The sequence below is a fragment of the Danio aesculapii genome, chromosome 10 (genome assembly GCF_903798145.1).
Source record: "Danio aesculapii chromosome 10, fDanAes4.1, whole genome shotgun sequence".
Taxonomy (NCBI): Eukaryota; Metazoa; Chordata; class Actinopteri; order Cypriniformes; family Danionidae; genus Danio; species Danio aesculapii.
In genome coordinates, this window is record NC_079444.1 from 13,594,646 (window position 1) to 13,666,734 (window position 72,089).

Genomic DNA, 72,089 nt, shown 5'->3' on the forward strand with positions numbered 1-72,089 from the left:
AATCGGCTGAATTAAAATAAACTAAATTACTCAGAACTGTGTTTACTGTTGCTGATGACGCTAAATGTGGAAATCTAACATTATAATTTGAACATTATAATTTATTTTAGTCTCATTTTCAATAAATGATTCAGTTTTTCACTCAAAAAACTTCACGTTTCATTGCCAGATAGATCAGTTTTGAACAATTATTCAGTGACATATTTGTGATGGCTGGTTGTCGCCACCTATTGGTTAAATAATGTAATTGCTGCCTAAAACACAAAGTTAAATGCACATGGCGATGATTTTCAACTTTACCATAATAAACATCAGTGGTTATATCTAAACTATAAACTGTTATCCCAGTACTTCTGTGTTATTTGACAGTAAACTAAAGGCTAAATCTTAATTTTTGCATCTTTCAAACACAGATTTGACTATTAATGATTAATCGTGCAGCGTACACTGAATGCGTTAATGCAGGCTAAACAAGTAGTGACAGAAAACACCTTTAATAACCTAAGAAACCTGCCACATCCAGAATAACCTCAACCACAACTTCTTCAGTCATCATAATATTATACAGGAAAGCCTAAATGCTTTCACACATGTGATTTGAATGACGCAAGAGGCGATTTCTCTACAATCCTTACAAATTTAGTAAAGAAAAAAAATAATAATAATTAAAAAAAAAAAAAAAAACGAACCGTGGGTTGTAATCTGTACAAATCATGGATCAACCGTGACACCCCTAATATTAATGGTTTTACACCATGTTTACTTCTTTATCCTCTTTACAAGTTGAGTAACACTTTGCTCCTTTTTAGTACAAACATCACACGTTACAGTCAGTTGCGGAGTTCATCCGTTGTTTAATGTTTGATGCATAATTCATGACTTTATGGTACCATTGATATCATCACTTCTTACAAACAATCTGCTTCTCGCACATAAATACAGTTTAGATTTAAAAGTTAACTGAGCGGAGGATGCAAGGTAAACTATTGAATGACCTATGAATTCAAGACATGTCTAGAGGAAAGATAAGGATGTTTGCTGAGACTGAAGAAAGCTTTACTGGATATGATCAACGCCTAACCCGTTCAAACAGACCTGGGATTGTCAGATCTAGAGCTCTGATGGGATCTAATATGGCCGCCACACGTTTAAAGACAGGCGCAGGGAGTAACAACAATCAGCCCACTTCCAGTTTCTTCAAAAACATAAGAGCGTAAAGGCAACATTTATTCAGGCGAGTGTCGTCCGCAGGATAGGAAGCAGTGGAAAGGGTTCTTAGTAGTGCTTTTTCTCCTCAAACATAATGTTGGCGGTGGCTTTCTTGGCTGAAAGATTAAAAACAAACAACAATAAAAGATTCATAACTGCTTATGATGAAACATTGAATACATCAACTCCTTCACCTGAAACTTGGTAAACACTTTAGATCGATCTGATTTTACCTTCATCTTTAATCTTATCCGCAGCCTCTGAGGCTTTATCTGTGAGGTCCTTCACCACAGTGTCGATCTTGGCTTCGTTCTTCAGGAAGAAAGGGCGAATGATCTTGGTGTAGAGCATAATGGAGCCGTTTGATGGAGTCGGAGCCATGCACCAAACCAAGAAAGCACACTGACAAACCAGAAACACAAACAAAGCCATTACATTCAACTCCATATATCAGCGGTGAGGCTACATTAGGGCCCACTCAAATTGAAGCCTGGTCCACGCAGACATGTTTTATCATGGAAAAGCAGGAACTCTTGCATTAAAACCATGTAATGAATGAAAGGCGGATTATGAATGTAATTTGATGTCGATGGTTAACAGCACACTTTAGTCCCTGTGTGTGTCATTAAAAAGTAAAATATCCCCTCCTGTGTACAAGAATGGAAATGACCAAATATTGCATCACAGTTTGCACTAATAAGCACTTTTGTTTTTATTTGACTTAGAGTAGCTATTATAAAATAGCTATATGATATGTTGACTCTATTACCTCATATATATATATATATACACACACACACACACACACACTTGAAGTCAGAATTATTAGCCACCCTGAATTATTAGCCTTCTTGTTTATTTTTTTTTCCAATTTCTGTTTAATGGAGAGATTTTTTCAACACATTTCTAACCATAATAGTTTTAATAACTCATTTCTAATAACTGATTTATTTTATCTTTGCCCTGATGACAGTCCATAATCCATGATATTTGACTAGATATTTTTAAGACACTTCTATACAGCTTAAAGTGACATTTAAAGGCTTAACTAGGTTAATTAGGTTAACTAGGCAGGTTAGGGTAATTAGGCAAGTTATTGTATAATGATGGTTCTGTAGACTATCGGAAAAAATATAGCTTAAAGGGGCTAATAATTTTGACCATAAAATGTTATTTTAAAAATTAAAAACTGCTTTTATTCTAGCTGCAATAAAACAAATAAGACTTTCTCCAGAAGAAAAAATATTATCAGACATACTGTAAAAATATCCTGTTCTGTTAAACATCATTAGGGAAATATTAAAAAAAAAAAAAAAAAAAAAAAGGAAAAAAAAAATTCAAAGGGGGGGCTAATAATTCTAACTTCAACTGTGTGTGTGTGTGTGTGTGTGTGTGTATATATATATATATATATATATGTTAAATATAAATAAGTAAAAAAAAAATATGTAAATAAAACTAATGAAATCTGCACTCTAAAATAAAAGTACAAAATCTGTCACGGGGTGTTCTCTCCTCAAGGAGAGACATAAAGTCATAAAGTCAAAACATCAATATGGACTTTTTAGATACAAATGCGTACTTTTTTAAGGTACCGATCCAGCTTTAGTAGTACAATTTGTCTATAATAATAGACAACATGCACAATAATCAACTGTTTTTTTTTTTGTTTGTTTGTTTTTATAAAGTAAAAAATAATTTATGCACTCATTCACATGTTTAGACCGATAATATGCCGGTGATTTGATGCTTCGCAAAAGTTTCAGACACTTCACCAATATCAAAATGCTTTGATTTAAACAGCCAGTTATTACACCGATTAATCCGCTCTAAATATAAAACTAAATAAATGGCTAAACACTCGACACATGAATGTGTAAAGCCTGCAGTCCACAACAAAGGTGTAAAGTTATTGCGTATCATACTTAACAAACCGGTCACTGCGAATTTATGTAATTTTGCTTGCATTGATAATTGAATATTAATCAGATGATGTCATTACGCTGCTGTGCTGTCAGCCAATCGCTGCATTGCAGATCATGATTTCGGATTGATAGATCTGTCCTTCACAACACACGCAGCGATCTCAGATCAGTTCATCCAGACATTTTAATAAGATTCGCAAACTTGTTTAAAGAACCAAATTAGCCAGAGATCAGTTATCAAGATTAACAGATCCAGGATCTGCCAAATTATCTTAGATCATTTAAGCGAGGTACGAAGAACGAACCCCAGGACTTTTCCAAGATTTTTTAAACATATAACGCATATATTGCTCAATTGAGACAAATTTTAAAGCAAATGATCTACTTTGTGGACACATTTATTAAATAAATGTCTTGATCTGCAAACACAACATCAAAACACATGTAATTTTGCCTGTACAGATCATGCGACCATATAACTGGACCCTACAGCAGACCAAATTCATCACTGCAGACAGTTTGAAGAATAATTTCAGTCATTCTGAAATGCCTGAGCCAAAGTCTGCCATCAAAATGATTTGATTAAATGGCTTTCTGTGACTCTCACAAGATCATATTCAAGCACATCAGGCATCTGAAGAAACATGACTGCAATGTTAGTTACAATGTGAGTACTGTAGTACACTGAGGTGCGAATTAGGCATGATATGAATAAGATTCTGACGGTATGATTCAATTCACCATTATTTGTTTAGCGCTTTTACAATGTAGATTGTGTCAAAGAAGCTTCACATAAAAGATCATAGTAAATTGAAACCGTGTAGTTCAATGATATGGTAACCTTGGATAAAAATATCCCGGTTTCACGGTATTGTGATTACACAGAAATCCCCATAAAGAACTCACCCAGTCAGCTGTATATTTACTACAGAAACAGTTAGACTGTGACTATGGCTGTTTTCTGTTGACTGCATTTAAGGCGAGACATCTGACATCTAAAAAAAACATGTACAGATCAGTGGAATATCCACTTGAACCGAGAAAATGGGACTTTAAACAGAGTGTATTGCTTTGTGTTGCTGTCTTTACTGCAGATGAAGTTGATATGGACTTTATGGCATTTGTTATGATATGTTATGATTGATGTTATGATTGTTTATTATGATATGGCATTTGTCAAATAAAGATTTCAGATGTCTTCACGGGTGCTGAACTTTGTCAAATTTATTTGTATTATTTTTTTGTGTACTGAAAAATAAGAAATAAACAAAACTGTGGGTGTTTTACTGTGGTTGTCTACAGCGGATAGCTGATTCACAAACACATTCATATAGCTCAGTTCTCTGACATTTCTTTCTATATAGGCATTTCACTTACGAACACAAAACATTTTTATCTATTTAATATTCATATTACATGAAAAAGAGTAACAATGTTGTATGTGACTCTTAATAATCAAACAAAATCATTAGAAAAAATTACAATTGCAAAAAATAACACCAAGAAGACATTTTAATTCAGTATTTTTAGATTATGAAATTATTTCTAATATTATTAATTAAAAGGTGGTACAGATATGAAATTAAACCCACCCAGTAGGTGGCGCCAGGACACTGACTTAATTCATTTAAATGGAGAAACTGAGCAAAACATTAATAGATCAGTAAATAATAATTGATAAAACTGATTGCATTTATAGACATTTTTTATAATTATTTTTCTGGGTTTTCACCGTACAGTAGAGAGTGTTGACAGGAAATCATGGGGAGCAGAGAGAGGGGAAGGACCGGCACAGGACCGCGAGGCAGGAATCGAACTCGGGTCGCTGCGAGCACCGGAGTGCATGTGTCGACGCACCAACCACTACACCACCAGTGCCGACTATAGACATTTTTTATAAACATTTTTGCTTGATAAGATTTCCTTCTTTCCTTGACAAGCAATAGCTAACTCCTATCCTTAATAACTTAATCATTTTCAAACTCAGAAAGCAGCTCAGTATTAAAAGAGAAACACTTGGACACATGCTCAATACTTTAATAGTCGTTAATTGTGCAATGTTTATATTTTCAGTTGTAAATTTTCCAGAGAAGTCTCCCATTCATTCAAAGGTAAACCGGAACTAAAAACACACTGCGTTGGGGGAAGTGAAGTGACGTCATTGTGAAAAGGGTCTATTCCAGCACTATGGATGTGATATTTAAAGTAAAATGTCCAAACATAAAATTACATATTGTTTGAAAACATTAAAGGGCACCTATGGTAAAAAAATCTACTTTTCAAGCTGTTTGGACAGCCATATGTGCATGTATAGTGTATAGACCGTCATATTGGGGTGATACAAGCACACCCAGTGCTTTTTTTTCAATTTAACAACATAAAAAACGGTGGACCAATTGGAGCCGTTTTCAAACCGACCGCAACTTTACGTAGGAGTGCGGCCCCCCCGCCCACCAATATTGATTGACAGCCGCGTCATCATATCCTCAGTTTGTTGATTCACGTCCGCCATTTTCAGCGTGAGTCAAAGCGATATCACTAAAGGAACACCCTTGCTTTATTTTTAGATGCAAGGCTCATTGGGCTCAACACAAGGGCAATATTCTCCACATTATCGCTCTAATCGGAATTATTGGTTGTATCTTTAGGTAGGTTTGCAAACATGTGTACTTCTCATTGAGTCTACCTTATACTTCAGCCGTTTGCATTTCTCGCGATCCCAGAAACTCCCTGTGATCTTAACTAGCATGCGTTTTAGAATTACAGAAACATAGGTTTCTATCAGGGTGCACTCAAGTCGACGGCTGGGCGCCACGGACCGCTGCAGAAACCTATGTTTAGAATTCAAAAATGCGTGGCGCGACGATTCGGGACACTTCATGCTTCTGCCGCGCCACAGAGAGTGTCTGGTGTGCCGTGTCGCGGCTTCGAGCAGCGCATCCGGTGCCTCAGTCAAAGTTAATTCAGTGTGCGTGGTTATTAGTTTCTGTGTACAAGCTCGGCACTTGAAACTAGCACACAGTTGGCTGTAAAACTGTACAAAGACACATATGATATTGTACTCTCTGCTTGGTCTGTGTACGACTGAATGCTGTACCTCTCACTCCAGCTCCTCGCAGTCTGCCTGTCAGACTCTGTTGCAAACGCAGAGCGGGTGAGCTCATGGCCCTTGTTACGTTGGCGGGAAGTCTAAACTAATTTACATGTGAAGCAACACACCCATAAATCAGTGAGCTGTGGACACGCCCCCAATATGACACTTTTTAACACATTATAATAAAAAAATCTGAAATGTGTTTTGAACTGAACCTAAACTCGCACACTCAGAAGAACCATAATATTAATATTAAATCATAAAAAAGAGATAAACTATGTGCCCATTAACAAGGACATTTCAGTATTTTTACAGTACTACAAAATAAAAGCCTAAAGTTCACAAAAAACCTAAAGTTTGGTGAACATTTTTTTCATGGCAAGGTTGACATTTACATGGAATTGCTCATTGGTTTTTCCTCAAAAGTCCCTATTGTTGTTTAATTCTTACTTGCCAAACAGGTAAAAATGTGTGGTGATTCAAGGGAAACAATCTGATCTCGCTGAGCGTACAACAGGGCTCAATACTGGGTCCTCTTCTTTTTTTTTAAATCAACAATCTTCTCTTAGTTCTAATAGTAATAAAAGCTGTTTCAACAGTATAACTGTACATCGAGTGCAATCATCAATTGGGCATGAATCTCACCTACAGGGTGTCTACAGTGTGTCAAGGGATAGTTCACCTCAACTAGGGCTGTGTAATTTGGGGAAAATATCCAATTACGATTTTGACAGATATTCCAATTTGATTTGCGATTTAATTTTGTAGTCAAGCTTCATCTCAATAATCTGTATTGTAGCTTCCTACTGCTAAAATGCAGTGTTATCTAAGATATTAACAAACATTTATTCAAATCAGTTTTTAAATATTCACAAATGAAACACTCATTTTTCTCTAGAGCAAACAGTAAACACAAAGACCTTTCTGTAAACAAGTTAGAACTCGAATTAGGGCGATAGTGTAGCTTATTATACAAACAAAAAAAATCATATCTATAAAATACAGAACACTCAGCAAACTAATATGGCTGATAAGAGCCTTTGTGTAGCTTATATTGTCTAAAGCAAAATAATTATCACAGACGCTACACAAAATATCATGACGTTACACGTATAGCTGTGGTACTCCAAACTGGCTAAAACAGGTGCGAGAAGAAAGTGTATATCTCCTATCCTGCATTTAGAAGAGTTTTTTTAAATGCCTCTTTGGTCACTGTATTAAAAGGCACCGTGTCCTTAGCGAGGTAGTGGGTTATGGCATTAGTTATCTCCTGAGCAGAGTTGCACCAGCTGTTCTTTCTGAAACTGGAAGGTAGAGTCCACACTTGGGGCTTTGTAACTACTAGCTAGTTTGTAACAAAATTTGTTGACATGTTATTAAAGCAAACCGTAGTTAGTAGGTCGTAAGCTCTCCATGAAGTCATGCGTATAGTCACATTGAATGACGTAATATCCAATAAGAAGCATTTAAATTGTTAAACTGCTTAAAAATTCTGCAACTAATGCATCTATATATAACTATATATAACTATATATAACTATATATAACTATATTTTTATAGTGCATTACATTACAGTCAGTCATTACAGACGACGCACATAGCTCCATCGCGAGCCGTGAATGCACGCAAAATACACATGAAGTTATCAAAATATTAAACTTTAATTTTGTGTGACTTTGAAACCAAAACTAATGGTTTTAAATTAATAAGGGAAATTAAATATATATTTCATATAGCAGCCTCTTGTAATAATAATAATAATAATAATAATAATAATAATAGCTTACATTTATATAGCATATTTCTGGACACTCAAATCGCTTTACACATTTTGGGGGGTGATCTTGATCACCTGGATGACGCAACAGCAGTGATATTGCGCCAGACCGCACACCAGTTGATTGAGTGCTTCTATTACTTGTATTATTTGTTATTTCATAGGCTAGTTTCATGTCAGACCCAGTATTATGCACATACACTACCTAACAAAAGTCTTGTCTTCGATCCCAGTTATAAGAGCAACAAATATTAACTTGACTACTAGTTAATCATTAGGGAAAGTGGCAGAAGGTAGATTTTTCCAATGAATCGTCTGTTGAACTGCATCCCAATCATCACAAATACTGCAGAACACCTATTGGAACCCGCATGGACCCAAGATTCTCACAAAAAAATCAGTCAAGTTTGGCGAAGGAAAAATCATGGTTTGGGGTTACATTCAGTATGGGGGCGCGCCAGAGATTTGCAGGTTGGATGGCAACATTAATAGCCTGAGGTATCAAGACATTTACAATGTGGCATGCATTACAAACCACAGGAGAGGACACACTCGTCAGCAGGATAGCACTCCCTCTCAAAGAAGCTCAAGGTGCTCCAGGATTGGCCTGCCCAGTCACCAGACATGAACATTATTGAGCATGTCTGGGATAAGATGGCAGAGACATTGAAGATGAATCTAAAGAATCCTGATGAACTCTGGGAGATGCGTGGATGCAGTTCTCCAAACTCATGGGAGTCATACACAATATAAATTTTATTTATTTATTTATTATTTATTTATTGCCACATCAGCAACTTATGGCTGTTTCGTGGCAAACTGGACATACATAAAATATTGTATGATAAAAACAAATTCGTATTACAATAAAAAGGTTACTAAGACAAATATATAGGATAGAAACAAATAAAATTCACACAAAAATATATTTAAAGTTAAATATTATTTTTCAGTTCAATTTTTGATAAATAATTTAAGATTCTTCCTGGTGGTACCTTTTTAAAAATGTCCATCAAAGTAATCTCCTTATAAAAATTGTCTGATGGTGTTCAAACTTCCACATTGCAACAAGATACGCTTCATGGTAGGAACAGCTTGGTAGTAATTACATTTAGGTGGCGCTTCGTTATTCAGTAAATACAAATGAATCAACCTAGAATGTTCAATTCGACATCTAGTATAGACAGTTTGATCATGCCTGGTGTCAAAATAATAATTTGCTAAGTGTCTTTCATTTATTTTCTGGTTAATTTCAAGTAATTTACTATTTATGCAGTTGTCCCATTCTCTTTGCCATGTTTCGTTTATACACAAATTAATTGTAGGTTTCAACTCCTCAGGAGAAATTAAACATTCTGTCACTTTCAAGGAGATAGCCATACACAATATTAATTATATTTTCACTGCACCATGACTTTATATTCTATACTGTACATTATTTCTGTTAAGTGACAAGACTTTTGTCTCAGCAATGTCAGACCTTACTGTTCTAATTAAATCATTAAAAATCAAGACATGACCATATTTTATTTTGGTAAAATAAGCATAATATAGAAGCCTTTGCATTTCATATAAGACACTTCTTATACCAAATGATCAACTAGAAGTTATTATTTGTTGTTCTTAAAACTAGGATAGGCGACAAAACTTTGGTCAGGTAGTGTATATGAATTCATATTAGTATTTTCTAAAAATCAATAAAAAATTTAACAGAAAAGTTTTATGAGTGCTTCTTTTATTGTATTATTTGTAATTTAATTTGTTTTAAACTTCAAACTCTCTTCTCTTAAGCAAGACCAGAATGAGGACTATATTCAAAAGCGTTGCAGAATTTTAGTCATTTGAATTTTGACATAACCTTTGCAGGCCTACACTCAAACACGGGCGTGGCAGTTATCAGGTTAAATGAGCAAGGCTGAATGGAAACATCACTGATGTGATAGACACATGTTCTTGTTACAAAATGTATGACTGTAGCAAACACAATGTACTGTACAATACCTTGGCCAAGAAGTAGAAAGGGAACCAGGACAGGAAGATGTCAGTGAAGAACTCTACCACACTGAACACTCCATACACCACCCAGTAGGTCAGCCATTTTGTGTCGTCATCTTTGGCTGGGCTCTCAATGGCTTTGATTCTGCGAATAAATGAAGAGTCACACACATCTGATATACCTGCTGCAAGTCTGCATTCTTTCTACAAAGCTGTTTTCCATTTCACATTTACCAATTTAAGTTCACAGACAGAACATAAAGAGGGTGATTGATAATTCAGAGCTTTAAATACTTGTTTAGTTTTTTGACAGGAGCAGGAAAACTTTGATCTTTTAACCCAGTAAAACATACTGACAACAGTGGGGCCTTTTGTTTTTTCGATAAGAGAAAAAGGCAGATAGAATCACAGAATTGAATCGCAGAAATGAGATTAGATGTATAACACTGATTGAATTTAGCATATTTTAATAATTAATTTGAAAGAAGTGTTGTAAATCTAATCAAATCACAATGCGGACGAGTTTCTGTGAATATTACACAGCAAAAAAGACTATGTGGACACTTTATAGCCATTTTTATTAGTAAATCATCAACAATGACAACATTTAATGTTTAACATTAGGGGTGTGAACCTACACAATCGTTCGGTAACGATTATCATGTCATCGATTCGGTTCTATTCGATATCTCTGTGCATCTCGGTGCATTGACGATGCTTTCCATACAAGAATAGATTTTTTTTCTTCACAACAAGAATTTTTTTAATTAAAATCTATAAATAATATTAATATTTATATATTATTTGTAATTCAATTTTGTCCTTTAATACAAGCAGTAATATATATGAACTGTACCTTTAATTTTACCTGCTCAAAGAAAACACTCTTTTTGAATGTTTCAAACAAAACTCCAACACATGCACAGAAGACATCTTGAGCATTTATAGCAAATAAACTCATGTAAATAGAATCCAGCTAGTTTTTTTGAGCGCTGTCAAGCGAGGTCTTGAGCCTGGTTTATACTCGATGCGTCCACTAGTTGGCTTGAGTGCGCGCAGCAAATGTGACGTCATCGCTGTGTTTGTGGAGGTTCGCTTTGGGTGCACGCAACATGATTTCGGCGGGTGGAGCGAATGATTTTTTTTGAGACTCGAGTGAACAGTGCGCGCGGCGCCCCATTTGATTTAAGTTGAATATGAAACACTTTGAAGCGATTTGTCTAAAACAGGTACGCCTGTACAGATGGAGGAATGGTTTTGTTAAAAAATTTGGAAAAACCTGAGGGATAAGTCTGTTAAAGCCAAAAGAGGCCACGACAAAAAGACGATTACAGAAATATGCTTTTCCACCAGTCACAGGTTTTACACTGATGTATACATTACAATTTTGAATTTAAAACTATTTAATAGTTACAAAACTAAAATTTAAATTCTTTTCGGCTCAGTTCCTTTATTAATCCGGGGTCGCCACAGCAGAATTAACCGCAAACTTATCCAGCACATGTTTTATGCAGTGGATGCCCTTCCAGCCACAACCCATCTCTGGGAAACATCCATACACACTCACTCACACACTACAGACAATTTAGCCTTCCCAATTCACCTGTACCGCATGTCTTTGGACTGTGGGGGAAACCGGAGCACCTGGAGGAAATCCATGCGAACGCAGGGAGAACATGCAAACTCCACACAGAAATGCCAACTGACCCAGCCGAGGCTCGAACCAGCAACCTTCTTGCTTTGAGGTGACAGCACTGGAACAAATTATTTCTTTGATAACCAAAAAGAAATCTTTGAACCTATCGGATTACAATATACTGATGGCCTGTTTTTCTAGGCTTATTGGTGATAATGGTCAGGAATGTTGGACCATTATTACCTGTTTAGCATAAGAAGAGGACAGACACTAGCCAGTAACGTGTCAATTGTGGAGCGGGATAAATAAAAATAAAAAATATCTGTATTTTTTAGTAAGTGTACTTTTTTTGCTTTTATTCTTGCCATAATAAAAAATATATTTGTAGAGTAACCCATGTTCTGCTGTCATTCATATTTTAATAAACTTTAATAGGTAGAATGTCTGATATGAACAAAAGCAAGTGATGCATCAAAATTTGATTAAAAAATCTTGAATGATTATAAAAATCTTTATAATCATTTAAATAATTTATAAAATCAATAAAAATAATTATTTTAAAAATATTGAACGATATTAATGATATGATGTAGTTCCGGACACTTTCTATGTCTCCGTTTATCCGTCTGACTTACGGTCAAGTTTCTTTTGATCGCCCTCTGTCGTTTTAAAGAATATCACAACGGCAAACGCAGCAAGTATAAAAGCCTCATCCATTTCACGAGGTGCGCCGCCAGGCGAAAGTATAAACCCTATGATTGGTCTTTGTCTTCACTCCCTCATCAGAAAGGGCTGCGATTGGCTTTAAAAAATTAAAGCGCTTTAAAAAAAAATGAAACTCGCACCTCAGGCATGCTTGTTTCTGGACCCACAAGTATCGCTTTAACAGCCAAGAGGAGAAAGTTACCTCACGAACACTCCAGCGGGTTAAATGTCCAAAGTGAGAGAGAGAGAGAGATGGACTTTTACAGCATTTCTCCCTAGTAGTGAAATAGCGGCTCTTGTGCTGTGCCTTCTTCAGTATCAATGAAAGACTTTCCAACAAACTCAAAAGCAGTTGAACTGTGCATAATTATATACCTTTTAAGCAGTAGGAGTGTTTTATTTACTCGCCCTCGCCTCCTTCTCTATAGTATTCTACTGCGACATTACGCATTGGAGATTAATGATGTCAGAACGTAATAACCAGTTATGATCTATTACTGAACTGATATCGAATTGTCCCCATCTGCATTGCGGTGCACCGAAGAAACAATTAATTTTGACACCCCTTTTTAACATTTGGTTCATCTATATTCAAATAGCTACAAGTATGGGAAAATGTACTTGTAAATTAACTTATTGAACATTAGATAATTATTAATATTTAAATAAAAATGATTATAAATGATGATTACTGTTGTTGTTTAATTCCTGCTTGCGTAACAGAAAACAATGTGTGGTGATTCAAGGGAAACAATCTGACCTTTGTATTCAAAAAAGAAAGAGGCGTACCACAGGGCTCAATTCTGTGTCCTCTTCTTTTATCTAATTTTATAAACACTCTTCCCTTATTCACACTCGTCTGTTCCATTATTTACATCAAATCCTCAATTACCCCAAATCCAAAATATGCTTCAAATAACTTTTCAAGACTTTTTGCATAACGCTAAATCTTAAACTATGGTTATTGATACATTCAGTCATTCATTTTCTTTCGGCTTAGTCCCATATTTATTAGAGGTCGCCACAGCAGAATGAACCGCCAACTATTCCAGCATATGTTTTACCAGTGGATGTCCTTTCAGCTGCAGCCCAGCACTGAGAAACACCCATACACTCTCTCACACACACGCATACACTCATACACTATGGCCAATTTAGTTTATTCAATTCACCTATAGCGCATGTCTTTGGACTGTGGGGGAAACCGGAGCACTCAGAGGAAACCCACGCCAACACGGAAAGAACATGCAAACTCCTCACAGAAATGCCAACTGGACCAGCCAAGACTTAAACCAGCAACCTTCTTGCTGTGAGCCGACAGTATTAACTCTGATGGTGTGTTTACACCAGACGCATCAAGCATCAAGTGTTAGTGATTTTCAAGTTAATTCAATGGAAAGACGCGAAGGAACATCCTGCATTTCGCGATTTATTCGTGCTTGCCACATCTGGTGTGAATACAGCATAAGCCACCTTGCACCATGGGTTATGGTACAAATATATGTTTAAATCAAATAACTCAACAATTATACATAATGCACAATGCATGCCAGATACTTGGATCAAACTGAATATATATAAATATACATACATTATATATTATATATATATATATATAAACAGGGGCGTAGCAAACATTTTAAAAGTAGGGGGGACGGCTGTGTGAGATCATATGTTCATATAATTATTAATCACCTGTTTCTAAATGTTCTGTCTCTAAAAGTGAGGGGGACGTATCCCCCCCGTCCCACCCAGTTGCTACACCCCTGTATATAAATATGTACTGGCTTGCTTGGTTTGGGACTTGTGGTGCTGAGCATCGATGGATTTCCTCTTCAGTGTTTGAACCCTCACCAGTTAAAATTAAACCACACTGAAATTAATTAAACTGAACTTCATCTCTGAAAACTGGACTGACACCGTTTCAATTTACTAGAACTTCTAGAAGCTGCTTTGACACAATCTACATTGTAAAAGCGCTATATAAATGAAGATGAATTGAATATGGCAATGGAACAATATAGCAATCAAAAATATTCTATAGTGTAAAGGTAAATGCACAGATAAGCAAGTTGTTACAGTAAAAAATAAATAAATAATTTTTTTTAAACTGTCGTCATGTTTACTCAAGCTCATTTACCACTTGAAATACAAAAAGCTTGCCTACTTGCTAAAGAAAATGCGTAAACTATTAATCAAGAAACCTAATGCATTTAGTAAATCAAGTGCAACAGGTTTTTCAGGAAAGGCTTGAGCATACAGATCATTAAGAGCCGTAGAAATGTGTATGAAACACAACACAGTGGGATTTACAGGGTTAAATTAGTGGCGATTAGTGTTGCATGCTAGAGTCAAGTTAACTGACACACATGAGTCACAAGGGCTTCTGTGGTTTGGCATGCTGAACACTGATCTGCCTATCTGCATTTTTTAAAATGCTTGATTGTCATCCCTTCGAGAAGATTCTAGATTCATAAAGGCATTAATAATAGTGTGTAATTGTGTCAAAGTTCAAACTTTTGAGATGTGTATTTTTTTAATTGAATTCTCTCTGAATTGAGTTCTCTGAAATGTTTTCAGTTTCGTGACTAGTGAGATAACGACTGAAATGGTACGCGTTTGGCAGGCAACAACAAACCACATTAGTTCTTGGCTGTCAACAAACTACATTTCAGCTTTCTTTGACTTTATTTGCTTAGATGGACAATCATATGCTGATAACGAGCATATGAAGCTCTACATGGTGCAGCTCCTTCCTATATCGGTGACATTGTCTCTCAGTACACACCTTCTCATTCCCTGTGGTTTGTTGATTCTCACTCTTCAACAGCCACCCTGTAGATTAAAATCAATGGGGGAGAGTCTTCTCTGTTGCTGCACTTCGGTTACGGAATTATACTTCTGTGTTAAGTGATAACTGTAACGCAGCCGTGCATTTATACTTCTGCATTCTGTTTGTGTTACAATAACACTTTGGAAACGCTAGCTGGGGTTTATGTTTCTTTTTGTCAAGCTTCTTCATGGGTATTTTGTTTACACCTGGAATACCTGCAATGCTACCTTACAGTACAAGTAGTTCAAACTCACTCATTCAGAGGCTAAAATTGGCAGACGTGCAACAACTTTAATCATAAAGTAAACACAAAATGTATCCATTTGGAGCTCCTCTAAGGGACTCGACACTTGTTAAACACTCATGCCACCGTGTTCGCGCTTTTCCCACAGCTCTCGGCCACAGCTCACACTCATCACAGCTCTTGGGCTACGCGTTGCTGCAAAGTGTAGTTAGTATTTTTTAAGAGGTGTGCGTCAGGGTCAGCATCAGCCACAAGGAAGCATATGCAACTGCGCTACACTCAAAAAATAACATTTGTAGTTTGTTCAAACTACTTGTTTTAGATTAGCTAAAACAACACAATACTGACTTGTTTTTTTTGTTTAATCCACCTAAATGTGTAAAACCTAATGAGTTAACTTAAGTCCTTCATGTTGTCCCAACACAAATCGATTGTGTGGAACCCAGCATTTTTTATGGTGTGAAGTTGCGCCGGAACATCTGCGTACATTGGACGCAGAAGTAAAAACTGGCCTTAATGATTAAACATAACGAACGTTAAAGAGCCCCTATTATGGGTTGTTGAAAATGACCTTCCATGCAGTGTGTAAAAGCTCTAAGTGAATGAAAACATCCAGCTGAGGTTTAAATCTGAAAGTGCACCGTGTTTAAAACTATTGATTCTTCAAGAAAAGAGTCGACTCAGAGTCGAATGAATGATTTGTATTTAGATCGGATCTTTTACCTGTTCATATCGACATCACCAAATATGAAGTGCAGGTTCCAGTAAAACGTGAACGAGCCTTTCCCTTCAAATACTAGTAGAGTGCAGGGTGCAGGGGATTAATGGATTGAGCATGACGCAAAGATTACTATTACTGACAGATGAGCAGATATGTGGCTGTGGGAAATTAAGGGTTAAAGTTAATTTTCACAACAATACCACACTATGGCCAACCTAGTGCTGTGTTTGTTCTTGCCATTTTTCTGATGATTGATGTGATAACCTACGCTGCAACGTGGTTTTCACCGGCCGTTTGTTAATAAAGGAAAGATCAGCAAAGCCAATTAATCTATGGGACTTTGTCAGTAACTGTTACACAGTTTGTATGGATCGGTTTCTTCTTCCTCCAGATCCTAAGTGTTTCACTTTCTTACATGAGCTGTAAGTCTGATTAAAATGGTTGCCTTGTTTTCTGTAGTTTGCAAAATATGTATTTAATTGTGTGTGGTAACTTGTCATCACACTTGGGTTTGTTGACCACAGAGAGCAAGGACGTGTCAGGAAATACATCATTATGCGATGAGACACTTGTAGTTCATTGATTCTACAGTGTACATGCTTAGGAGAGTGTATGCTTTTGCCCAGGCTATGAAAATGTTTCCATTCAGATACTTTTCACATACTCGTACTGCTTAATAAAAATGCCAAGAGCTGCATAAAGTTTGAAAATGTGCATTAAAAAAAATATATGCACAATCGAACAGGATTAACTTTATAACCAATATGAAAAGGTGCGCATGCTACATTGGAAACACATTTACCAAATAAATTCCTGTAAGCACATTAGTGATGCACGGATGGCAGTTATAGCCGCGGGCGCTGCGGATAATCCACGGGTCGGGTAATAAAAAAATACATTATGATTCATTTAGGGTGGGTGGCGAGGGGATGTAGTGGGATATGGCAGTGGAACAGCAAAAAAGCAGAGAGTGGACTTCGAATGTGAAGATGAGACGTCCAAATTAATGGATGACGTGCAAGAGTACTGTTCAAACTTTAAGTTAGAGGACTCATCAGAGGAAAATCTGCTATCGTTCTTGGAGAAACAAGATCGCTTATTTACACGACTGCAAGGAGACGCTTGTGAATTCCTGCAACAAGCGGTGCGAGCGAACACACATCTAGTGCAGCTGGCTGTGTTTTGGAGGCATGGCGGAATCGCCCGAATTTAGGCACTGTAGATGCTATTCTGTTTTTGTACAGTGTAAAGAAAAAGGCCAAGTAAACATAACATAGCTGCCGTTTAGGCTGAAGTGGCAATGTTTTTTTTGTTATCTTGTTCCTGTATACGTAAAAGCTGAATCTTAATTATTAACTACTTAAACGCTACTTAATTACTAAGATGGAAACAGCAAAAAACGTACTAAATTTGTAAAAAAAAGCATTCATTTAGTTGCACAGAGCAATCGTTTTGCTTCTTAAGACCTCAGGGCATCATCAGGAGCAGCGGGTAGCATGACTTGCATGTTTTTTTTAAACCTAAAGTATTGGTAGCTGCTGACTTGAGCACTACTGAAGTAGAACTGCACAAAATGAAAGACCGTGCATCATTTAAATCACTATTTAGTGTTTTAGACGTATGATTACTGCAGACGTATCATATGGTTTATTCTTTCATAGCGAACAGCGATTTTTTTTTTTTTTTTCTCTCTGTACATGCAATGAAGTAGCTTGAGTGTTCTGCATGAGACAAAACAAAAAATTGGGTTCACGAGAACGAGACGAGGTGAGATTTTTATACTATTTATAAGAAATTTTCAATGATGAAATATATGAATGGAAAATAGAAAAAAATCTAATAAAAAAAATTTAAAAATGCAAAACTATTTAGGTGCTTTTTTCATCAATTTTGTTTGACTTTTCTTTAAATGAATTTTATGCTGTAAAGGACATCCAAATACTGCAAAATATTTTGCTATAAACTCTACTGACTGGCTTCCCTCTGTACAATTTCACCCGAGAAATCGAAATACTTTCCACAAACTGAACTTTAAAAAAATTAATGTAATGTTTGGCATTTCATTTTAAATTTTTCAGGAGTTTCACTTTCATTCAGCAACATTTCATCCATGCCAAACTCTGAGCTAATGGTAGCGAGTCTGAAGTTGGGACTGATAGGAGAGAGCTGTTTTAATAGCGCTTGATACCTCACACCGAATGGAAAGAAAACTTCCACCTTTCCCGGACAGCATAAAAGTGTGTTCGGTGATGATGATGTTGATGGGTGTGACAAGTCTCCAAGAGTGCACTGTGTGTGTGTGTGTGTGCGTGCGTGCGTGCGTGTGTGTGTGTGTGTGTGTGTATATGGAGATGTGTGCATGTCTGTGGTCCTTTACTGACTAAGTAGGTGCAAAGAATAGTGTTAAACAGCAGTGTGTCTATGGCTTATCCAGTCACAAAATACGACTCCAATTCCTACACGAGGGTAATAGTTTAATTGAGGTGTTTACATGTGCTGCACTTCAATAATGCAACTAAAATTTTGATACTCTACATGTCGTAGTTTGATTTGTCTTTACAATGATTATGACTTTCAGCATATCTAAAGTGCTATTCCATCATGTGGTTACAAACTATGGTTAATTTGTGTGGCGGCAGCTAACCGGTGGAAAAAAAAAAAAAAAAACGGTTACGTCACACCCGTCAAAGCATCAGAGTGACACGCACAATACATAGGCCAGTCCGGGTTGCCAGGTCTATCGTGTGTACAAAAGCACTTGATGTGCAGTTCAAATCCAATCCTGCCTCAAATCTTCAATGCTAATTATACCCTCACACTCCATTTTACAGTCTATGGTTCCATCATGTTAACATCACAACTCACAAGACAAGAAATCTTGTCGTGAGTTAATATTGTGTGATCTCGTAATACGAGATCTCGTCACACTCCTAGAATATACATAAATAATAAAAGACCACCCGGATTTCATTTTAAATACTTAATTTATGTTCTGAAGATGAATGAAGGTCTCTGGGTTTTGGAACAGCATGAGGGTGAGTATTTAAGCACATCATTTTTATTTTTGGGTGAACTAACCCTTAAAAAACATTGGCAAAAAAACTGTTACTTTGTGCATTTTCACTTTATTAAAGCAAACAGGGGTGACATGGTGATTAGTACTGTCGCCTGACAGCAAGAAGGTCGCTGGTTCGAGTCCTAGCTGAGTCAGTTGGCATTTCTGCGTAGAGTTTGCATGTTTCCCCGTGTTGGCGTGGGTTTCCTCCAGGTGCTCTGGTTTCCCCCACAGTCCAAAGACATGCAATATAGGTAAATTGAATAAACTAAATTGATCGTAGTGTATGAGTGTGTGTGTGAGAATGAGTGTGTATGGGTGTTTCCCAGTACTGGGTTGCAGCTGGAAGGGCATCTGCTGTGTAAAACATATGCTGGATAAATTGGTGGTTCATTCCACAAAGCCGAAGAAAAATGAATGAATGAATAAATAAAGCAAACAGTAAACAGTGAATCAGTAGCTTTTAGTGACTCCGAAGCAGTTCAGCAATTGATTCAATGATTTGCATTAGGATGTTCAAAACTTACTGTGTGTTGATTAATCAGCATTGATATTTTAACTGACGAAATTTATTGTTGATAAATCAATTGCAAGACATATGCGTGTCATAAGTATGATGTAATGAACACTCATTAACCAAATACAGCCCGATAAAAGTGTGTTTTGTAAATTGATGGTGGAAAATGTTGAACATATATTCATTCGGTTTTGTCTGTATACGTTTTCAACTCAAAGTGCCAGTAGCATTGGAAACCAAGAACCACTAATCGTCTTTCATATTCTGCTGACAAAAAAAGTCAGCAGGGGGGCAGAGTTGCCGCAGTGTGAACAAGCTTGACCACCCCTCTGGCCCCCCTAAATTTGGACGCGTATTTTTGTGTCAAAACGCCACGGAGAAGCGAGTTTAGCCATCGGTGGCAGACTGCGGAGATATGACTGAGGCCTCTCTTGCGCGCTCTCTGTGTTGCACACACTCGCTCTCGTTCTCTCTGCTTTTGTGCGTACTCGCTCTCTGTCAGTGACGGTGCTGCACGCATCAGTTCCTCGCAATAGTCATAAGTTAACCCCCTAATTGACACAGGTAATAAAAAGATTCTACTTCAGTCATGTTCATGTTGTGAAAAACATCATCAAAATGTCCACTGTTGATTATATTAGACTTTTGTTTTCAATAGCGATTTTAAAACTTTTAATAGAGGAAATCCTCAGCTATGCAGAGGCTATTATTAATCAGAAATTGAGAGTACATAGTTTTACGTTAAGAGATGCAGTCTTATCATGACCTCATCAAGATGGCGCCGCGGATGGCCGCTTCGGCGTGGGGTTCTCCAGTGTTTGTACTGTTTTTGTTAGTCTGTCCTGTTTTATGTTTGTCAAACACGATCAGTTACACCAGGGACGAGCTGCTGAACATTCGGCAGTGCACACCAACTAATCAAGAACTGGATTTTGATTTTTGTGGCGTTTTGCGGAACATTGTGGTCGGCGGAGCAGCCGCATTGTGGAAACGCTACAAGACGCGCAAGCGTGGGAAGCGAGCCGGCGCGCTCGTCAGGCTAAGACAGCGCGGCTTTAGAACGGCGCTGCCCAGCATTCACCTGGCGAATCTCCGCTCTCTTCCTAACAAAATGGACGAACTACTTCTGCTCACATGCAAAAACAAGAACTTTAACAACTCTGCTGTCCTGTGTTTCACGGAAACCTGGCTAAACGAAGCCATTCCGGACAGCGCATTAAACCTACCGGACTTTCAGCTGTACAGAGCAGATCGCGATACGGAGTCAACGGGCAAAACGCGCGGTGGTGGGACATGCTTTTACATCAACAGAGTTAAAGAAGATGTGCTGTCCTGATGTGGAAGTGCTTTTCATTAACTGTAAGCCGTTTTATTCACCAAGAGAGTTTTCCTCGTTCATTCTCGTCTGTGTTTACATTCCACCGCAAGCACACGTGAGTACTGCACTGCAACAGCTGGCTGATCTGATCACAGAGACAGAACAACAACACCCGGACTCTGCTTTTATCATACTTGGGGACTTTAATCAGGCAAAACTCACACGAGCTGCCTAAATTCAAACAGCACATTACATGCCCCACCAGAGGCAATAAAATTTTGGACCATTGCTACACCACAATAAAGGATGCATATCGCTCCGTCGCCAGAGCAGCTCTAGGACTCTCCGATCACTGCCTGGTTCATCTTATACCAACTTACAGGCAAAAACTTAAAACTACTAAGCCAGTATTAAGGACTGTCAAGAGATGGACCAACGACACAGAGCAGGTCTTACAAGCCTGTTTTGAATGCACTGACTGGGATGTTTTTGAAGCTGCAGCCACAGATCTGGACGAGCTCACAGAGACTGTAACATCATACATCAGTTTCTGTGAGGAGTTATGCATCCCTACCAGGACCTACTTGTCATTTAACAATGATAAACCATGGTTCACACCAAAACTCAGACAGCTTCGTCAGGCCAAAGAGGATGCTTACAGGAGTGGTGACAGGATCCTGTACAATCGGGCCAGGAACACATTGACAAAGGAGATTGGTGTGGCTAAGAAAAGCTATGCCAAAAAGCTGCAAAACCAGTTTTCAGCTAACGACCCTGCATCAGTGTGGAGAGGCTTAAAAGATTTCACTAATTACAAGACACCGTCCCCCAGTATCGACAGGAATAAACATATTGCAAACGAGCTGAATATGTTCTACTGTAGGTTTGACACCTATGACCAGACACCTCACACCCACCCGGACCATCTCCCTACACAGCCATCAACACCACATCAACACAGCCCGGACCATCGCCCTACACGGCCATCAATACCACATCAACACAGCCCGGACCATCGCCCTACACAGCCATCAACACCACATCAACACAGCCCGGACCATCGCCCTACACGGCCATCAATACCACATCAACACAGCCCGGACCATCTCCCTACACAGCCATCAACACCACATCAACACAGCCCGGACCATCGCCCTACACAGCCATCAACACCTCCAGCCATCTTCCTCTCCCCCCCTGCTCTTCAGATCAGTGAGGAAAATGTGCGTCAGATCTTCAGTAAACAGAAGAGAAGGAAAGCACCAGGGCCAGATGGTGTCTCACCAGCCTGTCTGAGAACCTGCGCTGACCAGCTGGCTCCCATTTTCTCCCATATCTTCAATAGATCACTGGAACAGCGCAAAGTTCCATCCTGCTTTAAGCGCTCCACCATCATCCCAATCCCAAAGAAGCCAAAGATCACAGGACTCAATGACTACAGACCTGTGGCCTTAACATCTGTGGCCATGAAGTCATTCGAAAGACTGGTGCTAGCATATCTGAAGGACATCACTGGACCCCTGCTGGACCCCCTGCAGTTCGCCTATAGAGCAAACCGGTCTGTGGATGATGCAGTCAACATGGGACTGCATTATACCCTACAACATCTGGACAAACCAGGGAACTACGCAAGGATTCTGTTTGTGGACTTCAGTTCTGCCTTTAACACCATCGTCCCATCACTGCTTGAGTACAAACTGGCCCAGCTCTCTGTTCCTAGCTCTGTCTGTCAATGGATCACCAGCTTTCTGACAGATAGACAGCAGCTAGTCAGAATGGGCAAAATCACATCCGACAGCCGCACCATCAGCACTGGTGCCCCCCAGGGATGTGTTCTTTCTCCACTGCTCTTCTCCCTGTACACCAACGACTGCACTGCAAAAGACCCCTCCATCAAACTCATTAAGTTTGCAGACGACACTACTGTTATCGGCCTCATCCAGAACGGTGACGAGTCTGCATACAGACAGGAGGTGGAGCGGCTGGCGTTATGGTGCAGATACAACAACCTGGAGCTGAACACGCTCAAAACAGTGGAGATGATAGTGGACTTCAGGAGAAACCCCCCTGCACTCCCCCCACTCACCATCATGAACAGCACTGTGGCTGCAGTAGAGTCATTCAGGTTCCTGGGCACCACCATCTCTCAGGATCTGAAGTGGGACACTCATATAGACTCTATTGTGAAGAAAGCCCAGCAGAGACTGTACTTCCTTCGTCAGCTGAGGAAGTTCAACCTGCCACAGGAGCTGCTCGTACAGTTCTACTCAGCTGTCATCCAATCCATCCTCAGGACTTCAATCATTGTCTGGTTCGGCTCAGCTGCCAAAACTGACCTCCGTAGACTACAGCGAATAGTCCGGACTGCTGAACGAATCACTGGCACTACCCTTCCTACACTTCAAGAACTGTACTCTTCCAGAGTGAGTAAAAGGGCTCGCAAAATCACTCTGGACGCCTCACACCCAGCACACTACCTGTTCGAACTGTTACCGTCTGGTCGGCGCTTCAGAGCACCGAGCACAAAAACAGCCAGACACAGGAAAAGTTTCTTTCCTCAGGCTGTCTACCTTATGAACAGTTAAATATTCCCCTACTGTGCAATAAATATGTGCAATACTTTCTCATACGCACTTGTACACAGCATCTTATATCAATATACAATGCAATACTTTCTACACTCGCACTTGTACACAGCACCTTATAACCTGTATATTTATAACAATCTGTACATACAACTCAACATCCAGGTTTCTTCACTAACCGCATCTGTTTAATGTTCATCATTTTTTATTATTATTATCTTATTTTTTCAGATTTATTTTGTGTTGTCACTTGTCACTTTATGTACACTGGAAGCTTCTGTAGCCAAAACAAATTCCTTGTGTGTGTGAAGCACACTTGGCAATAAAACCGATTCTGATTCTGATTCTGATTCTTATATTTACAAATAGTCTGCAAGTACCGGATAACAGATGTAACACATTGATCAAATTTAGTTTTCAGTCACACTCATGTAAAAGTCATATTCGACTCGTTTAGTTTTGCTTCTATTCGTTTTTGTTTTCAGTCGTGACATAAAGCACGAGTCTTCAAACACGCTTTTAAACATGATGCGTTAATTTCTAAAACTACTTTTTTTTTAATCTTTCCCATGGTGACAGTCAGTGCACAATATTTTACTAGTTATTCTGCAAGATAGTTGCATTCAGACAAAGACCCTTTAAGTATTCTATAGCCTTTGATTCAGATTAAAGTGCAATTAAAAAAACTTAACTAGGTTATGATAACTAGGAAAGTTGGAATAATTAGTCAAGTTATTGTATGACTGGTTTGTTGTGTAGACAATCAAAAAATATAGGCCTACAGTAAATATTTCTTAAGAAGGCTAATAATACTGACATTAAAATAGTTTTTTTTTTCATTAAAAATGATTTTATTCAAGAAATAAACCACAAGAAAAAAAAAAAGACATGACGACTCCAGAAGAATTATTTTTGTTTTAAAGGAAATACTGTGAAAAATGTCCTTAGTTTGTTAAAGATCACATGGGAAACATTATTTTAAATTAACTGGAGGGCAAAAAAAAATGTACTTCAACTGTATTTATTAAAGTTTACAAGTGCAAAAATGTGTCTTGATGTACTTGAATATTAGAAATGTGTTATCCTACTACAATATAAAGTTACTTGTCAAATAAATTAACAAGGAAGATTATTTTGAAGTGGCCCCTGCCCGGCCCCCAAGTCACTCTGGTCTAGAACCGCCACTAGTGATGGACAAACCACACCAGTGTTAAATCCTAATCGGTTTTCAAATGAAAGTGAACGTTTGTTCAAGTTAAATGTAGCCCATTTATTTAATTTGAACACTTTTTAGAGAAATATTCATGTTTTGTTTAGTTTTTTGACAGATATATATACATATGAGCTATAAATATCAAGGTAGTCAATGGAACTCTATAATGGCAATTCTGAGATACATTCTTGTGAACTTCATGCAGTGATATCTGTATCTAAAATCAAAAGTTAAACAAATAAAATATTAATATATTATAATACACTCTTAACGAGGGCCAAACCACGCCACTAACTGCTTTGATGACGTCAATATTTTGTAACCGCGGTGATGATGTAATGACCTGCAGTGTGACGACAGATCGGAGTTAACAGCCTTTTTTTAGCCAGAAACATGAATTCCAGTTAAAACTCACGATATGTAGGCAGGATAGACGAATCCGATGAGATTGCAGAGCAGGGAAGCGCCGTATCCGATCACCAGATAAATAGCAATTAACACAATGACAGCTGCAAGACAAAAGATAGCATCAGCCTCCTGTCAGCTCCGTCGACATTTTCATCCATTATGTAATAAGCTTAGTCGTGAATAAACAAGTCCCACAAAAACTAGTAAAACGGTTGGGTTAGGCTGGGTCATATTTCCGTGACTACTAGCAAAACGACTAGCACGAATGTGTTCCTGGTTAAGATCTGCTTCCCGCAATACTCACCATATGCGATGTACGACCTGTTCACTCCAGTCTTCGCCTCAATCTTCGCCAACAAGTCCGTCACCACATTCTTCTCGTGGAGGGCATTGTCGAAGCGCTGTTTTATCGCGGCCGCCATGATTTGTCTGAAGGGATGATGGTTTTGTTGCAATGTGAAGTAAAACTCATGAACAGCAGCCCAACTCCCGCTACTCTCACCAGATCAGTGTCACTTTACACGCTGAGGGCGTGACGTCACGGCACCACTTCCTCGACCACACCCGGTCGTCAGAGAAGCGGGGCACGAAAGAGCTCGTTTTATTTTTAACATCGTTTATTTAAATAAATGTGACTCTCCAAACATGTGTACAGATTTATTTATAAGTGGGTTAGTACGAAAGGCTGCATACAAGTTATCCTGTTTACAATGTAACAAAATCACATTTATAAAAGTCTTTTATATCTAAATATATACAATTACAGTAAACAGTTGATAAATTTATAATAAAAAGTGGGAAATATGAAGAAATAAATAATAGAATTCAATTGTATTACTGAAAAAAGTGCAAGAGCAGAACAGATAGCAGTTCGTATAACGTTAGCTTTTTTATTGACGTTCAGGTTCAAATATTTTAGAGATTTATATTTAAAGCTTTTTTTTTTGCATTTGCGAATGTAAATTTTGTTATATTAACAATAAAACATATTTTCATTTGTAGGGTCTAAATTCCCGAACATACTGTACTACAGACCCACTAAAAGCCTAGTAAAATGTTACAGTCGACAAAAATGCTGATATTCATCCAAAGTTTGATATTCATCCAAAACATGTTAGTTCAAAATTGTTGTATAGTTTGTACAATAAGGATCTGGATCTGCTTTAAATCTCATTTATTTTGTTTATAACGTTAAAAAATATTTATGGAGAGACTACTTCATAATAAACTAATCATTCTAAAACTACACTAAAATTAAATACTTAAGAAATGAATGTTATTTTAAAACAAATTTGACAAAAATTATCATTGCTAAAACAAAACACCAAACTGATTTGCTGGGAAAAGGTGTTGCTGTTACCACAGAAATGGCATGTTAGAAGTAAAATTTAAAAAAAATCCTATAAACTTCTCCACAGATTTTATTCACCAAAACATTACTTACAAAAATTTAAAATGGAATTGACGTGAATTGTATATTTTGTAATGAATATGAGGAGACACTTTACACTTGTTTTGTCATTGTGCATACTCAGTCAACTTATGAAGTGAGGTGCAAAAATGTATTAATAACAAATTACAGTGTTCTAAACCCCTTTCATTGCTGTGGCAAATTGTATTTTTTGGCTTTACTATATACCCTAGTCAAAAGGATAATTGTTTTATTTTATTTAATTATGTTTCTAACAAAATTTTACATTCATAAATGCAAATTTGCCAAATTTAAGGTATTGATGACTAAATTATGCTTATATATTAGTCGTATCAGAGACTCTCTAATAAGAAAGCCCTACGCACTTTAAAACTTTGTGAATTATACAATGTATTTATTTGATTATTACATATGTACATTTTGTATATTTGTGTTTGATTTATGCTTACCCCTGGCATGTATATTTTTGTACTGTTAAAATGTTATAATAACAAAAAATAACTTGAAAAAAATAACACCAACCACCCAGACGTGTTATTACTGAAGTCCTCTGTGATTGGTTGTTGGTGATGTTCGTTAAACCGAGCGTGGTTGTGATTGGCCAAGCAGAAATTGCGCGCTGTCATTGGTCCCGCCTAATCTCAAGAGCGTTCACAAATTCGCGTTGCTATATTTTTAGCCAGTTAGCATCGGCGTCGTAGTTATAAATCCCCCAACGCTGGCTGCTCTTTTAACGTCAAGTGCTTGACTAGCCAGAAATATGGACTTGAGTCACTTATTATAAATGCGAAGCACGCAAGTTTAGTTGCTTTGCGCTGTTTTTAATGCACTAGTCTTGCTTGTTCGGGATGTTTTTACCCTTAACATGGAGACAAAAAGAGGGGAGATTCCAAGAGGTTTACTGGATGACCTTTGCAGGTAAAACGACAGAATACATTCACGTATGACTGCATGATTAAAACGAACGTTAACTGTACTGTAGGTTTAATATGCGTTCATATTAAGTTAGTTTGAGCAGTCGAGTGCTGTGTAACTGTCTTTGTTGTAAGGCTGCGTTGCAATACATATATGAAGCCACTAACGTAGGAAGACTTTAGGGATTGAAGAAGATACCTTCGCAGTGAGCTTTGCGCTTTCGTTTATCATTGGTGCGTTTTGAGCCTGCAGGATGTTTGTGTTGTGCATCACATGCGCGTTTTAAGTCAGCTGCAGTTTTGGACACGTGCCAATTCGGTTGGATGTTGGCTGTACATGTTTGTAAACACTGGGCTGTTCTGCCGTCTGAAGAAGAATATATTAATAGCTGTTGTTAAGTATTTTGTCATTTTGACCTAAATGGTCAGTTGACTGACTACTTGTAGAACTACTTCCGTACATGCTATGGTTCCTGCATTTCCGGTAATAACTTTTGTTTATTTTTTATTAACAATGCATGAACAGAAAGGCATTAATACTTTTTAAATTACACAAAAGACTCAGATAACAAACAATTCACTTTCACAATCCTTCCATCCTCAATAACAATAACACAACATATATACAGTTGAAGTCAGAATTATTAGCCCCCCTGTTTTCCCCAATTCCTGTTTAAGAGAGAGAAGATTTTTTTCAACACATTTCTAAACATAATAGTTTTAATAACTCATTTCTAATAACTGATGCTATGATGACAATTAATATTGTACTAGGTATTTTTCAAGACGCTTCTATACAGCTTAAAGTGACATTTAAAGGCTTGACTAGGTTAATTAGGTTAACTAGGCAGGTTAGGGTAATTAGGCAAGTTATTGTATAATGATGATTTATTCTGTAGACTTTTGAAAAAAATATAGCTTAAAGGTGCTAATAATTTTCACCTTAAAACGGTTTTTAAATAATTAAAAACTGCTTTTATTCTTGCTGAAATAAAACAAAAAATACTTTATTCAGAAGAAAAAATATTATCAGACATACTGTGAAAGTGTTGTTGCTCTGCTAAACATCATTTGTGAAATATTAAAAAAGAAAAAAACATTCAACGGAGGGCTAATAATTCTGACTTCAACTGTAAATAAATAAAATAACAAAAAAATAATAAAATAAGTGATAAAATACATAGCAGACGAGTTGAAGTTCTCACAATATGAAACCAAAATCCCCAAATAATGAATATAAATATCTTGCTTTTTAGCTTTTCATCTCTCTTCAAATATATCGCACATTTTTCTTTAAACACCACTAGTCTTGGGGGAATTTAGAAAAAATTACATTTAGGCATGGGACAATGATCGTTTTGAAGATATACCGCGGAAAAGTCAAGATTTTAAAACCGGCACATTTTTCTGCTATATCATGGGGTTCATACAGTCATGGAAAACCTGGAAAAGTCATGGAGTTTTGACATGGCGTTTTCCAGGCCTGGAAAAGTTTTGGAAAAACAGAAAAACCCACAAAGTTTTGGAAAAGTCATGGAAATTAGTTTGACAAATATCTGTATACTTGAATTAGGGCTGTGTGATATTGGAAAAATCTGACATTACGGTATTTTGTATTTCTGTGATGTATATTGCGATGTGAATACAATTTCACCAGATGATTTAACAGGTTTATTTGGATTGATTTAGTAGAGGAGTGAATCTCTAATAATATATAACAAATAAATGACAAGCACAGATAAATAAAATATAGTAAAGATAAAAGTGAGTTTTCAGGTATTCACTATTCAGGTACAGATATTGAATAATCAACACTGCATAGTCTTCATTGTAGATTATTTCATCTTTATTAAAGTTACCAAACATTTCTTGTGGCCGGATGTTTTAAAATCTGAAATATTGAAATGTTCACACAGTCACAGGCCTTAAAGGGACAGTTTACTCAGATTAAAATGTACTCACTAGTTACTCACACTTCACTTGTTTCAATACTATAGGAGTTATTCAATTATATTCTTTTTGTGTTCATTAAAACAAGAAAACTCATAAATGTTTGAAACAAGTGAAGGGTGTAATGAAAATGGGAAGTAATTTTTGGGTGAACTATCTTTTTAAAAATGTATGCAGATGATAAACTTTTACTCCATTATGAATAAACTCTATATCAAACTATAATCCCAACATTGCATATCCTGTGATATGACTATTGCGGATGCACACATTGTGATATTGATGCTGAAACGATATATTGTGCAGCTCTAACTTGAATATAGGTTAGTTGTCTTTACTTTTCTGTCCTTGGCCAAATTCTTTCTCTGACATTGTTAGTGCTGTGTAAGCATTATCAAAATCCATTTTACATGGATATAAAAACAAATTTAAACAAAATAGTTTGTTGCGTGTTTTATGATATGCTGTAATAAATTTGAACGTCATTGTTTTTCTTATTATTTACCATGTATATGTTGACATTACGTCATGAAAATGTACTTAAAAGTTCTGGAAAAGTCTTGGAAAAGTCATGGAATATTAGTAGTAAAAATGTGTATGAACCCTGTATACCATTACTACGGTGTATGTAAGATTTAGTTTTGTTTTAAGTTATTTAGGACAACAGTATTTCCAGCAGAAAAGATCTCCAAAACGGCTTTTCATTCGTTAGATTTTTTTATTTTTTTAAATTGAGGACAGCAGAAGTCAAAGATTTGTTTGAATTATTTAGCCTGACATGTTTACTGCTTCAAAATATTAGAAATGTTTCTCAAAATAAAATATGTTGTTTTCAAAGGGGAAAAAAGTTTTTTTTTTTTAACCCGGACATTGAAAAATATATATTTTAGAGCAGCAATCACAATACCGTGATATTTTTATCCAAGGTTATCATACGATCAGAATCTTAGACCGACCCATGCCTAATTACATTTATGAATATAGAATTTAAATATCAACAAATTATTAATTATATAAGATTTCTTTTTATCCTTATTCATTATGTAATAACATTTGCCTTCCCTACATGCATAATGTGCACTGCGCTGTGATTTTTTATTTTATTTTTTTTTTTTTTTATTTATTTTTTTTTAAATAATGTTTTAAGGTACAATTCTTGTACATTAACTATTACTTTTAGCTCCATTGACTCTCAGTTGGCTGCTTATTCAAAGCTATTAACGTGATAGTTCCCCAAAAATGAAACTGTTATCATTTACTACTCTTTACTTGGTATATTCCATTTTTTTGTTGTGGTTGTTGTTGAGTACAAAAGAAGATTTACTGATGAATGCTGGAAACCTGTAACCATTGACTTCCATAGTAGGATAAACAAATACTATGGAAGTCAGTGGTTACCTTTTCCATCGTTTTTTTTTTTAAATATCTTTTGTGCTGAACAAAAAAAAAAACCTTGAACAAGTGAAGGGTGAGTAAATGATGTCTTTTTTGGGTGAACTGTCCCTTTAAATTATAATATAATATGTATTTTATTTACAAATAAACAGCCAGTGGTTTAATAATAGGGATGTAATGACTTGTTAATAGTGTGAATTAGTACTTAATATGACTTGTTACCTGGTTTGTTTCAACGTGTGGTTCAAGTGTTCAACCTGGGGCAAGACAGTTATAATATAATAGTATTATATAATAGTAACTAGGGCTGCACAATATATCGTTTCAGCATTGATATTGTAATGTGATCATTCGCAGTGGCCACATCTTAGGATACGCAATGTTGAGATTATATTATAATTTATCATTTGCGGGTGTCTTTGATGCCTGAGATTATATAATTATATATAAACATTCAGGTATAACATATTGTACCTTTTTTTACCATAATTACAATTAATTTGATTGAATTATTTTTATTATTGAATTACTGTACTTGAACACTGTTAGACTCAGGAAATGATAAAACATTTTATTTCAATTGCATCTTTTTCTTGATTGTATTTCTAGATTGTTATGCGTGAAAGTACTCAGAACACATGGAAATACAGAAATGCTCTGCAAATAGCACAGACTACAACGAAAATGTGTCGAAGGACCCCAAAAAGTTTATAGATTGTTTATTAGATTTTATGAAGATGCACTCCCACTGCAGAATCACCCCAATCGATTGAACACTATAAATTCTTTCCAAATATTGATATTAAGTCATCTGGTGAAATTGTATTCATATCACAATATATATCACAAAATAAAAAAAATATTGCAATGTTAGATATTTTCAATATCCTGCAGCCCTAATAGTAGTAATACTGTTTAGTATCTCACTATAAATTGGGTGTTTATACAAAAATCTTTATGGAATCCTTTTGCATTTCAGGATGGGTGTCCCTCACACGAGTTTGATCATATTGGGGGTTTTGCACCATTTAAAAGATCGAAGACCCCTTGGCTTGTTTATAATAATAAAAGCCAAAATAGTTTGATGCTTATATCACTTATTCAGGAAAGGAACTGTATTGTGTATTCTCGTTGAATGATCTGCTTTTAGCTCATGATGTATGAGTAAAATGTAGATCATTGAGATTACAGACATTTAATTCTATTTATGATTGTCTGATGCTTCAATATCTCAAATTAGTTTTTCATAAAACTAGCAGGTATCACAAAACTAGTCCAGCCAGTCCCTTATGATCAAAACATGCTTTAATGTGCTTCTGCTTACATATGCTTATGGCTTCATATTTTAAGTATTTAATGTTTGTGTGTGGTTTTTATCCTGTAGTCGTTTCATTCTTCACATCCCCAGCGAGGAGAGGGACAATGCCATCAGAGTTTGCTTCCAGATTGAGCTCGCCCATTGGTTTTACCTGGACTTCTGCATGCAGAATTCACCAGGACTACCTCAGTGTGGGATAAGAGACTTCGCCAAGGCTGATATCCTTAAGAATCATTTTAATATAGCACTCAACAGCAAAAAAAACACCCAGAGAGAGAGATTTTGAAAAGCTTAAAGGAACAATTTACCCAAAAGTAAATGTTTTCTGCCATCATTTACACTCTTCCAGGTTGTTGCAATCCTGTATACAATTCTTTGTTTTGCTGAAGACAAAGGAAAGTATTTGAAAGAATATCAATGACAAACAGATCTTTTATATCTATGATAACATTTTGATAATGCTCACAGAAAACATACAAGAGACTGAATGTTATTCTCTGCTCAGGTCTCATTTATAAACGTGACATGCTCACAAAAATGGGAGTGGAAATGTTTTGAAGGTTGTGGCCTATAAAAACTAACTTGGTGGGAGAATATTTTCAGCTGTAAGTAAAAGAGCATGCGTACAAACATTCTGGCAATGAGGGCAATTGGCGACACCAATATTGACCTTCAGGTCTAGGAATCAGTCATTTAGACATATTAAATTTAAATTTTTACTTAATTGAACCACTTGAAACCATCATATGAGCCAGAATCGTTAGTAAATACATTACAGTTATAAAATAGAAATGTATCATCATAAAATGTTTTTAAATTCCATTTTGTAAACTTGTAATTGTCAAGGCGTGCACAATGGCTGGCTTAGCACAATAATACACTACAAAGGGATGTGTACTGTGACTAAATATAAATAAAAAAATGAATATGCTTTTCCCCAATATTGGACTGCTACTTTTTATTGTGCTTTAAATATTATTTTTGTTTTAAATGCCACGTAGTGCTGTGGACACTAAAGCAAAAAAAGAAATTCTTTGTTTTAGGCTTACATCAAACAAGAATCTTCATTCGCACTGCTCTACATTTTTACATTTTTATAAATGAAACCCCTGATTAACCCAGTGCAAGAATTGTGAGGGGAATAACAAGGATGTTCCATAGAATCCATTTAGGAAATCAACAATTACAACACATCTCTGTATTTGTCGAATGCGAACAGAACTAAATTTAGTTTATTTTATATGTTTGTATCTGTTTTAATGTGAAACTTTTGTCCTCGCATTTTGACCAGGGGTCTGTTCTTGCTCTTAGGTTACTCGGTTAGCTGGATTTGGTTATTGACAATTTGACACAATCCAGAATTGTTTTGTTTTTCAAAACTCATCCGAGAGTTGTTGTCATAGTAACAGGTCTGGTAGCTCAAACCTGCATGGGAGCAGGCCTATTTCACATAAACAGGATTAGATTGGGTCAGTTCAGTTAAATTTTCTTACAGTAGTAGTTATATACACTTGGGGAAAAAAGTAAATATATATACACACACACACACAAGTTAAAATTAAAGTTCAAAATTATATATATTATTAAAACTTACTGTATGCAGTCTGCACTCCGAAATAAAAGTTCAAAGACTGCCACCTGGTGGTTCTAAGGGAAAATATATTGATATGGACGTTTTGCATACAAACATGTACAATTTGTGTATAATAATAGACATGCATAATATGCGACTTTTTTAAAAAAAAAAGAATAATAATTTATGCAGTCATGACCATTTTTTGACAGCTAATATTATGGTGACATGATTTCCCAATTTCTGTTTAACGGAGAGAAGATTTCTTTAACACATTTCTAAACATAATAGTTTTATTAACTCATTTCTAATCACTGATTTATTTTATCTTTGCCATGATGACCGTAAATAATATTTGACTAGATATTTTTCAAGACACTTCTATACAGCTTAAAGTGACATTTAAAGGCTTAACTAGGTTAATTAGGTTAACTAGGCAGGTTAGAATAAGTAGGCAAGCTATTGTATAATGATGGTTTGTTCTGTAGACTATCGAAAAAAATATAGCTTGAAGGGGCTAATAATTTTGACCATAAAATTGTTTTTTAAAAAATTAAAAACTGCTTTTATTCTAGCCAAAATAAAACAAATAAGACTTTCTCCAGAAGAAAAAATATTATCAGATATACTGTGAAAATTTCCTTGCTCTGTTAAACATAGTTTGGGAAATATTTAAAAAAGAAAATAAATTAAAAGGGGGGGCTAATAATTCTGACTTCAACTGTATATAATTTATTTCTTTCTGCATATTTCTTTAACATTGCAATTACTTTTTAGTCACTGTCCATTCCTGCTGCCCCAAGGAGAGGATGTTCAGAAGGTTTTAGAGCAGTGGAAAGAATATAAGATGGGTGTGCCTACATTTGGTGCCATTATTCTGGATGAAACACTTGACAATGCAAGTTCACATCTGCTGAAGAACTCATAATCTGTTACACATTACTTTAAAGATCTTGATGTCCTTATTGAAGTTTTATTTTCTGTCTGAAGGTGTTGATGGTCCAGGGTTATCTAGCCAAGTCTGGCTGGGGTTTTCCTAAAGGAAAAGTCAATGAAGATGAGGCTTTCCACGACTGCGCTGTGAGAGAAGTATGCAGTTTTTCTTTGCTTCAGAAAAATAAAACCAAGATCTTGTGTATTTATAGGTCAAAATAATGATAACCATGTCAATGTTGTTTTGCTTTTTGCAGGTTTTAGAAGAGACGGGATTTGACATCAGAGATCGTATCTGCAAGAAGACGTATATAGAGCAGAGGATTGCAGATCAGCTGGCTCGATTGTACATTATACCAGGAGTTCCTAAAGACACCAAGTTCAACCCAAAGACCAGAAAAGAAATTAGGGTGTGTATATGATTTTTTTTTTTGGTCAAAATATATTTATTGCCGGTTTGTTACAACTTCAGAATCAAATGAAAGAGAATCAGGGACAGTAATCCTAAAATAGCCATGAGTTGCTTATGTGGCAATAAATAAATAAACAAACGGAAACATAACATGCTTAAAATAAATTTTTTCACAGCTTTCCTTCGTGTTATTTAACCTTTTGATAGCTTTCAGTTATTATCGAGTTGGAATTTAAGATTCTGAACAATATAACTAACATTACCAAGTCAGAGTAGTAAAACTTGTCTGGCCCACTTGAGTACAAAAGTGTAATGTTCTTTTGGTTTTTTAGAAGCATTTTTATTGATCATTTTAAAGGGGAAGTTCACCCAAAATGGAATTTTGTGCCATTGTTTACTTACTCTCAACATGGTCCAAACCTCTTTGAGTTTTTCTGATGAGCACAATGTAAGATAAACTGAAGAATGTTTGGAAAAAATGGCAGTTAATTTCGGTTGTATTTTTTTGTTTTTCTATGGATGTCAATAGCTGCTTTTTCCAACATTCTTTAGATTTATTTTGTGTTGTGCTCAACAGAAGAAAGAAATTTAGGCCCAATCCCAATTAATTTTTTTTTTACTCCTACCCCTTCCTCTTGGCCCTTGAAACAGAGTGTGAAGGGGAGGGGTTTCAAAATTTACCTCTAAGAAATGGGACACGACTACAACACCTGCACACGTCATCATATGTCGTCACGAGCTCCTAATTTAGATGAGATTGACAACAGTAACTGCTGTAGTTATTCCAGTTGGGGTATTTAACTTAAGGAAATCACAGAAGTCAACATGTTGTTATTATAATGATAAAATGTGGAAATAAACTTGCAACTGTCATGTTACTCTGCATTTACACCATGGCCATATTCATCTATGTTAATGCAAGGAGACGATGTTGTACCAGACACTGTAAAAAGGGTAATTCCCAGCCACTAGACTTTTCCGACAGGGGATTCAAATGTCATTGAGTGTCACATGTGAAAGTATGTTGTGGGACTGCTATACAGGAGTTACTATTAGGGATTATCGATAGCGAAATTTAGTGTTTTTGTACATTATGTTTTTTGAATGTAAATTATGAATGTATTAAAACATTTGCTTGTTTGTTGTAAAAATTCTTAATATTGCCAAAAAATGCTAATTTGTCCATCTCCTGACTCCCATATGCAGCCATTTTGTCGTTGTAGTTGTATTTTGGGAACTTTTTTACCCTCGTAATTTTCAAGTGTGGTGCTGGAAAATCTCTGTTTCAAGGGCTATCTAGCCCTTCCCCTTAGCCCTACACCATCAAGCTAAAGAGAATTGGGACACCCCTTCACGTTAAACTACAATACAAGGGGTAGGTGCAAAGGAAAGTAATAAGGGGTAAAATTTGGGATTGGGCCTTACTGTAATTGTTAAGAGCAGAGTGCCCAAAGTAGGGTTTACATTCAATTTGAAATTCGCTCCAACCAACTCCCCATCATTTTCCCTATCTTTTCAGATGGGATGGCGGGCCAAACTAAAGGTTACCAACTAAAATGCCAACTATAATGAAATGTTTCATTTAAATGTTGTAAATGAATCAGACTTTTAAAATGTAAATACTGTCACTTGACAGATGCACAAGACATCGGCGAGCAAATCAAGGCAAAGGCAGGAGCAGCTCGACTAGTGTATTCAGCATTGTACTCCATTGTGTTATAAATGGGATTGTTTATGTTTTTACTATAATATGTTCATTATAAAACGTTAAAAATGTTACTGCATAATTTTTTATTATGTTTTTAAGCAACGTTTTAAAGTTATTTTTAAATAATACAGTAATAAATGAGAAATTACACATGGCAAATTTAATGTAATACGGTTTGGCATATTTAACTTTGGCCCACAGCTCTAGTTTAGTTTCAAAAAAAGTTTAGTTTTTGGACACCCCTGATTTAAAGGCACTTGAATGTAAATGGTGAGAAATTTTCATTTATTTCTATAGAAATAGAAATTTCATTTATATTTATAGAAATTTTCAAAGGTGAGCTACACCTTTAATTTTTCTGCTGTTTTGATTCCTGACAGAACATTGAATGGTTCCCAGTGGATAAACTGCCTTGCCACAGGAACGATATGACTCCTAAATCCAAGCTTGGATTGGCTCCTAACAAGTTTTTCATGGCTATTCCATTCATGAGGTACATCTTCTATTTTGTCTCATTGATGAGAATGTTGTGTTTTTGTTTGGATAAAGTGTAACTGAGCCGTAATGTGCCTGTCTGCAGGCAGCTCAAAGAATGGATTGCCAAACACAAAGGAGAGTCGACAAGCAGTGATGAGGATTTTGCGTCCAATGGCAGCACACCATGCAAACCATTCCGGTGCGGTGATTGTTGCCATAGAGACCCTTAACCATCATATTTAACTTGTTTTGTTTTTGTTTTTTTTTTCCTCTCTCTCTGCACAGGGAAAACATTCACCATCATGTTTAGATATTATATTTGCATAAAAGCTTCTAGTGCATTTAAATAGTGTGTACACACTATAATAATTCTTAGTTTTCAGTCAGATAACTAGTGTCATGACCTGTAGGGCAAAACACAGAATTGAAGTTTAGACCTGTCTAGTTTGTTTAAAGGTACTATAAAATTAAACTCTTGTCATATCTGAATAGTTAGTGTTCAGAACTTGGAAATTATATACTGTAAGCCTCAAACAACATTGTTTCCTTGTTCGTATGTAAATCATGTAAGTGCAAAAACAGGCCAGTTAAAACAATAAACAGACACATGAAATCATTAATATGCATGTTCCAGGCTGTTTGATTGGCTACAAAGTTTCCTAGTGAGAATACAACAATGATAATTTTTGTCCTTAGTTTATGTAAGCTTGTATTAAACATACTATGTATGTGGGTCTTCCTTGCATCCTAAAAACCCTTAATGGCTTTTCTGTGAATTAAGGACTTAAATCCTAGCAGCAAGTCTTGAATTCATATGATCATGGCATTAGTTTTATGAGGAATTATTTCCTTATGTTTCATATTTAAAGTAAAGCAAAGGCATAGTTTCTTCAGTGAGGATTGTAATCGTTGGCACCTTCAGTGTTCACCAGGCTTGAGAATGAGCTGTATTACTGCTTCATTCAGGATGTCATTAAGGGATGGGATTGTATCTTATAATTACAGATTTCCCTATTTTCTTATGTCTGCGGGATGCACTGTTTATATAGTATAATACAATGAAAATATGTTCTATAAGGTCCACTGCCTGTGGCGTGCATATTAATGCTTCCATGTGCAAGTCTGTGTTCCGATTCAGCTGTTTTTCACCAGAATTTACATGAAAACAAGGATGGTATAAATAGTTTTGAGTCTCACGGTATGCCATTTCCGTGTACCGAACTCTTATTATTCAGCTATGCTTGGGTATTTTCAGATTTTCATTCTGTGGCACCTTTAAAATCACAAATATTTTTGTCACTTCTCAATAAAAGAAAAAAAGTACTTTAGATAATACTCACTTGCAGTATTTACACTTTAAAAACTGGGGGAAATTCTAAAACACTAGCATACAAAGACAATAGAGATATTAACATATCATACACAGTAACACCTTAGACAAGCAAATTAATATACAATGCATAATTACATACTTTTCAAACATTTTTAAAGAGTAATTTGAATTTTCTCTTGTTGTTTTGATATGTTAGTGCAAACCTGGTCAGTCGAGGAAAATGTAGTTTTGCCCTGCAGGTGGCTATTTCTATCAGGGTATGAAATCATGTGAAAATTATAGCTGCGTCCAAAATTGGCCTCGTGGTATAATAAAAGTATCCATTGAATGTGCAACTTTTAACAAATTTCAGGAAGAAGTAGGTCACCTGTGTACTTTTTCCGCTACTGTGAATTCAGACATAATATTTAGCTCACACACTGCGGATTTGGACGCATGAACAGCAGGGTTGATGGATCAATGTTAACTTAAGATGCTAATCAGTTAGTTTGTTAGTCCAAACGTTTTTTATACTGTTCTGTAAGTGTAGACAAACTTGAAGTTGACATGCTTGTGTGTGTGTGTGTGTGTGTGTGTGTGTGTGTGTGTGTGTGTTCCTCCTTCAGCAAATGTGTGTCTTTTACATGGCACATTGTGTTAGAGCATACAATCAGGTTATTTATTCATTCATTGAGGCATTATACTATATGATGACTACATTTCACTTTATAAGCTCAACAGTATACAAATGTTTCATCTTCATTTTTAGAACTTTCCGCTAATTCTTTTCAAATAGACCTTTTTAGCCTCTGTGTGGCACACTGTGATAACTGTTGCAACCAGAAAAGTGGGGATTTTAGCAATAGTGTTTTAAAGATGCTGCATAAAAGTAAAGTAGAACTTCTTAAGCATAAAAACACCATAATAAACGGGCAGATATTTAAGAAACGTGCTTATTGAACATACTGGTTTACCTGAAAAACAATGCTAATGTGAGTTATTCTTTGAAAAAGTGTGATCCGTGTCTATAACCTGCCCATTGCCAGTTTAGCCAATTATATTTTGGCACCCAGGGTTGCTTTGATAGAAAACACCGCATATTTAATTTCAGTCATGAAGGCTGCTTTAATATATGTGTGCGCTGCCAAGGATGTCACAGCAGCATCATCAAAGTAAGATGCAGAATAAAGTATTACAAATGTAAACACTAGTTTAATAGCTTACATTGTAAGACTCGATGGCTAAGCACACTCGCGATCTGTTGGTGTCATGAATCTGGCAACATGCATATGCATCAGATTGAAGGAATATTAGCCAGGAAAAAAAAAATCCTATCCAATGTTTTCAATTTGAACTGCAATACCTAGTTCTACCCTGCACACTGCACCTTTAAATCTCATTTTAGCAGTAAATGTTACCATTTTAATTTTTTCTCTTCTTTCTCATTTTCCCTGAACCTCTAAATCAGGGGTGTCAAACTCAATTCCTGGAGGGCCACAGCCCTGCACAGTTTAGTTCCAACCCTGCTACGACACACTTACCTGTAGGTTTCAAACAAGCCTAAAGGACTGAATTAGTTTGATCAGGTGTGTTTAATTATGGATGAAACTAAGCTGTGCAGAGTTTGACACATGTGCTCTGTTTATTAGTGAGTTAGGCTGCGGTCACATTGCACTTTTCTCCCCATAGACTTCCATTCATACGCACGCGAACGCGTCAGAGCGGAAACGCAAGTTTCGCAGTTCGCTGCGTTGGAAAGTTCAAGCTTGGTGAACTCTGACCTGCGAAATCGCATCGTTATTGCGTAAGACCAACCGAGGATCAAAACATGACCTCTCTGGATAGAAATTTAAAATATGGACTAATCGCTTGCTTTTTTTAATGTCTAATCATCTTGTTTAATCCCACCCATTTTCGCAGCGCTGTACAACAGAAATTCGCATGCACAAACTCTAGTGTGACCGCAGCTTAACATTGTGTTTGTTGGGCCTTCTGAGTTTGGCTCTGTCATTTTTGCTTTCAGATGATTGTTGAGATAATGACAATATTCTGGTTTTTCCTCTGCTCAGCTCTAAGCCCAGGAGATCTCAGTTATTGGTGGAATCATCTCCAGTGTCCGCTGACAGCTGGTCAAAGCAGAAACAGAAAATATTTGGACAAACCTCCCAGAGTGAGTTAGCAGATGTGCTTAAACCCAAGGTAGGTTCAGATCATGAAGTAACATTTGTACATAAATTAAGATCCAATCCCAATTCTATCTTTGTACCCCTACCCCTTGGCCCTTCAAAGAGAGTGTTAAGGGGAAGGGCTTTAAAATGTACCCCTAAGAAATGGGACACCACTACAACACCTGCACATGTCATCGTGAGCTCTTGCTTCATATGAGATCGACGATAGCAACTGCTGTAGTTATTCCAGTTGTGTCATTTTTTTGGTATTTATCTTCAGGAAATCACTGAAGGCATATATTATGTTATCATAATGATCTAATGTGGCAATAAGATCATAACTGTTCTGTGCATTTACACCCTGGCCATATACATCAAACACAAGAAAACAGCATTAACATTACACCAGACATTGTAAAAAGCTCATTCCCAGCCACTAAACTTTTCAGGAGTTATTATGGATTATAGATAGCAAAATTTTTTATTATTTTTATTTATTTTTTTTTTTTTAAAAAGCATGATGGTAAAACCCAAACGCGGTTATGAATATATTAAAACATATGCTTCTTTGTCGTAAAAGTTCGTAATAATGACAAAAAAAACTAATTTGTGTATATCTGTCTGGGTGCAGCCTAGCTGGTGTATTCTGGGAAATTTTCTTACCCCTTGGTTTTAAGTGTGGTCCTGAAAAATCTCTTTTTCGAGGGGTGTCTACCCCTTAGCCCTTCGCCTTTAAGCTAAAGAGAATTGGGGTAAGGGGAAGTGCTAAGGGGTAGAATTGTGATTGGGCCTAAAACATAGTTAGTCAGTAAATCAGCTCTTACAGGAAAAAGTAAGCATTGCAAAATCACACCTTCAGACTTGAAACTAGATAAACATTTAAGTCAAATAAGCGTTTTGAAATCCAGCCCTTAATAGGAAGAAAATCAAATTGTTCTTTTTAATTCAAGACATGATGAAGTTCTTTATACTAGATGCTATATTAGGCATTCTAGACTTAAACATGGGCATTTATTTAAAGTAGAAGTTGCTCCAAAGTTGTCAGTATTGTAGTAACATCCTAATCGTAAAAAACATACTTTTGAAATCGAGTTATTTTTAAATTTGAATCCTTAAATTACATTTATGTATTCATTTGTTTGTTGATTTTCTTTTTAATTGTAAATTTATTATTGAAATGTTCTTGCCATGAAAATAGCCTTGGTTGCTGACATAAAAAAAAAAAAAACATCACAACATAAGTAGCTGATAAGATAATCTCTCATTAGATGGTTGTCAGCACTTTGACCAAAATCTGATGTAATACAGAAAAATTTAAGCATTTGTCAATATGCAGGAGCTAAATTATATATTGACTTTTTTGTGTTCTTAATAATGTTTCAGTACAGAGGGCATGACAGTCAACTATAAAATTATGATGCATTGGTAATTACTATGAAAATAGCCAAAAAGGCTAGAATTGCGTTTGCAGTTCATATCAATTCTTTGGTAACACGTTAGTTTGGGCCACAATACACTGTATTAACAAACTCGTAACTAACACTATAAGCTTAACTAGTTACCTGTTTATTAATAGTTAGTTATAGGAATGCACCGATACCATTTTTTTGGAACCGATCCCGATACCAAAATCATCGACCAATACAGATCCGATCCCGATACTGTGCCGTTTTTAAAATTTATTTATTTATTTTCATTTTAAGCATAATACAGTTTCTATAGTTCTGGTGATAAACTCAAATAATATTTCTTCTTTAGTAAAAATAACAGACCTATAGGCCTACTATTTATGACAGACGGCACAATCTAACTAAAAACATGATGCTTGCTGTAAACTATAGGCAACATTGTTTGAGCATTCGTAATTACATTGATCTGTTGTGGTCCAGCTTATGTTTCCTGTTTTAATATTCAGATTTTTCTTTGAAATCTGTTATAGGCCACCACTATTGTTGGTAAAATAACCAGCCTTTTAGCAAAGCCTGATATTTTTCTGCAGGTTTGATACAGACTAAACTGTCTGAGGTTAGTTTTACTTATTAAATCCATACAGCGTCCGTCAGTTTCACTTTTATTGAAATAATCAACTACTTTTACCACAGGCTTTACAAATTCTCTATTCTTCTGAGGGGAATACTTTCAGTGTTCCAAATAAACTCAGTAGGAAGGATGAGAGAACAGAAACGCATTATGAGAATAATTTTACAAAGTGGCGCACATCACGTCTGTGCAGCCAGTGCGTGAATGACTCGCTTGATGCATCACTGAGAAGCAGCGCGCAGCCCTCTAGTATCTGTGAACACTTCCAAATCTGAGCAGCACCAAGGGAAGAAATCAGTGCGTTGAGGAACTGTCCAATGTATTATTGAGCTTTTTCTAATGTATAATTTCAGTTAGGCCCACTTTGTGTGTGAAGAGTAGGTAATAACCCTCTCTACTCCAGTGTTGTGAATGCGATCTGCTGATCTAACAGACACAGCGCAACATGATTTAGAAACAGCAATGACCTCCTTGTTGCTGGTCAAATTAACCCATTTAATGCAAAACTAAACCCATTTCCCACTAATTATTTAAACTAAAAGGAACAAATAGTCTTGGAGAACGCTTTTCGTGTTGTCATAAACGACCACAGCACGCAGTTTGATTGTGAATGAATGGAGAATGATTCACAGGTGCAGCAGAGGGAAGCGCTGAAGTGAACATGAATTTAACCACTTGAATATTGTCTGTACTTCATCTGTACTTCACATTAAACTATAGAATGGTTTCAGGACATTTATAGCGGGCCTACAAGACAACTTTCTAGAGGTTTATAATACGCGCAAGAATATATAACACAGAATATTGCGCACACGCAAGATTGGATTTGGATCGGTACCAGCTGGCTGATACTAAGGTTGGGTCAATAGACAATGCCATCTTCCATCGCCGATGCCGGCTCAGCATCGTGATCCTCCGCCCCACCCCCTTTCGCAAACCCTCTCGCGAAAAATACACACTTGGGCCCCAGTTACACTAATACGTCTTAGTTTTAAAATAGCATTTTAGAATGAAAACGATCCACATCCACACTGGCATTTCATCTAGCATTTTTTAACAGCCTTCCACTTGCTAAAAAAGCACATCACGTGGCCATACACACACACACTGTCATACGCTCGTCTGAGCTCCAGCTCCGTGGATGCTTTACGCAGTGCATGTTGGACAATTTATCAAGGATGTACCGCTGGATCGTGTCTCACTATAGTTGTTAAACGTGATATTTAATTTATCTTGTCTCTATCTAACGACTCTCCAGTCTTTTGAATCTATCATGTAACGTGTCACAGCGTCAGTACACCACTTCAGTCTTTCACTTTCACGCATGTACTTAGTCATTTTAGTGAAAACCTCAGATACTGTTGGTTGGTTCCTGTTGGTTGTGCACCTTTTTTAACAACCAAGTTTGTGGACTCCATTATATTGACACAGAGTCCCGCGAAAAAAGTGATCGACAGGTGGTCATTTGTGTGTAAATTATGATTTGGTTATGGGTAAAACAAAGACCATACGGGTCAGGTTGTTTAAAACTGTAGGCTACAAATAATTAATTAGTTATGAATGAATTATTCATGAATAATTAATTCACCAGCGCCTATGATGACAATGCCATCGTCCATCGCGATGTTTCAAATTAGACATCGTACGATACCAAATTGGTCGACATCGCCCAACCCTAGGTAGAAGGTAGAAGTTGGGTTTAGGTTTTGGGTAGGATTAGGGATGGGATTAAGGATCAGGATTAAGAGCATACTTTATAATTACTAATGAACAATGTCTTAATAATGAGCAGGTAATAAGCCAGAAGTTAATAGCATGAATTGTGACCTAAACTAAAGTGTTACTAATTATTTGTTCAGTTGGTTTGCTTCTGTACAGATTAATTAAGCTTTTATAGATGAGTGACCTGATGACATCTTTGTGAAGTGAAGTGAATTGATGGTTTTAATCCTGATTTGTTGATTCGCTCTGGGGTTTCATTGCAGAATCATGTTAAAGGCAATGGGAGGAAACACCAAGAGTCTCCAAATCTGAAGAAAAGAGTCAATGGTATCAGTCAGCAGCAGGTAAAATCTGTCATCTTGCTACACACATTATTTACTGTGCTTTACAGTATAGCTCTGTAATACTATAATGTCTTGTAGAAAGATGACAAGAAGCTTCAGCCCAGAAGACTGCAGGATAACTTTGATGCAGGTACTTTACAATCTGGATTTTCAGAATAACTGATTGGATTGTATCACAAGAAATGAAGAGTTCAGATGCAGATGCCGCTAAAAGCCACTTCCAAAAATGAGATAATGACTTTAAGTGAATGCTTTAGGCACGTAGTACACCATCAACAAATAGATTTGCTTCTAATCATCCAAATCCCAGGGTCAGCTCATTCAGAAATAACAGTTTGTTGGCAAAAGCCTCTAAACGCCACTTGCCTTTGACCGCAAAAGCCGCTATATCCCGAGAACCAATCAGAAGGTGCGAATCGTATCATATGTTTTTAATGTAGCAGCACGCTGATACACCGGCTTTTATGAGGAGACTGTTTTATTCCGCTTTCGATTTTAAAAGAAGGAGTTTGATGAACTGGATAAGCCTGTCCGACTCTCAGTGAATGGCAAATGAAAACGTCCCTTACCTCAAAACTCTCTACATTATAAGAAAAAGAAAACCTGTTGTACAGTCGGACGTGTAACATGCATTCATAACGTTTTTTGTGCAGGGACAGTACTTTGAGTCCGATTTACTATACATTAAACGGCAACTGCTTTTCACTATAGACGAAGTTAAGATGTTGTTCTTTTATCTCTCATGGATGCTATGAGGATAAACAAGGGACCAAGACATTAGGGGTGGTGAAAATAAATGAATGACAACCTTTAAAATTGTCTGAGAGGCATCCCCTTTTTGCCCAGTAGGCCTACCTTGTGTTTTATTTGCTAATTTAAGCTATTTAAAAAAAATAATTATATATATATATATATATATATATATATATATATATATATATATATATATATATATATATATATATATATATATATATATATTATATATATTATATATATTATATATATTATATATATATATATATATTATATATATATATATATATATATTATATATATATATATATATATATATATATATATATATATATATATTATATATATATATATATATATATATATATATATATATATATATATGTTTAAAACTAGACTTGCATTAAATCTAAATCCCAAATATCAGAAATGACAACAGATTGTTAAGATTTAATGTCAGTTTAATGTTATTGATTAATGCACTTACTTGCCAGATTTCATTCATTCACTTTCCTTCTGCTTTTTTTGCTGTGGTTTATCACAGTGGAATGAACCGCCACTTACTTGACAGATTTATATATTTTTAATTTAAGGGGGTTTGTGTAATGTGTTTTATGTTTGTTAAAATAATTTCTAATTGCATCTTTAGTGATTTTCAACTAATTAAACTGTCTTGTCCCAATAGGCGGAATTAGAGGTTTTTGCAAAAAAAGCACAAGTGGATTTAGCTGGTTTTGACACAAAAGAAAATTTACCTTGTTAAAAATCAGAGTAAAGTGACATTTTTGAAAAAAAAAGTTATTTTATTTACTAGCTAACAACCCTATCATTACATATAAAAATGAAACTTCTAAACCTAATCAAAGGAGCCTGATAGAAAATTCTCATTTACAAGAAAAGAGGTCTGATGGATTTAGAGGGTTTTGCATCTGAATTCTTCAAATATTCATGTATATACTTCAAATGCAATCTGAACTTTATAGATGTTTGAAAATTTGTGTATTATGTGAGTAAATGTACAGTTATGTGCAAAACAAAGGACTGCTTTAAGTGCCAATATGTTTAAAGATCTTATTTTGAATATACAGGGTTCATACACATTTTTACTATTAAAATCCCATGACTTTTTCAATAACTTTTCCAAAACGTTCAGGTAAATATTCATGATCTTGTTTCATGTAATGTCCATGCAAACGTGGTAAATAAGAAAAAAATGCACATTCAAATTCATTACATCATATCAAAAAAAAGTGAGACAATCCATGTAGTTTATATTTATTTCTATATCTGTAAAATAGTTTTAAGAAAGTATCTTGTTGTCTGGGCTCAGTGGTTAGCACAGTAGCCTCACAACAAGAAGGTCGCTGGTTTGAGTCACAGCTGGGTCAGTTGGCATATCTATATTGAGTTTGCATGTTCTGCCTGTGTTTGCGTGGGTTTCCTCCGGGTGCTCCGGGTTCCCCCACAGTCCAAACACGTGCAGCATAAGTGAATTGAATAAACTAAATTGGCCGTAGTGTAATTGTGTGTATGGGTGTTTCCCAGTACTTGGTTGCAGCTGGAAGGGCATTCGCTGTGTACAACATATGCTGGATAAGTTGGTGGTTCATTCCACTGTGGCAACCCCTGATGACTAAAGGGACTAAGCTGAAGGAAAACTAATCAAAGAATGAATCTTGCTGTCTGTGTGAATTTTTGAAATGTTGGCTTGTGTTTTCACAAAACTTATAAGATTAGTACAAATTAGCCTTTAGCACCCACAGTATTTTACCTCTGCAGTTAGAGATTTTTTCTGGACATGACACTCTGTGAAAGAGTGAAAGGCTTTGATTTTTAGAGTTATTTCATTTTGAGTGTCATGTCCAGAAACAATCTCTAACTGCAGAGGTAAGATACTGTGGGTGCTAAAGGCAGGGTTCATACGGTCATGGAAAACCTGGAAAAGTTTTCCTTTTCCCTCACATTATTAGTGCAGCGTAAGCATTATTTAAATTAATTTTACATTAATCTGAATATCAATTAAAACTAAATAGATTGTTGTGTGTTTTACAATATGCTGTAATAAATTTGAACATGCACTGTTTTTCTTTTATCATGCATATGTAGATATTGCATGAAACATTAGGTCATGAAAATTTACTTGAAAGTCTTGGAAAAGTCATGGAATTTTAGTTGTAAAAATGTGAATAAACCCTGTAAAGGCTAATTTGTACTGATCTTATAAGTCTTGTTAAAACCCAAGCCAACATTTCCAAAATTTTCACACAGACAGCAAGATTCACACAGAAAACATCACGTGAAGGGATAGACATCTCAATTTAATTTTATTTAAAATGTACTCAATTTTATCATCTCAAATATATTAAAGTACACAGATAATTGTTGAACTAATTTTTATGACTTTTCTAAAACATTTTGGCTTTAATTGTTTTTCCAAAATTTTTCCAGGCCTGGAAAATGCCTTTTCAAAGTTTCATGACTTTTCCAGGTTTTCCAGGATGGTATGAACCCTGAATATTGTAGGGATTAATTACAATTTTAACGCAAAAAATAACCAGTCTGTCAGATGATGAAGAGCCGGAGTCAGAGATTCAAATAAATAAAAGAAGTTTACTGAAGATAGTTTGCAGTTTCATCAGCAGAAGCCAGCTTCAACACTCACAATGAGTTCCTAGGCCGTTCTGCTTACAATCACAAATCAATAACAATTATACTCTCACACAAGGTCATTAACTGCGTCAAACATATAGGTGTTCTAACCTGATTGGTTAAAACACCGATCGACTGGGAAAATTTCCACGTGGGTGCGTGCGTACAATTCTGAACAATATCTTAAGCATATAAACATCAGACATCCACTAGACTGTTTAGAGCTGCAGGACTCCAGACCTGTGAAATGGATCCACAATCCAATAGAACACACACACTTAAAGCACAATCTGTTTCTTACCCAAGGCTGAGTGTACCTTTCGGCTGTCTTTATCAAAACATTCAGGCAGTTATAATATCCTTACTACACAAAGTCTATCTTGAATAAAAGTAGAAACACTTTAAAAGAGTAAACCGTAATAATAGCAAAATCACTTCAGACATTTTAGATATTATTAACTCATAGAAATAACAGTAGAAACAGTTGCTTCCAGTCCTCAGCCCTCAGTTCCACTTAAGGTCTCCGTGACCTGTGACCTAGTTTGGTGGCTCCTGAAAATAGTTATAAAGAGACAGGCAGATGCACTGAACATTCTTATATGAAGCAGAATGTTAACTTATTCATTATTTAACACTCATTTAAATAATCAAATAATCATATTTAATAAAAATAATGAAAAACAGGATGATGTGAAAAGGATAAACGTTGATCCATGCTGAGACGGATTGGAAGGTAGAAATCTGAATCCTTCAATATAGTTGAAACATTATCTTTCAATTCTAAATCAAAATATTTAGAGATTTTATGAATTCTGTGTTTTGTTTTTATAGGTTTATTTTGTTTTAATTTAATTAATTTATAATTACCCTGTTCAAAACAATAGCAGTATTAAAAAATTTTCTGTTTTAACTGTGGATGAACACTAGATCAGAAGAGAACATTTTTACTCTCATCAGTCCACATTTCTCTTTGGAACAGTCAGTCGCCATCCACCTATGTTATACGCAATTTCGAAATTTAGTAAATGCGCTTTTAAAAAAACAAATGCACACAACTTGGTTGAATAAAGTTTTATCCTATAAGGAAAATGTGCTTAAACTATTATGGAAGCATGTCTACTGAATGAATTACAGAATGTGCCTCCAAGTCAAATGTTTTTACTGATCAAGACTTTCATTTTATAGCAGGAAAAAGGGCCTAAAATGGCTTCTCCTACCACAGTTATTTTAATTTTTCTTTTTGATATTTGGTGCCGGTTTATCAGGAAGTGACGATTTTATTCTCTTCGACTCTTTGGATGTGTGTTTATTCGACTCATTGGATGTGCGTTTAGTCGCATGTTTTTGTTTTGGTATTCTAGTTTTGCTCATATCTAATTTGCATCATTGGATGAAGATATAGCTTATGTGTTCCTTGGCAAATTTTAACCCATTTTGCACATGCTGTATTGTTTTGAACAATAGGGCTTTATGGTTTCCTGCTGACATCAATTATCTTCTGACAGTCACTGTACTTAAAGCTCATTTAAGATAATCTCCGATCTGTCTGGAGGTGATGATTGACTGTCTGGAGGTTATGATTCTTCTGTATATTGGGTTTTTGTTGCCATTTCAAGTATTGGAGATCATTTCAGTTGAACATCTTGTAATTCCATCCACTTCTTCACACGTTTTCCCTTCTCAAAAAGACTCAAATTATATTGTTCTTTAATGTTTGAAGTGATCCATTTTGTTCAGAAAGATTCATTTTCAGAAAGAAAGATCTTTTATAACAATGTTAATGGCCGTCATTAATAAAAAGTATTGTTGATTTTCTTCACAGAATGAATACATTTTCTCATTAATTCAACTCTAATTAAACACCTCTTTAGTTGCTTTAGCCAAATACTCACCAAAAACAGCAGGCAGGACATTACAGTTGGCTCAGTTTTTTTCTGTTACACTACTGCATTCACAAATTCATTTGCAGTGCGCAAATATCACTGTTGCTAATACCAGTGATTCAAGAGATTGCATGTGTTTTGCATGTACAATTCTATGAATAGTAACACGTTTATTCATTTAGCAGATGCTTTGCTTAATCCAAAGAAACTTACAAGTGAGGATTAAAGAAGCACTTCAGATCTTCAGAGAACGGCAGTATATAAATGCTATAAGTCTAAATTAGTTTTAAAAATGTCATACAGAGGAAAGAGAGCACGTCCAACAGGTGGTTTCTCAAGCCCACTCACCTGTGTGGAGCACACTCAGAATAGCACAGTGTTTTCCAGAAATGTGGAGTGTTGAAGGAAAGTGTCTGGTGCATGCGAAGAGCAGAGAGTGTGTGTCCTACGGGTGGTTTGTCAAGCCCACTCACCTGTGTGGAGTACACTAAGAATACCACAGTGTTTTCCAGAAATATGGAGTGTTGAAGGAAAGTGTCTGGTGCATACGAAGAGCAGAGGGTGTGTCCTACGGGTGGTTTGTCAAGCCCACTCACCTGTGTGGAGTACACTAAGAATACCACAGTGTTTTCCAGAAATATGGAGTGTTGAAGGAAAGTGTCTGGTGCATACAAAGAGCAGAGAGTGTGTCCTACGGGTGGTTTGTCAAACCCACTCACCTGTGTGGAGCACACTCAGAATAGCACAGTGTTTTCCAGAAATATGGAGTGTTGAAGGAAAGTGTCTGGTGCATACGAAGAGCAGAGAGTGTGTCCTACGGGTGGTTTGTCAAGCCCACTCACCTGTGTGGAGCACACTAAGAATAGCACAGTGTTTTCCAGAAATATGGAGTGTTGAAGGAAAGTGTCTGGTGCATACGAAGAGCAGAGAGTGTGTCCTACGGGTGGTTTGTCAAGCCCACTCACCTGTGTGGAGCACACTCAGAATAGCACAGTGTTTTCCAGAAATATGGAGTGTTGAAGGAAAGTGTCTGGTGCATACGAAGAGCAGAGGGTGTGTCCTACGGGTGGTTTGTCAAGCCCACTCACCTGTGTGGAGCACACTCAGAATAGCACAGTGTTTTCCAGAAATATGGAGTGTTGAAGGAAAGTGTCTGGTGCATACGAAGATCAGAGATTGTGTCCTACTGGTGGTTTGTCAAGCCCACTCACCTGTGTGGAGCACACTAAGAATAGCACAGTGTTTTCCAGAAATATGGAGTGTTGAAGGAAAGTGTCTGGTGCATACGAAGATCAGAGATTGTGTCCTACTGGTGGTTTGTCAAGCCCACTCACCTGTGTGGAGCACACTAAGAATAGCACAGTGTTTTCCAGAAATATGGAGTGTTGAAGGAAAGTGTCTGGTGCATACGAAGAGCAGAGGGTGTGTCCTACGGGTGGTTTGTCAAGCCCACTCACCTGTGTGGAGCACACTAAGAACAACACGGTGTTTTCCAGAAATATGGAGTGTTGAAGGAAAGTGTCTGGTGCATACGAAGAGCAGAGGGTGTGTCCTACGGGTGGTTTGTCAAGCCCACTCACCTGTGTGGAGCACACTTAGAATCGCACATTTTTTACCGTATCTAACACAGATCTAAACATCTGAATGTTTGAAGATTGTTTTTTTTTGAAGCCCAGCTGTCATTTCATTTTATTTATTTTTGGTAAAATGTAAATATTTTAATCATTTTAATTTCTTTAATTATTTGTTCATTAATCGATGGACATTTGGTTTCTGAATGCTTGTACCCATGTTTAGTTATGTGAGTAAATATATGTTCATATTAACCTGCATGTGAAATTCATTCATGCGAGTCATTTAAGTATGATTAAGGATGAAGGGAATTTTTTTTTTTTAGATAATATGTAGTTGATTATGCCGAAACAACATTGGTGTTTTGTGGGCTTGGAAATTAAGTTTTAGAAAACAGATATTGAAGTGTGCGAGGAGGTGATACATTACCATTTTAGTGTAAACAACAGCTTAAACTGTGACTTAAAGTGATAATTAACCTGAAAATTGAACATGCACATTTACTATCCTACTTTACTATCCTATTACTATTTAAGTCTTTGAGTTTCCTTCTTCTGTTGAACACATAAGAAGATATTTTGAAGAATGCTGGTTGCTGGCACCTACTGACTTTCAAATAAAAGAGAAGAAATACTGTGGCCAAAAATTATTTAAGTGAGAAAATTATGGCAGAATCTTCATTTTTGAGTTCACTATCGCTTTAACAAACACTCCTGTGGATTAGTGTGCACCAGTGGTGTAAAGTAAACTTGAGTAGTTTTTTTTTTCTCAAAAATTGTAATTTACTAAGTAATTTAAAAAAATGTGTACTTTTACTTTCCCTTTGAGTACATTTTTACTACTTTCCTTCAACCTGCAGTCACTATTTCTTTCCTGTCTATGGGGATTAGAAAAATCTGTCCTGTTATTCCTGTCCAGTCAAATCGCACATAGAAAGTAAATTGCCTCATAGTGAATTATCTCAAGACATGAGCGATTTTTGTAATTGCAGCAAACTGTTTGAAAGCATTTAAAGTGTCCAAGATGTCCAAAATCTTCACACACATTGACCCAGAGAATGTTACGTTTACACACACATGCACAAATTACATGTAAATACATCAGCTTTTTACAGCGTAATACTCACTACTCGCCACTCTTGAGTACTTTTGAAAGGGTTACTATTTACTCATACTTTGATTGACGTATATATATCTCAAATATCATGTATTTACAACAGATACTTTTACTCTCACTACATTTACAAGCAAGTAATGGTACTTTTACTTGAGTGATTTTTCAGTACTCTTTCCACCACTGATGTGCACAGATTAATTGTTCACCTTAGCACACACTACTTATCAAAATAACCATTGTAAATTTAGATTTCTTGAAAGGGGACATGCTATATCATTTTTTGCACAGTTCTCATATCATTAAAAAGGAAACTTTTTGGTAATCTTCAATTAAAGGCTGAAAATTTTCTTCCTGTTTTTGGAGTGATGGTCCTTTGTTGACGTCAGTTTGCCAGCTTCAACCACAATGTTTTTAACCACACCCCTTGTACCATTAATTTGCTATGAGGGAATGATGTGTAAAAGACAGCCCCGCCTCCTACTCTATATTCAATTTCAGTTGGAAGTACATCAACATACATAGCTTCCAGTTCATCAAATATTTACTGCATATTAAACTGCATTCGTCTCACACTGTTCTCTATTGTTTTTCAGATGCAGCTGGTGATGTTTACCTTTATAACGGACAGGCAGACTGTTATGGGGAAAATGAGTGCATCCTCTCTTCACGGTCCTTTCTCAGCTTCAAATTCGACAAAGACGCCATCATGAAATCCTGCTTCGAGTCCTAATTAGTTTTTAAAACATCCACAAATGGATCTTCTGAGCTGCAAACATGTTTTGTTCGTTGGACCAAGACTACAGATATATCAGAATATTCCTTTCACACGCAAATGTCAGTTCCTGTTAATCTGGATCTGTAATGCTGTTAGTTTGAGTTCTTTTTAGACTTGATAATTCTGCTAAAACTTCCAATCATGAGATATTCATGATAATGGCGAACGTTTGTGTCATTAAAGAACTTGTTCTTGGTAATCCCGCTTGGTGTTCTGTCAAGAAACTAACCTGTTTAACAATGCTTGGATTCAGAGCGCCCTGAAGTGCATATTCTGCTCATGTTTTATCATTGTGAATTCAATAACAATCAGACCAGCTGTATGTTGACTTTCTATGGCTGAATCATTTCAGTATTCACTGCTGTGTTAAACATACAACCGTGAAAGTATAAGACATTTAAGCTGCTCAAAAAGAGCATCACGTGACTGGTACTGTACAGATTGGTCAATGTTACCCATAGTGCTAAAGCAGAAAACGCATTCACGCACTATATCCAGTCTAGAGTCGCCAAATGTCAGCGTACTTTGTGATTTTTGTCATATCACATTGTGCTGTTTTGGTGAATAATGTTTAATCTGTGTTTCCTCTTTCTATTCTGTGCAATGGAGCCATTCGTTTTCTATTTTTCTTCATTTATGTTGTTTATCATGCCTTGACTGGGATTTCACACCATCCGTGTTTATGATACAATATTATTAATATTTGTCTCTGTGAAATAGCACTGACATTTGTGGTAAGTCGACTTCAAATTATGCAATGTGATTCGCTTAACCGTATTATCAGTGGTTTGTATTGTCATTTATTTTCTTCAGTTTTTTTTTTTTTTTTTTTGGTAAATAAAGACACTTTTTTTTTGTAAAATGTGATTTTCTTGTCATTTCATTGTCGGATGTAATACATTACAAAGTAAATAGTTACTGTAATTAAATTACTTTTCATTTGAGAAAATTACCTTTTTTTTAGGGTGTCTGCAGGGGTCTTAAAAAGTATTAAAAGTTGATAAATTAGAAAATTAAGGCCCTTAAAAGGTATTAAAAAGTCTAAATCACGTTTTTACGAGGTCTTAAATTTTAAGTGTCGTCCAAAGTGTTTGACTCCAAAAAAGCATAAATATATTTATTTTCCTCCTAATATTAACAACGTAGTACTCGGTCCACATGACTGGTTCGGGCCGGGGTGCTCCTCCATCCGAGTGATGTCACATAATTTGTGACAAACGCAGGAAGGTGCTGTGACGCTCTCCACATGTAGTGAAACCATAGGGCGAAACAGATGGGGTAATGTAAGTTTGCGTACTCCTGGTTGGAGAAAGACGAGTTTTAATAGTGACTGAAGACTGTCGCTGAAAACAACCGCGTAATTTGTTCTTTCAAGCTTTGTTTCTTCCGAGCTAATCTAAATTCTGTTGCGCGGTTGTACTCCATTGATTTAACTGTAACTGTTTATTAGCAACTGTTTATTTAGTTAAAGGTTTGATACTGATTAGAACTTGAAGTGGTGATGAAGTCTTAAAATATTCTGGGAAGGTCTTTAAAAAGTCTTAAAAAGATGTTGAAATTACCTTTAGGATTCCTGCATATACCGTTTTTGTTTTGGTCATTTTACTTGATTGAATTTAAGTACAGTATTAATCAATTCAGAGAAGCAGAGTAATGTATATTTTGCTGAATAATTATCTTTTTAACTAAAGATTATTTGAGACAACTGCATATGGATAGGAATTTTTTTTTTAAATGACAGAATAAGGTATGAATTCAGAGAAGCAGAATGATTGTAAATGCTGTATCTACTGTAACTAAATGTTTTGTATATAACTATATATGATATGCATCATTCATTCATTCATTTTTTTCGACTTAGTCCCTTTATTCATCAGGGGTCGCCACAGCGGAATGAACTGCCAACTTATTCAGCATATGTTTAACACAGCGGATTCCCTTCCAGCTGCAACCCATCACTGGGAAACACCCACACACTCTCTTTCACACACATACACTATGGACAATTTAGCTTACCCAATTCCCCTATAGCGCATGTCTTTGGACTGTGGGGGAAACTGGAGCACTCAGAGGAAACCCACACCAACATAGGAAGAACATCCAAACTCCACACAGAAATGCCAACTGACCCAGCCGGGGCTTGAACCTGCGACCTTCTTGCTGTGAGGTGATCGTGCTACCCACTGCAACACTGAGACGCCCTAAAACTACAGCTCAGCTAATAAAAATTAGGAGAAAAAAACAATAGCAAATGATAAACAAAAATTGCAGGGTTCCACACAATTTATTCATGTTGACAAATCGATTAAGATTAAGAACTTAACACTTTTAACAAATTTATGTTGATTGAACCCAAAAAATTAAGTCCTAATGAAATTTTAAGAATTGTGTTGTTTCAGCTCATTTTAAAAAAGTAGTTTGAACAAACAAAAAGATATATTAATAAATAAATATAAAATAAATATATCAACTTTTTTTGATGTGTACTTTTCTATTGTTTCTTAATGTAAACACACTAGAGAGTCATGCATAAATGCAGGACTAAACACAGGAGTTGATGAGTAGTTAAAGGTGAAGTATGTAGTTTGACACCCAGTGGTTGAAATAGGTATTGCATTCCTTGATCAAAACAAACGCAAGCGCAGGTTGTCAGATTGATGACGCCAACAGCAGTGTGTCTGACTGTCTAGCCTAAAGGCTGATTTAAATCGTTAATATTTCATATTAAAAGAAGTTTTTGTCCTAACCAACACCTTGACACATTAGAAACAGATTCTATTTCTTGCAGCTGAACAATAGAAAACGGACAACGATCACCTCAGGTACACCTCATGTGCTTTAATCAGTGTAAAATGCTAATAATGTGAGTTTGAATGCCTTTTTACATGACATTTATTGTCATACTACTGAAAGCAGCAGCAGATAGCTTACCACAGATCTTGAAAATAAATTATACTGTTTGAAACTTTAGACTCAAAACCAAGAATTGTGATTCAGCATGTACATTTAATAATGTTAAAGAGGCTTAATATGTATTAATTAGATTATAAATTTGACCATTTTGTGAGTGAGTGCATATTCTGTGCTTCTAACAGCTCTGGCTCTTTAGCTCTGGTGCAAACTGCCAAATTGCTAATCGCCGTAAATCTCGTTACATAGCGTGTTGTTAGGACACAGGGTTACAAAGTAACCTGCTCACCTAATGTTTACGCTCGTAATGCATATATTATTTGCTAATTAATAACCACCTCATGTGGAACTCGGAATCAGCGTCTCATATCGGGGCTGTTTCTGTCCACCAGAGGTCACATTTTGGTCGCGGGCGCATGCTTTCAAAGCCTTTCTGAATAAATAATTGAAATACGCTGTTTTCCACCAAGGCAACCCGGGATGCTGAAATATAATTGGCTTAACTGACATTGGGCGGGTTAAGCATTGTTTTTCAGATAAATAAGAAGGTTTACTTAGAATGTTTCTTAAATATCTGCAAACATATGATGGTATTTTCATGCTTTAGAAGAGTAAAAAAAATTACTTACAGCTCCTTTAAAGTTCCTGTAAAATTAACAATCAGTATGTTCATTTTAGGAATGTCTATAAGCTAGTGTGCTCCAAAACAGTGTTTATAAGATATAAACCTGATATAAGAAGGCAAGTTCATTTATATAGCACATTTCATACACATTGGCAATTCAAAGTGCTTTACATAAACAGAAATAAAAAAGAAAAGTATAAGAACATAAAAACAAATAATATAAAAAAACATAAACAGCGTAAAGAACTTTTTCCATATTCCAAAACACCTGTGTATTATTTTCCAATTTTACTCTGGGACTACTCAGGGACTCTGGGACCCATTCAGGTGATCACCTATACCACCCCCACCCCCACCCCCCCCCATTTTTTTTTGAAGACTTTTTCGGTACCTATTAATCTACTGGACATCTGCAACAGATTCGAGTTTTGACCTAAAATCGAAAAGTGAATCTTTACAGCTCTAATTGCGTACCCCCCAATAACAACTTCCTTCTTGAAGTAAATCGCACGGCTCCTGATTTATACCCCCTCCTGGGAGTGGATCGCTTTAGCTAGCCAAACGTAATAAAAGGTATTGATCTCAGCCAGATGCCAGGGACTTTAAGCCCCCGCAACAGTTATCTGTGGCGAGTCACATCTCGGATCTCACTATTGTAATTGTAAAGTCGGATCTGACTTATTATATAGACGCCTCATCCTTTAGGTGATCATCAAATCTTGACCAATCAGATGCTCTCTAGTATCTGACACGTCCCGCCCCTTCAAGTGCATCTCATTTGCTTTTCATTCTATGTGCTTGATCTAAACCACTCTCACTGGCAGAGCTGTGATGAAACAAAACTTTTTTTTAAAAGGGAGAAGCTCAAATTTAAAAAAAAGCACATTTCAAAGTACTTCACGGTACCTTTAAGAATGAGTTAATGATAATGCGCCCCTCCAAGTAAGGCCATGACATAAAGATACATTAACAGGTCATGAGTAGGGCCAGACGGAATCTGCGGAAGTTTTTCGCTATTTCTGCAGAGAATTTTGGTAAAAATCTGCGGATTTCTGCGGAATTATTTTGGGAGTATCATAACTAAAACCTTAATATGTTAAATAAAAAGTAATATGTTTTTAACTTGTATTTAATGTTTACAATGCAAATCCAATTAGATTCACGTTATTTGGTAAACAAAGCAAGTCTCTCATATAATATCTCTACTAAAAGACAGAAAATATTACTTTACACACTGCGTTGTACATAAATCAGATGAACATTTTTATATTAGTCAATAATATTACTGTAATTATTTAAAAAAACTGAATAAATATAGATTTACACACGTTAACACAAGTAAATAAACAGAATTAATGATGGGCTTAAAATCTGCAGAAATCTGCGGAATTCTGCGCGCGCAGATTCCGTGTGGGCCTAGTCATGAGTTCATGTTAGTTGTTAGTTCATAATGATGTAATGTTTAATTTACATATTAGTAGGTTATTATTCATGTACTTTTATAGTAAAGTATTATCAAAGATGTTGCCAGATATTGCTGAATAACCCTTCAGTCAGTTTCATTTATACATGGGATAACCTTCCAGATTGTTTTGGGACACGATAATTAATTGATTGTTTGAGATAATGCTTTGATAATTAAACAAACAATAACTTTAATATTTAATAATCAAAATCTTTAATAATAAAAAAAATCAAAAATCTCAAATAAGATGATTTAATGTTTTAAATGACCAAACTGCACCACTACATTCCAGCTCATTAGACAGGATTTGTCAACCAGGATCTGTGCACGTCTTATTGGTAATTGGTATTGGACACGTGTTACTTGTTAAAGTTTCTCTCAGTGGTACTTTTATATAACAAGGATTACAAGATTACAGTTTCAAGTCCACTTCAGGAACACTGTTTTCATTGATATATCGCACTTAATGACAAAAGACAAGGCAATGACATAAGGTTAAACTGTCGGGCCAAAAATGGGTATTATAAATGCTTTTAAGAACTTTAAAGTCAGCTGTAATTCTGTTGAAGGCTTTAGAGATATCTGTCATACATATGATCATTAAGTTCTAAGAAAGGCACAGCAATGAATAACCAGATATACAATCATTCTCCAAACTGTTGTTCTTTGTTGGATCATGAGGCAATGCGGCTCAATGTGTTTACTGTAGGCATGTAAATGTGGTCAAGATGATCTGCTGAAACTCAAACTAAGCATCAGAATTTAAAATATTCTAAAAAAAGGCAGCTCTGAGGCAAAAGAGGATCTAATGCTGAACTACAGGGGTCACCAACCCTGTTTCTGGAGATCTTCCTTATTGCAGATTTCAGTTGCAACCCTGACCAAACACACCTGTCTGTATTTATCAAGTTTATCTGTATTTGCATTTATTTACACTGCATAAAGGGTTGCCCAGTAGGTAGTGCTGTCGCCTCACAGCAACGTTTCTGCGTGGAGTTTGCATGTTCTCCCTGCGTTCGCGTGGGTTTCCTTCGGGTGCTCCGGTTTCCCCAACAGACCAAAGACATGTGGTACAGGTGAATTGGGTAGGCTAAATTGTCCGTAGTGTATGAGTGTGAATGAGTGTGTGTGGATGGGTTGCGGGTGGAAGGGTATCCGCTGCGTAAAACAAATGCTGGATAAGTTGGCAGTTCATTCCACTGTAGCGACCCATGATAAATGGGACTAAGCCGACAAGAAAATGAATGAATGAATGATACACTGCAAAAAGAAAACCTTAAAAGAAATTAAAAAGTGTCTTCATGTGAAGTATTGACACACGTCAATAACTGTGATGGTTGGGTTTAGGTTTAGGGAAGGTGTAGCATCAATAACTGTGATGGTTTGGTTTAGGTTTAAGGAAGGTCTAAACGTTAATAACTGATGGTTGGGTTTAGGTTTAAGGAAGGTCTAATTGTTAATAACTGATGGTTAGGTTTAGGTTTAAGGAAGGTGTAAACGTTAATAACTGATGGTTGGGTTTAGGTTTATGGAAGGTGTAAACGTTAATAACTGATGGTTGGGTTTAGGTTTATGGAAGGTGTAGATGTTTATAAATGATGGTTGAATTTAGGTTTATGGAAGGTGTAGACGTTAATAAATGATAGTTTGGTTTACGGTTGGGGTAGGTGACATTATTAACTATGATGTTTAGGTTTAGGGAAGGTGTAGACGTTAATAATTATTCATGTTATGCCCCTGTCTTGCAGTCCACAGACAGACCCTACTCATTTTACTGGGCGTTTTTGCATTAAGTTACTGTAAAATTGCGGCAAAGTCTAACAGTGTACTTCAGGTCTTAATTAACAGCAACAGGGTTTATGTCCCGTGCTGAAGAGGGCAGCTAGCAAGGTGTAGCCTGTGGCCAGTGAGTGTATGTGAATGACAAATGACAATTTAAAGGCAAAAATACCCATTTGTTTTGTATTGCACTATTGCAAAAGCACTGTTTGTGGTCTTCCTGTGGTGTCTGGACGACCATCAACACTACACCTTTTGCTTTCTCCTTAATCAAATATACTAATTGATCTTATTAACAGAGACAAGATTCCTGACAGACATGCAATATGTCCAGTATTGGGTAGGGTGGCCATATTCATTCATTAATTTTCCTTTGGTTCCTTAGTCCCTTTGTTCATCAGGGGTTGCCACAGCGAAATGAACCGCCAACATGTTTTACACAGCAGATGCCCTTCCAACTGCAACCCAGTAATGGGAAACACCCATACACACTCATTCACACATATACTAATACACTACGGTCAATTTAGTTCATACAATTCAGCTATACTGCATGTCTTTGGACTGTGGGGAAAACCGGAGCACCTGGAGGAAACCCACGCCAACACGGGGAGAACATGCAAACTCCACACAAAAACTCCAACTGGCCCTGCTGGGAATCGACCTTCTTGCTGTGTGGCAACAGTGCTAACCACTGAGCTACCATGCCACCGGGCAGGTGTTATGTCCTGACAAATGTGTGAAAACCATGAAACTGTTCTGTTAGGAATAAAGTGCACCCAGGTTGTTATCTCAGAATAAACATGACAGGCTTATAACACTGAAGGTCTTCATTCTGTGTAAACAACCATCCTGCATGTAATTTATCCTGCTTATTACATGACTACTTGCAACAAAACATACAAATTAAACAAAATATTGTTTGGAGTTGTAATAGTTTATTAATTCTTTAATTAAATGCAAAGCTGACAGAAACAAAAACAGCTGATGCAGTATCCACTAATCTGTGCATTATTCACTCGCAAGATGGAACCAAACAGTCAAAAACACAAAGCTGTGGTAAGTAATAATAGTATAATAATGAGCATTTCAAATATATCGCTTCTACAACTCACAGACAGCGGAGGAGTCAGGCGAAAGTATAGCAAATCAGGCATAAAGAAAAAGGTATAACGTAATGCAAAATCACATACAAAAAAAACAACTATAGAAAGCAAAAACCCAGATATTTTAGGAGATTTAGAGATTTAAAGATATACAGTATACCGCATCTACAACTCACAGACAGCGGAGGAGTCAGGCGAAAGTATAGCAAATCAGGCGTAAAGAAAAAGGTATAAAGTAATGCAAAATACAAAAAAACAACTATAGAAAGCAAAAACCCAGATATTTTAGGAGATTTAGAAATCCTGGCCAGACAAATATTTATGCCTCAAAAAGAGGACTTGTCCAGGAGCAAGAAGGCAAGTATTTGGGAGCTTGAGGAGGAACATGTCTGAAGACTACACAGTTATAAAACCTTAAGCTAAGTTTTCTGTGATTTTAACAGATTTGTGTGTGTTGAATATCAAGACGTTACAATCTGTTAACTTAAATTGCTGTGAATAACTGAATATTTTTCAGGCTTCCCTCTATACTGTATATCATCGTACAGGTTTAAAATCGGGGCAGCATCACTTGTTGTGATGTAGCATAGGACTGGGAGTACTACCATAATGTGCCAGTTTATAATTATTATTTATGAGATTGAGTTTTTTTTTTCCTATGAACAGATGCTGCTTCTGAATTATTTGGTCAAGCTGAGAACACACACTGGTAGTGTTTTTAGAAGTGCTAAATTAAATCAGTCTGTACTGAAACTTATAAAAAAAAAATGTGACAATATCACCAATTCCTTCATTCATTCATTGGCAGAATCAACCGCCAACGTATCCAGCACATGTTTTACACAGAGGATGCCCTTCCAGCTGCAACCCAATACTAGAAAGCATCCATACACACTCATTAACACTCATACACTACGGCCAATTTAGTTTATCCAATTCACCTATAGCACATGTCTTTGGACTGTGGTCTGCAGTTTACCATGAGCAATTTTGGCACCTGGAGGAAACCCACGCTAACTCAAAGAGACCCACATAGCGAAATTTCTCTGTCCCAGTTCTGGCCCACACAATCAGCTTTTGCTTGGCCCACATGCCTCAGTAAATTATGGTACATGACTGGACCAAGTCTGGCTTCCAGACAGGGACCAAACATGGACCATATCTGGGTCAAGTCTCAGCCAAGTTAAAGATATGTTGGTGTGTTACGACTACAATAAAATTGATAAACCCATGAATCATTGTGCTTTAGGCGTGCTTTTTCTTGAAGCTACCTGATTGGTAGACTTTTATTTCTTTATTTGAAAATAATAAATATGTATTTTAAATGGGGTTCAAGATAGGCCAGACTTACATGGCCCACATATCAATTATTAATATCTGGGCCAAATAGTACATTTTACATCTGGCCCAAGTATTGTGTGCCGCCCTAAAGACGGTGCCACCTCTGCCAAACCAGGGCCATGTTTGGCCCACATGCTGTATGCCAGTGCCGGATGAATGCCTGCTGTGTCAGATTTTTGCCAAATTCAGGCCAGAATTCTATGCTACCTAGGGAACATGCAATATATCAATACAATGGACTGGTACATCGACCGCATTACTGCTGCCGCTGCACCAATCCTCCTGTCAATCTCACGTTCCATCCTTCCCTCACTCGTGAACAAAACCACAAGATACTTGAACTCCACCTGGGGTAAGGACTTTCCTCCAACCTTTAGATGGCAAACCACCTTTTTCCGGTGAAGCACCATGGCCTCGGACTTGGAGGTCCTGATTCTCATCACAGCCATGTCACACACAGCAGCAAACTGCCCCAGTGCATGCTGAAGGTCCATGTTGATGAAGCCAATAATTTTGAAAGCATAGTTTTCATCATATTCATATTATGCTACCTAGATGTTCGATGTTATTCAATTATTGTTCTTTTCATGTCTTGTACATTTAATAGATGTAAGGTGCATTTCTTTAATTTGACCTTCGAAACATGCTATATGTATGTCTTTGGATTTGTATTAGATGTTCATTCCAAGAGCTGGTGGCCTTTGCAACGTGCTGACCCGGTGTTTTTTTTTTTCAAAGGGTGTTAAAATAACAGCTCAAGTCTCTACACTCATCAGACTTCACCTATTGTGCTTCATGCGTCACATTGACATGACCTAACATTCACCCTGACCTGACTTAGGTGGAGGAAACATCTTGTAAGATAATTATTAATGTCATAATGGATAAGTGCGTTTGACCTTTACTGATCAGCATAAACATAAAGTGCTGACATTGGAGGATGTAAGTTCTCCTGCCTATAACTCATGAAATCTTTTCTGGAAGTTCTCTTGCTCTTCACCACATTCAGCCATTGTCTTTTATTTGCTATAAGCTTATTAGATTTCCTATATAGATTCTTAGAATACTTTGATTAGTTTGTGTTGTAGATTACTTAAACTTTCTCAGACTAATTTGTTAGTTTTTCATGTGAAGTATCACAGCATATCTGTTATTGGAGTTATTGATTCACCATTATTGTTCAAATAAAATGGCAAGACTGCATCTCTTCCCATCATGTTTTTGCATCACAAATTATACGATGAACATACAGATTTTCTTTGTTAAAGGAGCTCTTTTAAGTACAGTAATGAGCATTGTTCATCTTTAATTGTGATTGTGAATGCAATCTCCTGATGATTCATGAAGTGTCTGACTTTAAATGTCTTTTGAGCCCTCCGCTTACAGCAGCCGCGTACTCTCGCCTACATTTCAGGCAATGTGCATCTCAAATGAACCTAATCACAGTATATGTTTCAAGGCATGTGATTGCTGATGTGATGTCTTCATGTGCATCTGAGTTAACAGAGAAAGTTGATGATCAACCTAATGGTTCTGACAAAGCCTGATAGCACTGGTTTGGTTTTGTCAACTCAAAACTAATCCTGAAATCCATCACTTTTGCATGTTTCGGAACACGTACTATTAAGATTTTAAGGCGTCATTCTTTTTTCTGAAATGTGGTGTTACTTATATGCCGCAAAAATTGTCGTCTTGTCAGTCCAGAGTATTTTCCCAAAAGTCTTGGGGATCCTCCCGATTTTTTTCTGGCAAAATTGAGACTGAGACTGACAACTTTTTGCTCAGCATGAACACTCAAATTAAATGTGGCAAGTGAGGTCTGCAGTTGTTTTAGATGTTGTTGAGAGGTCTTTTGCTGCACTTTTGGGGTAATTTTGGCTCCCACTCCTGGGCAGGTTCTCCACTGTTCCATCTTTTTGCCATTTGTAGATAATGGGTCTCATTTCATTTTGCTGCAATCCCAAAGCTTTGGCAACACCTTTATAACCTTTTCCAGACTGGTAAATCACAATTATTTTCTTTCTCATTTGTTTTGTAATGTCTTTGGATCTTGGCATGGTGTCTAGCTTTTGAGGACTTTTTGGTCTACCTCAAATAATTATTCAATTAGTTTGTCATGGGGGCCAGTTCATGAAAAGCATCCCAAATGAGGGTCCGGAGAGCTATGACTTGCAATATGAGTAATGACACAACAACAATAAAAGAACTCATATGCTGTATTTTTGCTCCTTAAGACACCCGCGTTGTCTTTTTCTACGTTAAAATGTTAATATATTGTATTTTGAAACTACATAACATCACTGCATTGTACAATGTGGCTTTTTTACAAACATGTTCCAATGTTGTATTTCAAAGTACAACAAAAGCTTTGTATTGCTTAAGTAGGCTTCTTCCACATTTAAACTCATTCATATGTTATGTTTTAAACTGCGTAATTAGGGATGTAACAATTATAGATTTTGGTTGTACGATTATAGTCTGAAGAATAATCATTGTTTCACGGTTATCATGATTATTATGCATTTATTAAATTCAAAACACGACGAGTTTAGCAAATCACAAGAAAACTGCTTATATTTTAAAGTGTTGTTTATTGCTGCTCAGTAACCAAATACAGCACAAAATATTAATAAAAACAAACAATAGTCCATTTCTTTCTTTGGACCTAAAAATAAATGAAACATGAGTGATAATTTTACAATGAAAATAAATGACAGAAAAATTGATGAATAAATAGAAATAAGAATAAATATAAAATAGTATTTGTCTAATGTTAATTTAAGCTATATATTAGCTAAGCATTTAAAGGAACTTATTTTATTATCTGGAGGGGACACTGCTCCCAATATGTACATGTCTCCATTGGAAATAATGAATTTGCGTGTGAAAAGACGCAATATGTGAACGGCCTGCTGCTATAGTTAATCCAATGTGCGTGCATATTAGCCTCGGTATAAGCTCGGAACTTTAAACTAGCACACAGTTGGTATAACTTTGTTTAGTTGCAGCTATTTTGTTCCGTGCGACAGAAACGTGGTGTTGAGAAGCCTTTATGATTAATTAACCATAATGAATTAAAGCGCGGTTAATAGTGAAATCGTCTAATTATTGCATCCCTATTAACGATATCATATCAGTGCATTGTACAAAATGTCTTTTTTACAAACATATCCAAATGTTTTCGGCTGCCTGCACCACTCAATGTCACTTGACTCAATTTCTGCGCAGCCTTCAGCTGCAGCTCATGCTGTATTAAACAGACACACGTCACTTCATAACTATAGCGACCGTTTTTCAACTGAACTAAATTTATTTTAATGTCTTCGTCACACTATTTGGAGGGCCGGAACAAATTGCCTCGGGGGCCGGGTTCGGCCCACGGGCCGCCAATTGAATTGGTGTGGTCTAGAGAAACTGAACTCAGGTATGAAAAATTTTATGCTCTAGCTAGGGGAAAACATTTTTTCACACAGGGCTGTGTAGTTTTGTATTTTTCACTTAGCGATAAAAGTTTTTGTTTTTTAATAACTGGATGTTGTGTTGTGTCATCTTTGATTCAAATAAAAAAAATAATTATGATCTGAAACATTAATGTGTTACAAAAATACGAAAGCATTTGGGGCGACACAGTGGCACAGTAGGTAGTGCTGTCACCTCACAGCAAGGTCGCTGGTTCAAGCCTCGGCTGGGTCAGCTGGCATTTCTGTGTGGAGTTTGAATGTTCTTCCCGTGTTCACGTGGGTTTCCTCCAGGTGCTCCAGTTTCCCCCACAGTCCAAAGAAGGCGGTACAGGTGAATTGGGTAGGCTAAATAGTCCGTAGTGTATGAGTGTGAATGAGTGTGTGTGGATGTTTCCCTGAGATGGGATGCAGCTGGAAGGGCATCCACTGCGTAAAACATATGCTGGATAAGTTGGCGGTTCATTCCGCTTTGGCGACCGCCGATTAATAAAGGGACTAAGCTGAAAAGAAAATGAATGAATGAAGAAAGCATTTGGAAATTTTTTCATACATTTAGTGGAGGCTCATTTACATGGCCAAATGTTTTTCACAAATCAGAAAGTCCCCAACCATCTGAATGGAAAGCCTGTATAGTCAATATACTAAACAGTAAACAGCCAAAAAAATACCTTTTCAGGCCCATGCTGAACCTATTATGTCTTATCATTAGTTGTGGACAACAGTCCAAAGTTGTGAACAGTTTAATATCACATACCCCTAAATATCTCATTAATTGACTGCTGACATTAAGTACAGTTAATAGATAAATTAATCTCAGTAAACTTTGGAGGAGGTGTGGCTTAAAGAACTCTTTGGTTCCCCTAAGAGAATGAACATTGGATTAATACCAACACTCTACTGCTTTCAAGACTAGCTTACTATTGCTAGCCTCTCTGATGTTGCCTACCACAGCTTTAACAGGGATTAGATGTAGAGTCTAATCGTAGTGACATCTGTTTGATGAGCTTCACACTATTGGGGAAAAAAAGGAGAAATCATTTTTTCATTCTTCCAGCTGCTCTGGGATCATACTTATTTTCATTTGGCACCGCCTTACACAACATTACAGAAAAATCAGTGTCTCTTGCCCTCTCATTTGTACCCATTAAAAAAAATGTTGTTTATTCAAGTATACTTTTGTTAACAGTTTCTATAACTTTATTCAACAGTTTCACGCATGCACGCATTCACAAGTACTGCGCACTGATGGACAGTGGTGTAAAGAGTACTGAAAAAATCATACTTAAGTAAAAGTACCATTACTTTAGTCAAAGTACGAGTAAATAGTAGCCCTTTCAAAAGTACTCAAGAGTAGTAGGTGGTGAGTATTACGCTGTAAAAAGCTGATGCATTGACATTAATTTGTGGATGTGTGTAAACGTAACATTCTGTAGTGCATTTAGTTATTGCCCAGCAGGCACACAACGTCATGAGAAGTTAATATTAGGTTAGATTTAGGTCGTGATGTCAGATGACCAAAATTCGATGTCTAGCCAGACTCTAAGGACAATGTTATTTTGATCACCAATAACAATGTCAAATAATGTTGATATGTGGTTGATTTTAGGTTGTGTTGGAAAGTGACCAAAATCCAACCAGCCAACATCTTAAATTATATTGATGTCAAAAACTGTCATTTATTTGTCAGTTTTGGCAACCAAAATCCAACGTCTGATAGACGTCATCGTGGTAACGTCCACACAACGTCAAGCTGTAACATCATTAGATGTTGATATTTGGTTGATTTTAAGTTGGACGTTGGACATTGACGTCGGTCTGATGTTGAATTCTGACGTCAACCCAATTTTCATTTCCAAACAAAACGCAATGTCCACACAACGTTGAGGTATAACGTCAATCTAACGTCATGTTGGCATCTTGTGCCTGCTGGGTGTTTAAGGCCATTTTGGTCATCATACAGTAAACATCTGTCATTTTCTCATCAATGACATGCATTTAAACAGTCTCTGGGTCAATGTGTGTAAAGATTTTGGACATCATCTTGGAAACTTTTAATACTTCTAAACAATTTTCTGCAATTATAAATCGCTCATGTCTTGAGGTAATTCATTATGTGGCGATTTACCTTCTATGCGCAATTTGATTGGACAGGAATCACAGGACTGATTTTTCTAATCCTCATAGACAAGAAAAAATAAAGTAGTGACTACAGGTTAAAGGAAAGTAGTGGAGTAAATGTACCAATACAGCACTTAAAATGTACTCAAGGGAAAGTAAAAGTACACGTTTTTAAAACTACTTAGTAAATTACAATTACAAAAACCACTCAATTACACTAATTTGAGTATTTGTAATTTGTTACATTACACCTCTGCTAAAGGATAGCCCAGGCTTGACCAAGACATGTGAACGTGAACCCTATACTGACACTGAAGAGAAGAAACTGTTGAATAAAGTCGCTATTTTATGTGTTTTATGTGCACATAAAAGTATTGTTGTAGCTTTTGGTCTACAAAGCATATGGTTTGTTTTGAGGACCCTACTGAAAAAAACAGCTTAAACCAGCCTAGTCTGGTTGGCTGGTTTTAGCTGGTTGACCAGCCTGGTTTTAGAGGGGTTTTGGCCATTTCCAGGCTGGTTTCCAGCCATTTCCAGCCTGGTCTTAGCTGGTCAGGCTGGAAAATGACCAGCTAAAACCAGCTTGACCAGTCTAGTCAGGCTGGTCAAGCTGGTTTTAGCTGGATTTAGCTGGTCATTTTCCAGCCTGACCAGCTAAGACCAGCCTGGAAATGGCCAAAACCCCTCTAACATTGAACAAGTTGCTGTTTATGAAGGATGAGAGAGCTCTCAGAGTTCACCTCAAATATTTTAGTTTGTGCTCCAAAGACAAACAAAGGTCTCGGGGGTTATTAAATATATGAAGTAATTAATAACAGTTTTCATTTTTGGGTGAATTAACTATTTAAGTCTTTCACTTAATATTTTTTATGTTTATAAAGTAAAAAAAATCTTTGGGGTGGAATAAGTTACAGTAAATAATACCATAGTACATAAAATAGTAAACTACAGGTACAAAAGCTGTCAATGGGTCAGTGCCTTTGAAAATAAAGTGTCTGTATTGGTACCCTCAAGGCATGGATTAAGAGTATAGCTGGTGTCAAAACAAAACATTTTAAAGCTTTTCTTTGTTTCAGAATCTATTAGTGTGATGAACTCTTAACCTGATGGGTGTTTTGTGTTTTTATATGTGAGTGGGTTGTTTGTAGATTATGTGTTGTCTGAAATGTGATGTTGTCATGGGTCTATGTTACATGTTGTGTCTGTGTTGTCCTTGTTCAACGAGTCTATGTTTATCTTGTGTCTGAGCACATGGCTTAACCTGTGTTTGTGTTCACCATGTGCTCCTCTGTTCCTCCCTCCTTGTTTCCAGCTGCCACGCCCTCATCTAGTCCTCGTTAGTCTCAGTGTTTACACCTGGTCCTCATGTTCTTGCCTCCCTTTATAATGTGCTCTCTTCCCTCATGTTTTCGTCTGTTTATTGTTGCATCTTGCGTTACATGTTGTTGCTTGTGACATGACCATGCTCGTTTCTCTGTGCTGTTATTTGTGAGATTGAGTTGTCTTTGTCTAACATTTGTTTGTGTTTTTCAGTAGGCTTTCAGTGTCATCCCCATCTGGTTTATCATTTTCAAGTTTGAGTTATTCTATTTATCTTCTCTGTTCTATTAGTAGCTTTAAGTGTTTAGTTCCTTTTTATTGGACTTATTTCCCATTTTTATTTTAGCTAGTTAAATCCTATTTTATTTCTCTTTGCTCATTTTTAACAGCTTTTAGTTTTAATTAGGGACCGAGCACCTACGATGCGTAGGCCCTATTGGAATTGCTCCGTTTCTTCTTATTATTATTATTCCATTCTGGAATGAATCGTGTTTTTTTTTTTTTTTTAGAGGGTCTAAACATGCCAGAAAACTCACTAAACTTAGCACACGCACTAGAAGTGGCAAAAATGTAAGTTTGATTAGGGATTTCAGAAGTGGGTGTAGCAAAATGACTCTACAGCACACACTTCCATCATGCCAATACCTACAAAAAAGTCTCTTTGAGCGAAATCTCAAACCCAACAGGATGTCATATATTTCTAACTTCCTGCGATCTAGAGTTTTTGCCGAAGGGCGTGTCCCTGGCGGCATGACAAACCGCAGTGCTTCACCATGGCACAGGAAGTACTTATAACTCAACCACACAATGTCCGGTCTGCCTGAAACTTCTCATAGTTGATAAAATTCCTCTCCTGATGTTACAGTCATAGCGCCACCTGCTGACAGAAAGAATTTTGGCTTATTACTCAGTCACACAATGTCTGACCCCTGCTGAAAAAACCTGCTTAAACAGCTGGTTTTAGCTGGTTGACCAGTTTGGTTTTAGAGGGGTTTTGGCCATTTCCAGCTTGGTCTTAGCTGGTCAGGCTGGAAGGTGACCAGCTAAAACCAGCCTAACCAAGTTGGGAGCCCAGCCAAAGCCAGCTATGTCCAGTTTAAACCAGGCTGGTCAAGGTGGTTTTACCTTGTCATTTTCCAGCTTGACCAGCTAAGACCAGGCTGAAAATGGCCAAAACCCCTCTAAAACAAGGCTGGTCAACCAGCTTAGGCTGGTTTATGCTGGCTTTTCAGCAGAGACCTGCCTGAAATTTTACTTGTTCGATAAGATTCCTCTCCTGAAGACATCTACATGCCAATCTTGAGTTACAGTCATAGCGCCACCTGCTGACAGAAGGAAGTTTGGCATAAATCTGTGATTTTCTCAGGGTTTTTATGTATATCGGCTTAAATTAATATTGTTCGCTCTTCTGTGTCATGCTGTGAGCCCAGGTGTGATGTCCCTTTCATCGCTGCTTGCAGCTTTAATTTATTTTGTTTCTTTGTTTAGTTTCACTGTACGTGTGCTTTGTCTTTGTCCAGCCAGTGACCGATGTATTGCTGCAAAACTGATTTCCCCTGAGGGGTGCATAACAAACAAAGGCACATATTAGTATAGATATTTACTTCTGAACTGTTGTTAAGTATGTTACGTTCGCTTTAGGAAAATTACAAGACTAAAGATCAACACCTGGCTTCAGAGAAATACATAATATGAAGAATCCAAATTAAAGAGCAATTTGTAAACATTCGTTCATTTTCGTTCAGCTTAGTCGCCACAGTGGAATGAATTCCCAATTTATAAACATTTTCTTTTTCATATGAAACTTGAAGGATTTTAGTTGTGGATTATCTTGCTAGAGGAACAGTGTTTAACAAAACATAGAACCACTTACTGTATAACAGGGTTTATTGTCATGCAAGAAAATTGCTGGCTGATTGAGTAGGGTGTTTCTCCACCTTTCACTGACTGAATTGTTCAAATATTTTGGGTTCAGTCTTTTCCTAGTATGACGATGAACATAATGTTACTAATCCAAACCAAATAAATTAAACTTGCTTTATTAATCTGTTTATCGCTGAATTGGTGAACCCAATGAATCAACTGTTCATTGATATTCTCCACATTGTCCTGTCCTCTCAGTGGTTTGTAGTTCATGTATGACAGGCCTTTATCAGGGACTTGATGCAGTATTGTAGAAATAACCGGTATATATGACAGTCTTGTGCCCTTTTTTCAGTCATTTAAATCCACAATATGTATGTTTTTTATTAAGATTTCCAAAAACCACTGTCACTGAA

At 36.5% G+C, this 72,089-nt stretch overlaps 2 protein-coding genes across 2 annotated transcripts; one reads left to right on the top strand and one right to left on the bottom strand.

Moving 5' to 3' along the window:
• Window positions 1-834: 834 nt before the first annotated feature.
• reep5 (receptor accessory protein 5) lies at window positions 835-25,774 on the bottom strand. The gene is made up of 5 exons (XM_056466647.1): window positions 25,541-25,774; window positions 25,244-25,337; window positions 10,008-10,146; window positions 1,443-1,611; window positions 835-1,325 (listed from the first exon to the last, which is right to left on the bottom strand). Exons 1-5 carry the CDS (start codon window positions 25,656-25,658, stop codon window positions 1,276-1,278), a joined length of 570 nt encoding a protein of 189 aa, XP_056322622.1. The 5' UTR covers window positions 25,659-25,774; the 3' UTR covers window positions 835-1,275.
• Window positions 25,775-27,316: 1,542 nt separating this feature from the next.
• Window positions 27,317-54,547, top strand: dcp2 (decapping mRNA 2). The gene is made up of 11 exons (XM_056467149.1): window positions 27,317-27,586; window positions 32,312-32,463; window positions 34,589-34,716; window positions 34,809-34,907; window positions 35,009-35,161; window positions 37,252-37,364; window positions 37,452-37,547; window positions 40,730-40,859; window positions 44,854-44,934; window positions 45,013-45,064; window positions 53,504-54,547. Exons 1-11 carry the CDS (start codon window positions 27,534-27,536, stop codon window positions 53,638-53,640), a joined length of 1,194 nt encoding a protein of 397 aa, XP_056323124.1. The 5' UTR covers window positions 27,317-27,533; the 3' UTR covers window positions 53,641-54,547.
• Window positions 54,548-72,089: the final 17,542 nt, after the last annotated feature.

Excerpts from the sequence above, each read along its gene's own strand:
- reep5 (XM_056466647.1), bottom strand. The coding sequence starts at position 25,658 with ATGGCGGCCGCGATAAAACAGCGCTTCGACAATGCCCTCCACGAGAAG. Across the intron at positions 10,147-25,243 it reads GTCTATCCTGCCTACATATC|AATCAAAGCCATTGAGAGCC; the intron begins GTGAGTTTTAAC and ends ATTTATTCGCAG. Across the intron at positions 1,612-10,007 it reads CTTTCTACTTCTTGGCCAAG|TGTGCTTTCTTGGTTTGGTG; the intron begins GTATTGTACAGT and ends CTGGTTTGTCAG.
- dcp2 (XM_056467149.1), top strand. The coding sequence starts at position 27,534 with ATGGAGACAAAAAGAGGGGAGATTCCAAGAGGTTTACTGGATGACCTT. Across the intron at positions 27,587-32,311 it reads TTACTGGATGACCTTTGCAG|TCGTTTCATTCTTCACATCC; the intron begins GTAAAACGACAG and ends TTTATCCTGTAG. Across the intron at positions 32,464-34,588 it reads AAGAGACTTCGCCAAGGCTG|TTTTTAGTCACTGTCCATTC; the intron begins ATATCCTTAAGA and ends CATTGCAATTAC.